The 52,835-nt window shown below is 48.8% G+C and overlaps 1 protein-coding gene and 2 pseudogenes across 1 annotated transcript; 2 read left to right on the top strand and 1 right to left on the bottom strand.

The window, feature by feature from the left end:
* Positions 1-2,448: 2,448 nt before the first annotated feature.
* On the bottom strand, positions 2,449-7,384 carry LOC136457397 (3-hydroxyisobutyryl-CoA hydrolase 1-like). The gene is made up of 14 exons (XM_066457427.1): positions 7,181-7,384; positions 6,799-6,879; positions 6,645-6,713; positions 5,943-6,006; positions 5,690-5,769; positions 5,521-5,604; positions 4,670-4,754; positions 4,143-4,228; positions 3,605-3,726; positions 3,464-3,524; positions 3,280-3,378; positions 3,073-3,174; positions 2,935-2,976; positions 2,449-2,826 (listed from the first exon to the last, which is right to left on the bottom strand). The coding sequence occupies exons 1-14, from the start codon at positions 7,193-7,195 to the stop codon at positions 2,689-2,691; spliced, it is 1,128 nt and encodes a 375-aa protein (XP_066313524.1). The 5' UTR covers positions 7,196-7,384; the 3' UTR covers positions 2,449-2,688.
* A 25,033-nt stretch (positions 7,385-32,417) lies between these two features.
* On the top strand, positions 32,418-38,754 carry LOC136457338 (uncharacterized; annotated as a pseudogene).
* LOC136461497 (hydroxyphenylpyruvate reductase-like) lies at positions 33,299-35,243 on the top strand (annotated as a pseudogene).
* Positions 38,755-52,835: the final 14,081 nt, after the last annotated feature.

The raw sequence follows: 52,835 nt of genomic DNA on the forward strand, positions 1-52,835 counted from the left end.
GAGATTGTTCTGATCAGTGACGAATTATGGATGTTTTCTAGAAAAAACAGAGATTGGTGTGAAATGAAATGGATGTTCTATATTTTCCTGAAGTACATGTGTTTCATATGATTTGGATGTATAAGTCTCTTGGAAAAATTTAAAATGCATTTCAGTATACATTTGGTTCATAACAAATAATTCAGAGCCGGTGACCATCAGTTGGAGCCGCTAGCATGAAGACGGAATTCGAATAGTTGCAGAAATTTAGGAGTGGTACTCGTTTTCTGATCCCAACAGTCGGACGAGCTAACTGCTGGATGGATAAGCAAGTTTTGGGCATTTTAAGGTGGATTAATTCCTAACACCATATGGACTGCTCTCCACAAAAATATGACATGTGAGCATTCAAAGAAAAGATGTTGGATGGTTTCAGGTTTGTTAAAAAAACAGCAGGCCTATCTCCATTCCAATTCCTCTTTGCCAAGTTATCCTTAGTGAGAATAACCCCTCTTTTAGAGAACCAAATACAGATTTAATCTTCAAAGAGATCTTAAGCCACCAAACTACTTGTGATACTTTTAAGTCATTACAGATTAGGTAGCTGTACATCGAGTTAAATGTGAATAAACCCGTTTTATGTAAACTCCAAACAAAACTATCGTTACTCTGTTGCATGCTAATATTAGCCATCCTTGCTACTAGGTGGTTCCATTCTAATACTCTCTCCGTTCCAAATTATAAGACGTTTTGGTATTTCTAGATACATAGTTTTTATTATGTATCTAGACATAACTTATATCCAGGTACGTAGCAAAAGCAATGAATCTGAAAATGCTAAAACGTCTTATAATTTGGAACGGAGGGAGTAGCTTGTTTCCCACTAATGCCCTCCTAACATCAACATTAAGTGGAGCTCAACTTAAATCCGCAACCTTTGCTTGTTTCCTACGAACAATGTTAAATAAAGTTGGATATTGGAATTTGAGCGGTTGGTTCCCTAACTAGGTATCTTCCTTAGAGCCTAATCTAGTTACCATCCTCTAACCTGAAAGTTCCCAAATTCATGAAAATTTCTTTTACACTCATGAGACTCATCCAAAAATGAGTCTCCTGCTTTTTTCTCTACCTATGACAGAGTGTTATCTTTAATATATTTGTTCCTCAATAAGTTCTGCCAAATACCGCGTTCATTGCTTAATTTTAAAAAGTCACTTTCTCGAGAGACAACTTATTTTGTAAATCCAGATTCATAATATCTGGTTAAACCCCCTTATTCTTTGGGTTCGCATAATAGACGCCATCAGACTAGTCCATATTTGTTTTTTTTATTGTTATTTTGCTAAAAAAAATCTTGATCTGTAATACTCTATCTTCTTCAAAACACCTCTAGGGATCTCAAAGAAAGAAAGCATAAACATCGGAAGGCTTGACAACACTGAATTAATCAGTACCAGTCTACCTTCAATTGATAAATGCTTGTCTTTCCAAATGCCGAGTCTTTTTTGTATTCGTTCTTCTACTTTTTTCGGTCTTTGTTATTTAGCTTTCGATAGATGATTGGGAGATCAAGGTATCGGAAAGAAAAAGTGCCTAACTTGCAGCCAGGTGTCATAATTGTATACGCTAGTGGGCTGTTGATGTGGTGAGATAGGATTCTAGTGGAGTTTAGTATTATAAGAGAATATAGATATAGCTAGACGTACAACAACTATTCCATTACAATCAGTGACGGACCTAGGTATGCGCAGCAAAAAAAAAAATTCTTATGTAATTCGGTAAACCAAAAAAATTTCTTATGCAACTTTTTTTTACATTGAAATTTTCTACCTATTTCTATGACTGGTGGACCCCAAGGTATGCGGTGGCTCACCCTGCATACTCTGTAGGTCCGTCCCTGATTACAATGGCCATCAACATGTGTTCGGAGCTTACCTTGCTCGGTTGAAATATCTATAAGCTGCGATGCTTGGTCAAGTTCAATTCCATGGGAGAGACAACACAAAGTATCAAAACAAAATTAGCAAAATAGTAATAACTGAAAAAAAAAATACCAGGGATGACGACGTGAAGAGAAAAGCTCAGTTGTGAGGCGGGCTACACGCCAAGGAGAAAAGCAAGAGGAGACTTTTGGTTAGCTCGTGACCTTGACTGTTTTTATATAAACCAAGCGAGCATACGGCGTACTAGTGGATCTATTGGGTGCAGATTTGATACGCCATGACGACTTGGAATTGCTACGTGGTAGGAGTACTTGCTACCTCTACTTTATTTATATAATGCTGCTACTAGTGCTGGCTGGAGTGCTGTGAAAAAGGAGCGGTCGCTACGCCGCGGTTAAAAGCTTAGGCCAGCTCCACAGCCCTACTCGTTCATCTGATAACGGGCCGTGTAGAAAGCTAGTCGATTATCACTACGCGTTTCGCGACAGAGGTAAGCCGATCAGGCAAGATCTGACTCTGAGAAGTCTTTCCAGCAATTTCTTTTTTGCGATTTTATTAAGTATAATTATTTAAAAATGGATGCGACTCCACGTATTATAAACAGAAAAGAGGATAAAAGTTGACCTATGTGGCACATTCAGGTTTATATTTTATCAGTAGTCTGCAGACTCTTCAAACTTGAGATGATGTGTAATAATGTGTTATTCTGACCACTACCGAGGCTCCGTTCCAGCGTTCCACCCTTCTCCCATCCCATGACCTTCAATCAAAGCTTGGACTCGATATTTCTTCCGTGGGAACGTCTGGCAGGTAGGTTCAAATCTTCCCACTGTGGATCATCAATTCTGGAGAAATATTGTTCAACAGCCTCGCCATGCACTTGTTCCAACCTTGGAGGCATCCACTGCAAGGACCCCCCCAAAAGACCACCAGAATACAAAGGTGAATGTAAGACAATTAAGATGTCAGCACCAGATTCCGATCAATGTGCTAAATAGGAAACTATCCAGACCTTTGGGTTTCGATCTTTATCTATCAATATAGCCCTGCATCCCTGCAACAGGAATCAGATGTTAGGCATAGAGACCTTGCCACGATGATATAGAGATCTTGAATGAAAATAAACAGTGTCAAAGGTGTTGCTATTTACCTCAAAGAAGTCTCTGCTGAAGTCACCGCGCATGACATGGCAAACCATTCTATATTCCCGCTGCAAGCACTCCCCAACAGTTTGTGTCCTCCCTTCTCTTATCTGAAATCCGAGTTAGAGAACAAACAACGAAAAAACTACATTCCTGTGGACACAACTGAGGCAGTAGACTAATAGTATAGAAATGATGTGGTTTCTGAGAGATACCGATCTCAGAGAGATTTTCAGACTGGTAGGAGAAGCCTTTTTCAAGGACTGGATTGTCGTAGCAACCCATTCATCTGCCAAATTTGAGGCCTCTAGTTCCTGACATAACAGATATTAATTAATTTTGCAGGATAGAACAGGTGAACCCACAAAATGCTGCAGTTAACTGTAATAACAAACTCACAAGAGCAGATATAATTTCTTCAACTGTCCTTTTGGAAAAGCATTTGTTGATGATTTCCAACCTGGGGGAGTGCCAGAGAATCAATTAGCGAAACTATGAATCAAAGCATGTTTCAGTCATCCAATCATAAACACTCTTTACCTATTCAAAGAGCTGCTTTCTTTCAGTGATGGCTGTTGAGCAAATTGATCGATGATACCACACACTGCAAAGGTATTGGAAGTATCCACCTTTTTAAGTGATTCTTCCAGCAATAGCAGCCTCTGAGGAACAAAGTATTTACTATGAGTTATTAGACTAGCACATACACAACCTTAACAATGTAGGCCAACAAAAACTGAAAGCATGCAAATGATATATCAATATGGTCAGGACTTGTGTAGCATGTTCCAAACAATAATAACCAAAGATGTGACAGAAAACATCATAACTGAAAGCAATAGGTGACAGCTATATTGATTGGTTTTTGTTCCAAGAATGTATAGAAAAGGTTGTTTGGCGATGCACTTGGTCACAACAACAACAACAACAACAAAGCCTTTAAGTCCCAAACAAGTTGGGGTAGGCTAGAGTTGAAACCCATCAGAAGCAATCAAGGTTCAGGCACGTGAATAGCTGTCTCCCAAACAAGTTGGCGATGCACTTGGTCAAAAAAAAAAAGTTATATAAGTGAACCTACATTTGACTGGACAAAATGAGTTGCCAGACCACATGCAAGCATTTCCCCACCATCCAATCTGGCACCAGCAAGAGCAACATACTCTCCTGGAGAAAAGAACATGAAAATAGTTTAGTGAACAGTATCTCCTAAGATATCTTTGCCATCAACTAAAAGGCCCACACGCGGTACAACTAATATAAGTTATAAGTGAACCTACATTTGGTCACTCTTCATTTCTTTATATGATTATATCTCCACAATGTACATGATTATATCCCCACAATCACTATCGCTCTCGCTCAAAAAAACAATCACTATTGCACATGAAGCACTATTGCTAAAAAACAATAGATCATTTGCACATGAAGCACCATTGCTAAAAATCAATTAAGTACACGGTATTTTGAAAACTTCAAAGGAAAAATTGAGGATGCATAATATTTCAGGACTGTGAATAATATCCAACGATATTGCATAGATGGAAATGACATGGCAACATGTACTTCGACTGAATATAAAGAAAAAGTAGAGACATATAAGATAACCATAGAACCCAGGAAGCCGGGACAGAAAATATGAGGCCCCTATATCTGGAAAGAGACCCAGAGCTGTTTCTGGCATTGCAAAAACCTGCATGAATAGTCGAAATGTAAATGATATAGATTTTGGCACTTGAAGGAATCCTGAATCTCCAATAAAAAACAAGAAAGATTCTCCATATTCCAAATGAGAAGAACTACTAGCACCAATCAAGCTCACAAAAAGGATAGTTTGTACCATAAGTCCATAACTGAAACCTATTCTCAAAAACATTCAGGCCTGATATCCGTCATAAATGGCAGTGAAAAGTTGTGCTAGGTAATGACACAAATCCAGCATGTGGATGCATTGTTCTTCAACCCTAAAGCAGCAATATGGGTATGTTCTGTTCAAATGTTGTTACTTCTATCTTTTCAAGTTTTATTTATGATGTCCTGATAAATATATTGAAAGGCAGTGCACCTGCCATGTTTACCCAACAAGAAAGCTAGCTTCTAGAACTATGTAACATTTTTGCACTGTCATACAATACTAGCACATATTAAAAAAAAAAGAGTGCACCTACAATTCCCTAGTAAATTATATAAGAGGGTAAGCTCAAATAACATATCTCACTATCTCAGTCACAACACAATTACAGTTCTCACTTGGAAAGAGCCACACTTGACACCGCAATTCTAGATTGTTACAGCATGGGACAACATTCAGCAGTACTTAAAAAAGCAGATCTCAAGCTGCATCATGACATGCAAAGTTTTTTGTGCTTCCCAACTACAGTCCATCTTGAATTGATAAGTAAAAAGTAACAGCCTTAGCCCTTACTAAATTGCACTTGATTTCGGTTTGTAGCATATACCGTGTTATCAGTGGCAACTCGAAACCTTCCATGTAAAGAAACACCAGCACCTCCACCCATGACAATTCCAGTAAGAAGAGAAACCTACAGTTAAATTGTTTAGCCTTTAGGGGCAAGGAACACAGAAGTGAATAATTACAATTAACCACAATGAAGGGATGAAGCTCACCTGAGGTTTGGTATAAGTTGCAATTATGTAATTCAACAAAAATTCATTACGGAAGAAATCAGCACCATATTTCCAGCTGTCTGATTTAAGAATTAAACACATAGCAGAGTCAGCAAGCAATAAGGAAGAAAGCGAGGCCCATATTCTACATGTAACATGGGTATTAAGTCAGGTAACAGAAGATGACGCAAAATATGTAAGAAATCAGCTTTGGATGTTAGATACCACAGAGACAAGGTAAAGCTGTAAGTACCTTTATGTATAGATCGGACAACTGCAGCAACATCACCTCCAGCACAAAATGCTCTTCCTTTACCCTGAAAACAAGTGATGATTGAATACAAAACAAACAATAAGATCAACAGAAGGCATCAAGGCAATGACACGGTAGTGGTTATCATATCAATCAAATAGAGCTAAAAGGAGGAAATTAGAAACAAACTAAACCAAAGGAACAAAAAACAGCAAGTAGAAGTAAGCTCTGTAGCAATTTTTTTAGATAATGGAATAGTAACATCCCAGCCTCCACATCAAGTGATGTTTTAGCAAGTGCGAAGGTATTCTATGAAGTGAAGAGACTTAGATCAACACGATACAAGCAGTTACATTACATTGACAAATATTGTTCCCTTCCTTTTGTAAGCCTTAGCATGGCAACAAACATCATTGGCACCTGATACATGCTTCGAATTGGAACATACTAAAGTGCTTCAGAACAGAATAACCACCTCAAACTCTCTATATTATTGATTTTGAGAATAATGCGTGTAACTCATGTTCCAAATCACTGCCTTGCTACTTGGTAATTTCTACTGGAACAAACGCACACTAATAGATGGCACCGGAAGATTCAAACGGGTGACCTCAAAGTAGATGATCAGAAAACAAGACAGAGACATCTAAAATCCAAGTTAGACCACGTCAACGACAGTAGAGACACAGTGGCATCAGATACCTTCATAATCAACAATTTAACTCCATCGTCTTTCTCATAAGCAGTGAAACACCGCAAGAGTCCCATAATCTGCCACATGAAAGAACAATCATCCTGCAACCACTATTCTAAAAGTAATTCTGGGTACTGTAATACTAGTGAACTCTTAACATACCATGGCCGAGGAGAGTGCATTTAGCTGCTTTGGCCTATTCAATATCAGTGTCCTTGTAAAGCCATTCACTTCTACTAAAATCTGGAAAATAGAGGATATGCAAAAAAAAAAAAAAATGCTTTCAGTTCTGGTTTAAACAACCATCAAATGGTTTCTACAGCAAGTTGAGCTGAGCACAATTGTGCAATACAGAAAGCAGAAATGATACAGATCACAAGCAGGGGCGGATCTAGTAAAGGGACATGGGTGTACATGTGTACACCCAATAATTTTTGCAAAAAGTTAGAAGTTAGTAGGAATCAAATAGTCAAATAGCTTGAGGTTAGAGTTTGAGAACTCGGTTTCGCACAATAGAGAGGAAAGAGAAAAGGGGTGGGAATACCTGGTGGGCGCTCATCGCCGGCGAAGAGGTAGGCAAAGGCCTCACCACCTGGGGTAGGGTGGCGGCGGCGGTAGCCCACCCAGTCGTCGCCAGAGAGGGAGGGAGGGAGGGAGAGAGAGAGCGCACGCGGTGTCGGCAGCGAACGGAAGAAGGAACGCGAGGAGGGAGAGCGACGGAGGTGGACGAAGGTTGGGATGGAGAAGTTTCTTTTTAATTTGCTACTCCACCGTATTTTGTTATGTTTTCACCGTGTGCCATTAAAAAAATTTATAATTACGCATAAGTTATTAAAAAAGTTAAGCTTCCACAAATACCATCGTTCTAAACTTTTTTTCTCTCCAAGTCATTCCGTCTATATTCTGTTTGATTTTTACCGTTTGACAGCCTTTACATGTGGACTCGGTCCAAAATACCCTTCTCTTGTCCTGTCATCTTGCTTCTTTCTCTTTCTAGCCCTGTTCGGCTTACTCAGAAACTGGCTGGTTTTTTTAGTCGGAATAGTATTTTTTCTCACAACAATTCAGCCAAAACAGTGTTTTTCAGCCAGTTTCAGCCAAGTTTCAGCAAGCCGAACGGGAGGCCAAACTATCAGCGACCCAGCTCCACCTTCCTCCTCACCGTGCGCCAGCCTCGCGCCGCGCCGACGCTGGGGTGGAGCTCGCTCGCCCGCGCCCGCGCTAGCGCTCGCGGCGGCCGGGGCGGAGCTGCCCTCCACGCGCACCCGTGGCGGCTGGGGCGGAGCTCCGCCCTGAGCGCGCTCGCGGTGGCCGGTCTTGGTGAGCAGGTCGTCGATGGCGGAGAAGATGACGAACACGGCCTCGGCGCGGGAGGACTTGAGGTCACGCGACGGCGGGATGTAGTGCTGCATGTACGACAGGCACATCTCCTCCCCGAGCCCGGACCGCTCCAGCGGCCACGTCATGAACCGGACACTGCGCTCGTCGAAGCCCGGGCACACGCGGGAGTGCTCCAAGAACGTCGCGAACGGGACACGACAGTTGGGTTTGGTGCGGAAGCACGCGAAGTCCACCAGGTACACCACGCGCGGCCGGAGCATCAGGTACAGGGCTTCAGCCGCTTGAGCTGCGCCAAGGAGCCGCAGTGGAGGAGGGCGCGGGAAGGCGGCATCCGCGACGCGCGGGTGATCTCCACCGGACGCGCGAGACGGTGGCTGCGGCGAGCTCTACCGGGACGCGCGCAAGACGATGGCCGCCTCGAGCACAGCAGGCAGCTGTGCCTGTGAAGGGCCATCCAGGCCGGTAGCGGCAGCATAGTCGGGCACGATGCGATGCTCGGCAGCGGCCGCGTCGGTGCAAGACAGCGTGAAGCAGTTAACATGCGCTTCGGCAATGGCGTTGGTAGCGGCGCGATGTCGCTGGGGTCAGCAGCGTGGGCAGCAGCGCGATGCCTTCTCGTGTTCGTGCTCACCGTGTCGCGCGATCGCCAGTTGAGGGGACGCGAGCGGGGGCTCATCGCTCTGGGCGTTGGCGTCTCCGCGTCTCCGTCGACCTCGGCCTCCTGCACCGCTGAGGCTCGCCGCCACGCCAAGCTGGGAGCCAGCCCCACCGTCTGCGACCTCGTCAAGCCGGCGTTCGAGCCTACGGCCGCACCACCTCGAGCACTCGGGACAGCAACGAGGGCGGAGAACCAGGCCGCAGCGTAGAGCTCCCTCGGTTCTTCGTGTACACAGGAAAGAGAAGAGAGAGAAAGAGAAAGTTTGGATGGCTGACAAACGAAAACGATGGATTAAGACAGCAGTTAAGCAATTCTACTGATGATTTGAAGAATGTGGTCAAGGATAGTTTCTACAAGAAGAACCACACGTCGGTGTCCAATGATGAGCAGGCTTCTTTGAGCCAGTCAGCACGGTACTTGCCGAACAATTATCTAGCGTCCAAGCCTACTCAGCAGAAGAAAGTGGTGCCCAGATCGTTGCCATCTTGTGCAGCGGTACAACCTGCAAAGTCTAAAGGCCCATGCTTGGTAGCCAAACTCATGGGTCTTGATGGATTGCCCTTACCGAAAGGCAACTCTACCGTGAAAGACGATAAGATTAAGACAGCGAGTTCACCAAGAGCACTGTTTGATATTGAGAGGCCCGAGTCAAAAGGGCTACCGCCACAATTATTCAGAGAGGAGACTGGTTTTGATACGGAGGTGTGTAGGTCAGAAAAGCTGCCACCAGAACAGTATATTGCCCTTAGCTGATAAGCCATGGTCGAAAGTACCGTTGACTAATTTATTGTGAGAGAAAAATATTGTTTGTTTACTGAAAAAATACGGCTTATAAACCAAGCGAATATGACATCGGTACTTCGTATAATACCAGAGCGATTAATGAGATTGCATCGATGAAATCAATTCACAGAGTGATAAATGTTGAACAGGCTCGACCAAAATCCCCGAAAGAAACCAAGATAAGTATCTCCTACAAGCAGAAAGCAACAGGCAAATGAGAACACTGAGATTAATAGGAAGACCATGGTGAAACAAAAACCTTATTTAAGTGAAAGAAACAGACAAGGGAGGAATGTCACAAAGGCAAAAACAGGATTAGTATCTCGTAATGCGGAAGTAGTGAAACGACGTGACAGGAAATCAGTTGCATCAAGAAGCAGTCATACTTGTGACTCAGTGAAGCCTAACTTATCGAAACCATCTAATAATTCCAGAGTGAAGAGAGTGCCCATGAGAAATGTTAAAAGCTCCACCATTGATGAATTAGTGGTATGCATCCTTTGTTATGGGTTTACTGTATTGTATGGAGATTTTCCATTCAGTATTTGCATATCACAAGCTAAGAAGTTATTGAAACTCAAAAATTAAGAGTGACGTGTATAAGCCATACACCTCAATATTCTATTAGTGTCTTCAAATGACTCTTTTTTGATGAGCCTTGAAATCTTACACACATGCATACACTAAACATGACATCTGGCTTAGAAGCGGTCACATAGAGTAAACTTTCAATCATTGTCCGATACAACTTTTGATCCACCGTATTACCACTAGCATCACTATCCAAATGTCCATTTGTTCCCATAGGTGTGCTAATTGCTTTTGCTTTATCTAGACCAAACTTCTTGAGCATGTCTTTGATATACTTGCCTTGACTCACAAATGTGCCATTCTTCATTTGCTTGATTTGAAGACCAAGAAAGTAACTAAGTTCTTCAATCATGGACATCTCAAACTCATTAGCCATTATCTTTCTAAACTCTTCACAAAAGTCTTGATTGGTTGATCCAAATATGATATCATCCACATATATTTGCAACACAAATAAGTTTTTGTCTATCTTCTTGGTGAAGAGAGTAGTGTCAATCTTTCTCATCTTGGACCTTTTAGAGAGTAGGAAATCCCTCAACCTCTCATACCATGCTCTTGGTGCTTGCTTCAAGTCATACAATGCCTTCTTCAACTTGTACACATGGTTCGGCTTCTTCTCATCCTTAAATCCCGGTGATTACTCAACATAGACTAGCTCATTTATATATCCATTTAGGAATATACTCTTCACATCCATTTGATAGAGTTTGATGTTGTGAGCATAAGTATAGGCTAATAGGATTCTAATTGCCTCCAATCTTGCAACTGGTGCATAAATTTCTCCATAGTCAAGATCTTCAACTTGAGTGTAACCTTATGCTACCAATCTTGCTTTGTTCCTTATGACTATGCCATCTTGATCTTACTTATTTCTAAACACCCACTTGGTACTAATCACATTGTAGTTCTTTGGTCTTTCTATTAATTCTCAAACTTGGTTCCTTGTGAAGTTGTTTAGCTCTTCATGCATGGTATTGATCCAATCCACATCCATCAAGGCATCTTCTATCTTGGTTGGTTCGAAGGATGATACAAATGAGTAGTGCTCACAAAAGGATGCTAATCTTGATCTTGTTTCCATACTTCTTAAGTCCCCAACTATTTGATCCAATGGATAATCTTTTGCAATATTAGTTGGTTGGAGAACTTGGGATTGATCTTGCACTTGAGGTGAACTAGCTTGTTGACCTTGAGCTTGATGGTCTTGAAGTTGATCATGGGAGCCACTTGAACTTGCTTGATTTGTTGGATCTTGCACATAGGGAGGAGGGATCACTTGAACATTGTCATCTTTATCATCAACCATTTCTCTTGGTCTTATGTCGGCAACATCCATGTTCTTCATAGCATTTGCCAATTGAGTTCCTCTTACATCATCTAGATTCTCATTTTCATCTTAAGAGCCCTTGGTTTCATCAAATTCAACATCATGCACTTCTTCAACAGTACCGCAAGCCAAATTCTAAACTCTATATGCTTTGCTTATAGTGGAGTATCAAGTAAGAACCCTTCATCGTATTTCTTCTCAAACTTGCTCAATCTTGTGCATTTCTTGAGAATATAGCATTTGCAACCAAACACTCTAAAATATGCAATGTTGGGCTTTCTTTCATTCAATAGCTCATATGGTGTCTTCTCTAGCATTCTATGACAATAGAGATGGTTGCTACAATAGCAAGCTATGTTGATAACTTCGGTCCAAAAGGAATGACTAACATTATACTCACTTAGCATAGATCTTGCCATATCAATCAATGTCCTATTCTTCCTTTCAACAATCCCATTTGATTGAGGAGTGTACTTGGGTGAGAATTGATATCTAATTCCAAAATCATCACATAACTCATTAATTCTAGTATTCTTGAACTCACTCTCATTGTCACTTCTAACTTTCTTGATTGTTGTTTCAAACTCATTTTGACTTCTTTTGGCAAAAGACTTGAATTGATCGTATACTTCACTTTTGTCACTGAGAAAGAAGACCCATGTGTATCTAGTATAGTCATCCACTATCACAAAGCCATATTTGTTACCACCAATGCTAGTGTATGTAGTTGGCCCAAACAAGTCTATGTGCAACAATTCAAATGCCTCATCGTGCTTTTCTTAGGATGGGTGTTTCCAACTTATTTGCCGGCTTGACAAGAGCTACAAAGTTTGTCCTTTTCAAATATCACATCTTTCAAGCCTCTAACTAGATCATGCTTAACCAACTTGTTTAATTGTTTTATTCCAACATGACCAAGCCTTCTATGCCATAACCAACACATACTAGACTTAGTAAATAAGCATGTTGACAATTGTGTTTCACTAGCACTGAATTCAACAAGTATAGATTCTCATATCTAAATCCTTTGAATATCAAGTTAGAGCCGTCAACACTTATAATCTCTACATCATTAACTCTAAATATGCATTTGAATCCAAGATCACATAATTGAGCCACGGATAGCAAATTAAAGTTCAAGTTCTCAACTAGCAACACATTGGATATGCTCATATCATTGGATATTACAATCTTACCAAACCCTTTGACCTTGCCTTTACCATTGTCACCAAATGTGATAGAATCAAAACCTCTGTTGCCACTTGTATTGATATAATTGAACATTCTCAAATCTCCAGTCATATGTTGAGTGCACCCACTATCAAGCACCCAATGCCTTTCTCTGGCTTTGTAATTGACCTACAAGAAAAAATCAATTCTTTTTAGGAACCCAAACTTGCTTGGGTCCTTCAAGGTTAGTGACTAAGGTCTTTGGTACCCAAATGGTTTTCTTCTTTGAGCCCACAATTGGTGCACCAATGAACTTAGCATGCACACCATTTATACCCTTGGTAAGCAAATAACAAGAATCAAAACAAATAGAGGATACATTGGCATTGTTCTTATTCTTGCAATATTGCTCTATATGCCCAGATTGCTTGCACCTATTGCAAAACTGACCATTGCTTTTCACAAAACTAGTCTTGTGAGTAGCAAAAGTTGCCTTGCTTTTCTTGGGGGTATAGCTCAATCCCTCATTATTGAGAGAGAACCTTTAGCTATCCAAGCACTTAAGCAAGTGGGCCTCACCACCATAGGCCTTGCCTAAAGCGTGAGTGAGCTCATTGACCTCCTTTAAGGTCTCATTCTCAATCATTAGTAAGGCATCACAAGTGAAACCATCACTAGTAGGTGAGGTGGAAGTGGATGTGCAACAAGAAGGGTTGGTGGGAGCAACAACAATAGACCTATAGAAGGATTCATCAAGAATATCACACATCAAGCTTATGTTACATGTTACAATATGCTTCTTCCCATTTTGCTTAAGAAGAGTGGAATGAGCCTTTTCAAGCTTCTTGTGAGCTTTGCCAAGCTTCTCATAGGCTTTCTCTAGCCTCTTATGAGTGGCATTGAGCTCATCAAAAGCTTGCTTAAGGGCTTTTAGTTCCTTACTCAAGTCTTTGCATTCCCTTCTCTTAATGTCAAAATGAGTCCGAACATCTTCTAACATGTCAAAGAGCTCATCCTTGGATGGTTCATCCTTATCATCGCTCTCACTATTGCTTCCACTACACTCATCATCGGATTGTACCTTAGTGGTCTTAGACATGAAGCATGTCGATGGAGTGTCAAAGAGCGAAGGCTTTTCATTGATAGCAATGCTTGCAAGAGCCTTCTTCTTGCTTAACTTCTTGTCGTCATCACTATCATTATCATCACTTGATGAAGCATCACTATACCAAGTGACCACATATGATCCTCCCTTCTTCTTCTTGAAGGCCATCTTGCTCTCCTCTTTCTCTTTCTTTTCCTTCTTCTTGCTCTTCTTGTTCTCATCATCATTGTCACTATTGTAAGGACAATCGGCAATGAGATGATCCTTGCTATTGCACTTGAAGCACCTTCTTGGTTCATCCTTGCTCTTGGAGGATGTCTTCTTCCTTCTTGCTTGATAGCCTTTTTTCTTCATGAACTTGCCAAATCTCTTCACAAAGAGGGCCATTTCTTCATCTTCATCGTCACATGCATTTGAGTCTTCATCACTTGACTCTTCTTGCTTTGCCTTGCTTTTGCCCTTGCATGATGATGTGGCCTTGAATGCCAAGCTCTTCTTCTTCTCATCCTTGTCCTCACGATAGGTGTCATCAGTCATCACAACTCCAAGCACTTGGTTTGATGTCATGGTGTCCAAACCACTCCTCACTAGCAATGTGACCAAATGCCAAACCTTAGAGGGAGACATCTCAAGAATTTATGAGAGAAGTCCTTGTCCTTCATCTCCTCACCAAGCTCCTTAAGATCATTCACCAATACTTGGAGCCTATCGAACATCTTCGACATATTTTCATCTTCCTTCATCTTAAAGCTAGCAAACTTCTACTTGAGGATGTATGCCTTGGCGCCCTTGATGGCTTGAGTGCCCTCATATGACTCTTCTAGCTTCTTCCAAGCATCATGAGCCATCTCCAAGTTCTTTATTTGCTCAAATACCCTTTGATTAATACCATCATGAATGACACTAAGAGCAATGTCATTGTTTTGGAGCTTCTCTTCTTCCATCGTGGTGGGATTTTTTGGATCCTCCACCTCAAACTTCTTTTCCACCACTTGCCATATCTTTCTATTGATTGATTTCAAGTGAGTGGTCATCTTTGCCTTCCAATAGCCATAGTTGGTGCCATCAAATTAGGGTGGCCTTTTGGTGTTGTTGATTTGAGCTATTTTGACATCGAAGGTTGTTAAGCCTCAAAGAAACGGTGACCACAGCTCTAATACCACTTGAAAGGTCCTAAATGGCTAGAGGAGGGTGAATAGCATATAAAAATTCTACAAAAACACTAGAGCAAAGGATTAGATAAATAAATGGTGAAATATAATTTTGCTCTAGCTCTACTTGTGATTTAAGCCACTTATCACAATTCTAGTAAGGCTATAACTTCTATGGCACACATAAGAGGCTAAGTCACTATTCTACACCTAGTGAACAAGCTAGCAAAGAGTTAAGCTACTAAGAACAACTAGCTTCAGACTATGCTACCACTACACAAGATATCAATTACAAAGTAAATACAAGAGGTAGTGATAGATATACCGCCGTGGCAAGAGAGATGATCTATCAATATATCAATGAAATCCTCGGAACAAGATGACACAAGATTTTTTATCGAGGTTCACTTGTTTGCTGGCAAGCTAGTCCTCATTGTAGCGATTCACCCACTTGGAGGTTCATGCGCTAATAGGCACCACAAGCCTAACCCGCAACTGGGTGTCGCACAATCAACACATAATGGGGACCCACAAGCTATGAGCAATCCACTAGAGATGCTTTTCGTGATCTCCCATGGGGAAGGCTTAAGAAACCCTCACAAATCCACAGATTAGAGCCGGAGACAAGCAACACCCTCCGCTCAACAATCCTCATTGCTCCAAGCCATCTAGGTGTCGGCAAACACCAAGAGTAACAAGAGAAATCCACAGCGAAACACAATCACCAAGTGCCTCTAGATGCAATCACTTAAACAATACACTTGGATGCTCTCCAATCTCACCAAATGATGAATCAATCAAGCAAAATGAGTGAGAGAGGAATGGCTAGGCTCACAAGGTTGTATCACTGCTGTAAATGTGCAAGAGAGTGAACTAGAGCCAACCATCTTCTTTTTATAGAGCCCCAAAGGCTCACTAGCCAATATACTCTACGGGCCGTCTGGACCGAGGGTCTAGACCAAAGCTTGGGTAGTCCGGACCAATTAGCCAGGGTTCGAACCCCCTTGGCCGCCAGTGGCAGTGAGCCACGTGTCCCATTTGAAACGCAGATGACCGTTGCTGTGCAATGGCTCCATTCCTGTGTGTCTAGACCGTGGCTCCGAACCGAGCACAGTGCTCATTTGGACCAAGAGTCACTAGAGTCCGGATGACTCTAGTAAGGGTCTAGAGGGGCAAAAATGGTCTAGACTCTATCTGACTCCACCATCCGGACCAATTCTTAGTGTCCAGAGCTGCCTTGACTCTTCGCTACTCGCCACGTGGCCGGGGGCCTCTATCTAGACCAAGGGACCATGGTCTAGATGCCCTGTGCGCCTAGAGTCTAGAGCTATGCCATCAGCACAGTGTCCCTAGGGTAAGGTTATGGACCCAACAGCGATGGTCCGGACCATCGACACCCTAGGGTTCGGAGCTCTCTCTTCTCCTCTTTTCAACTCCTTTCTTCCACCCTTGCTTCCAAGTGCTAACACCAAAGTGTTACACCACTTGTGCACGTGTGTTAGCATTTTCCAAACTATTTTTCAAAGGGTTTTACCACTCACTAGAATCTAAATGCATATGCAATGAGTTAGAACTTCTAGTGGCACTTTGATAACCGCATTTCACAATGAATTTCTCCCCTCTTCATAGTACGGCTATCTATCCTAAGCTCACTCACACCCTCTATGGTGTCTTGAGTGGTGAAACAAAAACATATTTGATACCTTTGCCTTGATCATCATGATTTTTGTTTTTCTCTTTCTTCTTTTCAACATGAGGAGCACTTGATCATCATAGCTGACCACTCCAATGTCTCTGCCGATCACACCTAAGCTTAGCCGACCACACTAGTGCCTTGCCGACCACATGAATTGGTCTTGGACCATCTTATCTTGTCTACACACTTAGATCAAGGATTAGTCTATAGGTTTCATCAATTAACCAAAACCAAACTAGGGCTTTCAAGGGTGAATAGCCTAATTTAAAATCAACAAATCACTAGACCAACTTGTTAGACAACAATTAAGCTCTTGCAAAGCTCTAGCTCTACTAGCACTCAAGCAAGCCAACCTACACAATTCTAGTCAATTATGATCACTAGGTTGTTTGCCACACAAACACACTAACAAGTAATCCTTAGTGACTAGAACAACTAGTTACAACTAGAGAGGCTACTCTACTAGCTAACTAACCACACAAAATAACTAGGCACACTAACAAGTATGAGCTATGAAATGTAAATACAAGTGATAGAGGGAGAGCAAACCGAAGCTAGTCAAGAGACAATCACAATAAGATCAACAATATGAACACTGTGATTTATCCCCATGGTTCGGTTGCTTTCTGACAACCTACGTCCACGTTGTGGTGAGACACTAACTTGGTGGCTCATGTGCTAATAGGCATCACAAGCCTAGCCCACACCTTGGGCGCTGTAAGAACCACACAAGATAGGCTACATAAGCCACGAGCAATCCACTAGAGTTTTCTTTTGCGATCTCCCGTGGGGATAGGCACAAGAACCCCTCACAATCACCTTGATCAGAGCCGACAACAATCACCAATAGCCGCTCAATGATCCACACTGCTCCAAGCCATCTAGGTGGTGGCAAAAACCAAGAGTGTGGGGGTGCGACCCTAGATACCCATGGCAAACTACATGGGCCGCGCTCCCAGGGGCGGTCCAGCCCACAAGACGAAGCCTTGTGGAGTATGGAGCTGCTCGACGCGCCCCACAAGACACCGGGAAGATATCCTAAAGATACTACGAGATCTGTTAGGATACGATCAATCCCATAATTCTTATAATCTGTTATTACTTTTCAGTTATCTCCTAGATCTAACCGACTTGTAACCCTGCCCCCTAGACTATATAAGGCGGGCAGGGACCCCCTCCAAACACAAGCAATATCATACGAAGCCAATACAATCCAACAAACCATAGGAGTAGGGTATTACATCGCACTGACGGCCCAAACCCATCTAACTCTTGTGTCTCTGTTGCCTTCTTATTTTTGATTATGCGCACCTCTACCGATCAATCTACCTTCGTGGGATACCTTTTAGAGGACTGCCGATGATATTCTATCAACAGTTAGCGCACCAGGTAGGGGTGTACGTGTCGTTTCCATGTCGAACAAGATGGTACATTTTGCAGCCTCTTCGTCCCTCCCATAGCCCGGCCAGATCTTCACGGTCAGATCGATCTCCTGGGTCATCAACACTGATGGAGATGGAGAGCTCATCGATTTGGTGCAGATCGATTCTGCACCGATCACCCTAACACATGTGACTATAGATCCTATCTTAGAACCACCTCTGATGTCGTCTTCACCGATAATTCACCGCCCACTCCACCGCTACCCAAGAAGGCGAATCAACAACGATGATCTGATCACATCCATTGATTAGGTTGGCCATAAGCTCGTTGATTGCCTCTCCATCGTAGAATCGACTCTGACCACTCTGGTTCAGTGCTGACCACCCTCTGATTCTGATCTATCGAAGGCTGATCAGGGAACTCCAGGGGTTACTACCCTACCCTTTGGGATCATCAGCGTCTCCGCCACCTATCAAGATGCCCTAAGGGGCAAATTCGCCAACTAGGTGGGAGATATCCATCCTCTCGCTGTCTCGATCGCCAACTAGCTCTTGCCGACTGCCAACATGCTACACGTTGGCCGACACCTCGAAGCATCCCTCCAAACCATCCTGGAGGAAAATCTAGACTCCGAGTCCTATGGCTCTACGGAGACTATCACCAAAACTACCGTCATACAACCTCCTTTCCTACCCTTCCATGGAGGCAGAATTTTCAATGTCAGCATCGATAGCCCTCCACGGGACGGGGAAACCAACGAGGACCGCACCACTCGTGTCAACAAGAACGCCAACTATGCGCAACGCCGAGCAAACAAAGCCACCATTGTGCTAGCGGAGGCTGCTCGTAATGAACAACTCGACTCACAAGGAAGGCCACGCCCACTCCAATGCAACCTCGACGATGAATTTGTCCATGTTGATGGCCACGACATCTACAAGACCCTAAGCGCCAACTTGGCTGTGGCCGCCAATGAGCTCGCCCAGCTCGAGCAAACACCAGAGGTTGCTAAGGTCACCACCATGCTCAAAGCGGCACACTGCTAGGTCAACGAGATCTACTAGGATCAGAGACCTTCCTACTTGACAAGCTCGATTTGCTGATCCATCGTGCCAAGATCCAATCGCCGCCTTAGCCAAAGTCATTTCGCCGACCAACACCACGATGATGGACAACCCCTCTAGGGCGGAGCTTGGGGGAACTGCATCGACTACCCTCGCCTACATGACCAAGAAGTCGACCAAGATGTCCATGCGCACATCAACAATCTCTGAGATGCGTGACGTCTTATTGATGGGCGCCATTTCTCTCGCCATGAAGAAGAAGTACGCTGGCATCAAGAATATGAGCAAGAGTTCGGTAATTCGGACTCAACCCTCCAGTCACTCAATGCCGGCAACGCCGTAGATCACGATGACGATGATCCTGAAGGGTCCCGAGCATTCACGAGGGCACTCCGAACACTCTAGTAGCCCCGTGGTTTCAAAATCACAAGGGTTGAGCCCTATAAGGGACGGATGAACCCCACACAGTGGCTACAAGCTTATGCCACTGCTGTGCGTGACGCTGAGGGAGATACCAGTGTCATGGCGAACTATCTTCCTATCATGCTCACGCTAACTACGATGAACTAGTTCACAAGCCTCGCCCTAGACTCCATTAGATCCTAGGAAGAGCTCAAGAAGGTCTTCACCGACAACTACATGGCTAGATGTATTAGGGCGGGCACCTAGCATGATCTGAATCGCATCTACCAGAAACCGTCCGAGCTCCTCCGTAGCTACATCAGATGCTTTTCTGAGATGAGGAATTCTTTTCCCAACATCACGAAAGCAGAGGTCACCCCTGCCTTCATTCGAGGACTCCATCACCGTGACCTCTGCTCCAAGTTTAACCGTAAGCCACCAAAGGGGATTGGCAAGATGATTACGACCGCCGATCAGTATGCCAATGCCAAAGAGGCTGAAGTACGCTTCAATGAGGATGCAGGCACTCATCGCCCAACTCACCGTAGCGATGAGTGACCCAATGACCGATGCCACAACGAGCGCCGCTACGACGACTGTAGTCACCATTGGGATAGTGCCGTGATTGGCCAAAAGGGTCCAAATCTGGTCAATATCGCCGCCACCGACTAGATCTCATCGTTGCTGCCATTGACAAACCTCGCGCCAAGCGCAACTACGATGAGTAGTACAAAAAGATCCTCAAAGGCCTGTGCCCCCTCCATAAGAATAGCAAGCACAAGATGAAGGACTGCCTCAGCTTGGCTATGGAGTTTCAGGCCAAAAAGCCAGACGACGACAACAACGATGAAGCAAGAGGCCAACGACCACTTGGGGACAACAATAATGCCTTCTAGGATCACAATAAAGTGGTCGCCACTACCTTTGGGGGCCTCGCCGCTGCTAAGAGCATAAGAGATCGGAAGCTCACCGCCCACCGGGTGCTCACCGTCAACGCAGAAGACGCCATCTCCAACCCTAGCTATCGCCCCTGGTTCAAGGTCCCCATCACCTTTAGTAGGGCCAACTAGTGGGTGGACATCCCTTACATAGGGTGTTTCCCCCTTGTTCTTGATGCAACCATTAGGAAAGTGCTTTTCAGGAAAGTACTCGTCGACGGCGGAAGTGCTTGGAACCTCCTCTTTGCTGGGGCCCAAATGAGCTGGGCCTTGGAATGGGCGACCTCACACCCTCTGACTCCTCCTTCTAGGGTGTGGTACCTGGCAGGGCATCTAAACCGCTTAGAGAGATCACCCTCCTAGTACAGATCGGCACGGTCAGCAACTACCACGTCGAGCACATCAATTTCTATGTCACCGACTTCAACACCGCCTATCATGCCATACTTGGTCGGCCAGTTCTGGCCAAGTTCATGGCCATACCACACTATGTCTATCTGGTGTTGAAGATGCCTTCGCCTATAGGAGTTCTGGCCCTACAGGCCAACCTCTCCATCACCTACGCCTATGAGGCAGAGAGTCTCACACTCGCCGAAGCCACCGACCTCTCCATCCAGATGGCCAGCATGGTCACCGACACCAAGATGGTGCCCACCAATGATCTAGAGATCCTAGCGCTAGAGCCTCCTCACGCCTCTATCAAGTCTAAGGTAACAAAGGAGGTCGGCCTCGGCCTTGACGACCCCTCCAAGACCGTTAAGATTGAGGCTCACCTCGACCCCAAATAGGAAAGCATGCTCGTCTCCTTCCTACATGCCAACACTGACATGTTTGCTTGGAAACCTACAGACATGCTAGGGGTACCACGGGAGAAGATTGAGCACTCCTTGAATGTCTCGCCGACTACCAAACCAATCAAGCAGAAACTCTAATGATTCATGCTAGACAAGAAGGAGGCTATTAGAGTAGAAATAAAACTACTCCTAGCTGTCAGATTTATTAAAGAAGTGTATCATCCTGAGTGGTTGGCAAACCCTGTTCTTATTCAAAAAAAGAATAAAGAATGGAGAATGTGCGTTGATTACACTGATCTCAACAAACACTGCCCTAAAGACCCCTTCGATTTGCCTTGAATAGACGAGGTTGTAGACTCCATCGCTAGCTGTGAACTGCTCTCATTCCTCGACTGTTACTCCGACTATCACCAGATATCTCTAAAAGAGGATGACCAGATCCAGACATTGTTCATCACACCTTTTGGTTTATATTGCTATACCACCATGTCCTTCGAACTCAAGAACACTAGGGCGACCTACCAAACGGCCATCCAGATATGCCTCGATCAACAGATAGGCCGCAACATTGAAGCTTACATCAATGATGTGATCGTCAAGTCCAAGACTGTCGACAATCTTATTACCGACCTCAAAGAAACGTTCGCCAACCTGAAAAGATACAGATGGAAGTTGAACCCTTCAAAGTGCATCTTTGGAGTTCATTCAGCGTACTCCTGGGCTACATCGTCAGCGCCTGTGGCATCGAACCCAACCCCGATAAGGTCTTCGCCATCACAAATATGAAACGGCCAACCTGCATAAAGGATATATAGAAGCTCATAGGCTGCAGGCTGCTCTCAGCCGCTTTATATCACGCCTCAGCAAAAAAGGACTATAGTTCTTCAAACTCCTTAAAGCCTTCGAGTGCTTCTCCTAGTCGGAGGAGGCAGATACAACTTTCAAGCAGCTCAAGTTGTTTCTAACGAAGCCTCTGATCCTGATGGCGCCTCGACCAGACAAAACCCTACTAAACTACATTGCCGCCACTTCTTGCGTCGTTAGCACAGCTATCATCATCGAGCGTGAGGAAGCCGGACACACCTACAAGGTACAACGTCCGGTCTACTTCATCAACGAGGTCCTTAATGTGTCCAAAACTCATTATCCTCAAGTTTAGAAACTGTTATACGCCATTCTGATCACGTCATGCAAGCTCTACCATTACTTTGAGTACTACAAGATTGTTGTGGTCACTGATTTTGCTCTAGGGGACATCCTCCATAACAAAGAGGCCAATGGTCGCATCATCAAGTGGGCTATTGAGCTCGGCACTTACTCCATCGAATTCAGAAGCAGGCCTACCATCAAGTCATAGGTGCTCGCTGACTTTGTTGCTGAGTGGATTGAGATCTAAGAGCCCATCCCTGCTACTTGCCCCGAGCACTGGGTGATGTACTTTGATGGCGCCCTCAACATCAACGGTGCTGGTGCTGGCATTTTATTCATTACGCCGACCAAGGACGAGCTACGATACATTCTCCGAATTCATTTTCCAGTCTCATGGTATATAGAGACTCCACGCTGGTCATCAACCAGGTCAATAAAGACTAGTCCTATTCCAGTGAGAAGATGGACACATACTGCGCCAAGATCAGGAAACTCGAAGGGAAGTTCCATGGTATCGAGTACTACCACGTGGTACGGGATCAAAATCAGCTCGTCGACCATCTATCTAAGATAGGCTCTTCTTGTGCCACAATTCCACCTAGGGTCTTTATCCAAGACCTCTTTACGCCATCTATTAAAGAAGAGAAGGAAGTTCAAGAAATCCCCCCGCCGAGCAGCTGGTACTTATAGTGCCTTCATCGGCCACGGATTGGAGGGAACAGTCCATCAAGTACCTCACCAGCACCGATGTACCCACTGACAAGACCAAAACTGAACGCCTAATCCATCATAGCAAGCATTACATGCTGGTGGATGGGACCTTGATGAGAAAAAGTGCCATGGAAGGGATACTGCAGAAATACATCACCCAAGAAGAGGGAGCGAAATTACTTCTTGAAATTCACTCTGGTTCCTGTGGCAATCACGCGGCCTCGAGAAACCTGGTCGATAAAGCTTTCTGAGCTAGTTTTTACTGGCCCACGGGCATCGCTGACATAGAAGACCTCATCCGATGTTGTGAAGGGTGTCAATTTTTCACCAAGCAAATACGCGTGCCAATGCAGGAATTACAGACCATACTAGCTTCTTAGCCTTTTGCGTGCTGGGGACTGGACATGATCGGACCTTTCAAGCCAGTGCCAGGTGGTTTTTGGTACATGTACATCGCCATTGGCAAGTTCTCCAAGTGGATCGAATACAAACCGCTTGTTTTGGCTACTACAAAAAAGGCAATCGAGCTCTTCAAAGATATCATCCACAGATTTGGTCTCCCGAATAGCATTATCACCGACCTTGGAACTACATTCACTAGTCATCATTTTTGGGACTTTTGCAAAGACCGATGCATCTCCATCAAATACGTCTCTATTGCCCACCCTAGAGCCAACGGCCAGGTCGAATGGGCCAATGGCATGATCCTCGATGCCCTCAAAAAGAGGCTATATCAGAAAGAGAAAAAGCATCCGGGCAGATGGTTCAAAGAGCTTCTAGCTATGGTTTGGGGGCTGTGCACTCAAGCTAGTCGCAGCACTGGTGTGTCTCCATACTTTTTGGTCTACAGCTTAGAAGCCATACTTCCAGCGGACATTACCTTCTGAGCACCTAGGGTGGAACATTATAACGAAGAGCAAGCCGTAGCTGTTTGGACAGAGGACATCGATAGGGCCAAAGAAGAACGCCTGATCACTTACATCCACATAGCCAAATACCTAGAAGGCTTGTGAAGATACTACAATTGCAACATCAAAGGTCATTCATTTGCTGTCGGTGACCTCATTCTCCGCAGAAAGTAGAGAACCGAAGGGATGCACAAGCTATCCTCCCCATGGAAAGGGCCTTACGTGGTCAAAGAGGTTTCCTGACTAGGGTCTTACCGGCTATGTGACATGGAAGGAATCGACATCCCCAATTCGTGGCACATCGAGCACCTCATATGTTTCTATCCTTGAAACATTCTAGATATGTACTCTTCACTCCATGATGAACAAAGTTTTTGTCGGCATACTTTGTCTCCATTATTTCTCCACTATAGTTTAATCTCCATTTGTGGTTGCCAGCTCTAAGCTACTCCTTAACAAACTCCAATACGCGATCTCCATAAACACTCTGCCATGGTTCTCCATACTAAAATATCTCTAAGATATTTCGCCAACCATCGAGCAACACACATTTTGCTTCATGTTCTTTCAAGAAAACCCAGTCTCTGATCTCTACGTTATGGGTGGTCGACTGTGGTTCCTTAGTCACGTCTGTTCCTCCTACACATGCACGGGCTCTGGGCTCGATGTTATGGAATACAGGATAGCCAAGGCCAAGAGCCTAGTAACGAACTAACTGCTCGGACGCTACTTATACCATGTATAATTGCGTTAGGGTTAACACTACATCTATTTTTCACCGAAATACTAGCAAACTGCATAAACATGCACATGTCACTTTACAATATTTATACACATACATAAATGTTTGTTTATGCCCTCAAGCGTTTAACCATCCTCTCCACTTGTTACATATAGGTCCTCTCCACTCGGGTTACTGGGCTTGGCCGTCGCCCTCCACCTCGCCGAATAGGTCAATGTCGCTGGCTAGCTTCTTCGCCGCATCCTCCACCTCGTCCTTCAGCTGCGCCTGTCTCATCGCACCCATCCCTCTGGTGAATCTGGCCCCTATCGCTTGAAGGTTGATGGCAGGGTAGTGGGACCGAACCACCGCCAGGGCATGCGTCGTGACGGAGACAGTGGTATCATAGTTGAAGCTTTTGAAGTTCTCCCACACCGCCTTGCACCTATCAATGATGGTGTCCAAACAAGGTAGCCTATCGTCGGGCTGAGGAGCTACCTCCATGTCGATGCAGTCAAGCACCGGCCTAACTCCGGCCACCATGGTGTCAAGCTTTCTCCTCTAGGTTTGCGCCTCTAGCTCCAGCATGTCGAACTGCGCCCTGATCCTTTGGTGGTATTCTACATGCACCAAAAGGATCTGTCAAATGAAAAGTCACTTCAGCAATAACTCCGACCGCAAACTACTCACCTTTCAGCTCCTCGGCCAATTTCTCCACTCGCCTAGACACTTTTCCTTTCTCCTGCTGGAGCTGACTAATGACCTGACGCAACTGGCGAGCTCCACATCTTGCTCTACAAAAGTGAAGATCGTCAGCAACATTAAAGCTATTCGGCAATACAGAGCAAGTTCACCGATTCGCAATACCTTTTTTCTGCTTGGAGGCGCTTCTTAGCTGCTCGAAGCTGTGCTCTAGCTACTCGGAGTTGTGCTTCAACTACTTAGACAAGGTCGCTAGCTGCTCGGATAGGATGCCCTTCTGGTACTCTAGGTCCTTGGCGTTGGACTCAGCAAGATCCTGCTCGCACTGGGCTCTTTGGACATCCTTCTCCATCAGCTTCATCGCCTCCTTTAGCTTCGCATTCTCCTCGGCAAGGGTTCCATCCTCTTGATCAGCTGCTGCCGGTGTACGACAGTTCATGCTATGCCTTGCAAAAGCACCAAGACCATGAAGAACTCTAATCTCCAACGTCAAAGATGGACATTGCCGACGTAATACTAACCTTGATCTACTTCATGGCTGTGGAAAGGGTGGACTCTAGCCTCCTGACCTCCCTAGTGGTGTCCTTCTCTTCCACGACCACCACTTCACCCCCCCCGCTTGTGGAGGATCCGGACAGCTTGAGGTCGTGATTCCTCATGCTTAATCTCCTCCACCTCGTCCTCTTCCTCCGTAGCTAGTGGCACCACCTGGGGGCTTGGTGGCCACACAGCATGTCCAACCACACCCTCTGATGTCTTAGGGAGTGCCGCCTACTCTTCTAGCACCACCGGCCTCCCCGCCCTAGACTTTGGCACGCTGTTGGTAGCTCTAGCTCTAGCCTCCGAAGATTCGGTGGCTCACGCCATCGCTCCTAGCATCTCCGTTGAATTGGCCACCATTGCTGTTGACCATTCTCCATCGCCAACTCCATCGGCAGCGGCGGTCGACTCCTCCATAGGTCGTCGAGCGCCCGGTGAGTCTAGGACGGGGTCTGCTGGCATTGTCTCCATGCCAGGAACAACTCCTAGCCACTCGCTAGTCTAGACGGAAGGATTCAGATCCTCTGCACTTCCCATCCTGCATTAGATTAGCTCGTCAATCACCGCAACTATAAAGATCGAACAGTAAACGATTCCAAGGCAAGAACAATTATATAGTGGCTTCCCGGTAGACGGTCCTGAACCGACGCGGCCTCCCTGAGCACCCAGGTATTGCTCTAGGGTCAATCCATGTGTCCCGGGCTAAAGGCATAGCCCCCGCTATCGACGTCTTCTTCGCCTGCTGCTCGAGGACTCCTTCCCCTCCCTTCGGTTGCACCTCCGCGCACATGTCATGCGGCAGCACCTTAGTGCTTGGGGGAGGAGCTACTGGAGCCCCATCGTCATCCGACCACTTGGACATCGCCGCACTCTGCGTCCGAGTGGTCTGATCACCGCCAAGCGAGATGCTAGCTACTCCCGCCATTTTCCTCTTCTTTCGGGCTGGCTCATCTATCGCTGCCCTTTTCCCCCAAACCTTCTCTGACACTCAGGGGAGACTCTCCTTTTGACCAACACCTTCTTCTTCAGACTCCAACAATGTGCTGATAGCACCTTCCTCCGGCTGAGTGGTTGGCTAGGCGTCAACTGCCTTTGGCTAGTCGCTCCTCGGTATGCCCGAAAAATATGCCGCCCGTTCCTGCAAATGTATCTTTCAACAAGAGAATCAGCTCACTGCTCGGCGCTAATATGGGATAAAAACACCAGGGCCAATAGTCGAGATTTTTACCTGAGGAGGTGGGTTTGTGCAGTTGAAGGGTTTAGGCTGCCCTGGCATGTTGTACGGCGCGTTGGGAGCGAACAGCTCAGCAGCCTAGCAAAGCACGGCCTCCTTCGTCAACCTCTCCATCCTCTCCCGGGTGCCATCGGTGTCCCCCATGAAGTCAAAGCCCGTGTGGGCCCTCTCCTTGTAGGGCTAGGTGCTGCGCACTATGAAGCTCACCACCATCACTACTCTGTTCATCTTTATGCCACTCATTAGATCGAGGAGCTCCTTCACCTGGTCCATATCACCACTGGTCAGTTTCTCTGACCAGCTCCTCTAGTTCTCTAGAACCTGGTCCACATCGCATCTGACGGCTGGGTGACTCTGCTTCATGTAGAACCACCTAGCGTTCCACCCCTTCAGCGATGTATTCAGTGGCACCATAATGTACTCACCCGCCATCCCATCGTGGAGCTGTAGATACACTCTACCAACCACTCTAGAACCACCTCCGCCCTTCTTCTTCAGCCAGAACAGGTGTTGGAACAGGTTGAAGTTAGGAAGAATGCCGAGATATGCCTTGTAAAAATGGATAAGAATAGAGATGCGTGAGATGGTGTTGGCATGCAGATTGCGCAGGCTCACTCCCCAATACTCCAGTAGATTGCACAAGAAAGGATGAACAGGAATTCCTAATCTGTGATAGAAATAATCTTCAAATACTATGACTTCATCGGTGTGCAGCATTGGATAGGGCTCACCATCGGCCGGACGCCATTCAGTGGTGACTTGCTCAGGGAGAACGCCTGCCACCACCATCTCATTGAGCATCATCTCCCCCCATTAGGGACGGTACCCACTCTTTGTCACGGCTCATCCCGGTGGCTGCCTTCTTTGGGTTACCACCTCTCCTCTTCGGTGTCATCTCTTAGATCTAGATTGGAATTGGTGGTGGAAGCGCGTGTGAATGTGGATGGGGAGCGCAAAGGCTGAGGAGGAAGGCAAAGTGGCAAAGGTGGGAGCGTGGAGCGTGGTGGCACGGTTATAAAGAAACCGTACCCACTTTTCTCATTCTAGGGTTTTTGGGAAACCGCACCACGATTTGTGCCTTTCCGAATTCCTTGAAGCAGAGTGCTAGGCCGTTATCTAGGCTTCCATGCAATTGTAGCCCATATCGGCCATTTTTTCTGCCGCAACTTGTTACTGCACACCGAATATTCACCGACTTCTCCACAAATACCATTAAGGCTCACTAGCTCCTACTATACAGCCATTACTCCAGTTTTTTCTCCATGATTTGATCTCTCCAAGATTTCCACTTGTGGCTCGGGGACTGCGTCATCATAATGACTTGGTTCCTCACCGCACTAGGGACTTTCTTCTGTTTACTGTTGTTTCTGACCCTAGCACCACCTGACCACGTCACCTACTGTTAGGCTCGGGGACTAAGTAGGCACACTTCACCTTGCGGTGAATATGTTTCTCTTTTTTAGGGCTCTGCCTAGGGACTAGCTGCCTGCTCGGCAGGTCTTCTGCTTTTCTTCTACTTTGGACCCTGGCACCACGTGACTACGTCACCTACTGTTAGGCTCGGGGACTAAGTGGGCACACTTCACCTTGTGGTGAGTGTGTTTGCTTTAATCTAGAAGACTCTGTGCCTCCTAAAGTTGAAGAAGGCTATCTCTCTTTCTCATGGTTGGACTCCAAGTGGGCACACTTGGTCCACTGTGAGGAAATTTTCGATTTTGAACTTGAGCTCCTTACATCCTTATGGCAAGCCTTACTTGGGATACACTGCTCGACGACGATTCACAACTACTCGGTGACTCAGTATGGTGGTCGAACCATAAGTCTAACTGCTTGGTTTTGTTCACACCTGCTCGAACAAGCTAAAGACGGCGTTGCATAGCAGATACAAGGTGCTCGAGGACTAGCTGTGGGGGATGCGACCCTGGATACCCATGGCAAACTACATGGGCCACGCTCCTAGGGGCGATCCAGCCCACAAGACGAAGCCTTGTGGAGTACGGCGCTGCTCGACGCGCCCCGCAAGACACCGAAAAGATATCTTGAAGATACTACGATATCTATTAGGATACGATCGATCCCATGATTCCTGTAATCTATTATTACTTTCCGGTTATCTTCTAGATCTAACCGACTTGTAACCCTGCCCCCAGACTATATAAGGTGGGCAGGGACCCCCTCCAAACATAGGCAATATTATACGAAGCCAATACAATCCAACAGACCATAGGAGTAGGGTATTACGTCACGCTGATGGCCCAAACCTGTCTAACTCTTATGTCTTTATTGCCTTCTTATTCTTGACTACTGTCGGTGTTTCGAGTAAACACCAACTAGTAAATTTGTATTTGTTACGTGTTAGACCCGGATGGTGTGCTAAAAGATACAAGGTTTATACTGGTTTGGGTAGAATGTCCCTACGTCTAGTTTGCTGCTGCTGCTTATGTTATTAGCACTAAAAGATTCGTAGTAGGGGGTACAAACAATCGAGAGAGGGACAGGTCCTAAGTCTCTGATAGAAAGGTCGAACGAGTGCTGAGAGCTCGGTTGCTGCTCAGCTGTGGGTTATGTGGTGCGTGGTGTGTTGAATTGATCCATCCCTTTAGTGGGGTTCCCTACCCTCCCTTTTATAGATGAAGGGGGAGCAGGGATTACAGATGGGAGAAAGAGGAAAAACTAAAGGCAGAGAAGGTCTTTCGAAGGTGTTGGGTCTTTCTTTTCTTTTGAGCCTGTCCCGCTGACACGACAGACGGTGCCAGGGATAGCACATTCGCTGATCCTGATAGGGCCGTACTCTGGCTTCATTCAGCAAGTGGTCATGTCCTATCTCGCCCTGGCGGGCGGCGTGACGTACCAGGGTGCTGAGCCATGACCCTATGGGGAGCAGATGGCATAGAGGCCCCACGTTTGTTACTGTAGATGACATGACTTTCCTTTTTGGACCGTAGTGGTTGTCGTATGTTTCCGTCAGGATTCGTGTCCAAGGGCAAATGTCGGTGCCCATAACACTGTAGCATAAATGTCGGCACATGCAACACTGTTTGGGCTCTGACATGCCTGGAAGGGCTTAAAGCGCTTGTCTGGTCATATCCTGATGGTACTTCCCTGCAGGCGTGCATGATATGATCCTCGTTATTGCGGTTGACTTAAGTGTCCCGCCTTATCTACACGCGTAGTTATGAAGGAGTAGCGCATAGACGTCGGGCGAGGTGGAGCCTGCCCTCAGACGTTGGGCGAGGTAGAGCCAGCCCTCAGTCGTCGGGCGAGGAGGAGTCTGCCCCCAGACGTCGGGCGAGGCGGAGTTTGCCCTCAGACATTGGGCGAGGCGAAGTCTGCCCCCAGACGTCGGGTGAGGCGGAGCTAGCCCTCGGACGTCGAGCGAGGCGGAGCCTGCCCTCAGTCGTCAAGCGAAGCGGAGTCTGCCCCCAGACGTCAAGCGAGGCGAAGTCCAGCCCTCGGGGGTCGGGCGAGGCGAAGCCAATCTTCAGTCATTTAAGCAAGAAGTGTAGTTGCGTTCTTATCTATTCAGAAGCATTAACGTTTGATGGTTATTAGCTTCTTCTCTTTGGGTACCCCAGTATTCGGTCCCCAATAATTATGCATACCTCTGCCGATCAATCTACCTTCGTGGGATACCCCTCGGAGGACTGCCGACGATATTCTGTCGATAAAGAGTAACAAGAATACCGCAACAACAACGATCTCCAAGTGCCACTAGATGCAATCACTCAAGCAAATGCACTTGGAATCACTCCCAATCTCACTTTGATGATCAAACTATGAAGGAAATGAGTGGGAGAGGCTTGGTTATGCTCATAAGGTGTATTAATATGTTAGAGAGCCAAGAGAGCCGGCCAAGGGCTGACCACCATCTATTTATAGCCCAAAACCAAGCCAACTGCCTGTTACTCACTTGGGCTAAAAACAGGGGCATCGGACACGTCCGATGCCTCCCATCGAACAATCGTGCTCGTCTCCGATGCACGTGCTGCCACCATGTGGAGACGACCGTTTGAACTAGCCGTTGCGTGCCCAACGGTTCTCGCCATACTGCAATGCCCGATGCTCATCGGACAAACATGTCACCACTGTTGGATGCGATCCAGAGAGCACCCAGAGTCGCCCGATTCACACCAGACACGTCTGATGGGGTGCCATCGGACAAAAGCCGATGTCCGATGCACTCTGCCTCATGTGCGAACAAACTAACAGGTGGGACCTGCGTGGAAAAACTTTCCACCGGACAGTTCGATGTACGAAGCCCTCCTTGTCTGATGCTTCACTAGCACAGACCCAAGCCGGGTTAGGCATCGGACACCATGGTCATTTGTTCGATGGCCCTGTGGTCTCTGTCCGATGCCAGTTCAAACGTCCCTCTTGCTCAATTCTCTCCACCCTTGTGCATAGGTGCTAGCTTCAAGTATTTCAACACTTGTGTACGTGAGCTAGCAAGATTTTAAGCCACTCTCCATGGGTTTGTTAACTCACTAGGTCTAGATGCACATGCATGAAGTCAAGGACACCTGGTGGCACTTGATAACCGTAATTGCAACGAGAATTCCCCTCTTAATAGTACGACTATCTATCCTAAACCCGGTCACACTCTCTATAGTGTCTTGACCAGCAAAACAAAATGGCCTTAGGTCTTATACCTTTGCGTTAAGCCCTATTTTATTTTTCTCTTTCTTCTTTTCCAAGTTGGAGCACTTGATCACTTGATCTCCACTTGGCCTCCCACCATCTCTCCATGGTAGCCATCTAGCTCAACTTGGATGTGGACCAACCTATCTCAAACACAACACTAAGTGCAAAGGTTAGTCCGCTTTGATTGTCTCAATTACCAAAACTCAACATGGAGCTTTCTCTAGCCCTAACTTTTACTCCCTCTATCCCAAATTATAAGTCATTCTAACTTTTTTTTAAGTCAAAGCATCTTAAATTTGACCAAATTTATATAATAAAATAATAACATTTATGATACCTACGAAACATTAGATTCTTCATTAATTATATTTTCATAATATACATATTCGATGTTAAAAATATTTATAATTTTCTCTATAATTTTAGTCAAACTTGAGATGTTTTGAATTTTTAAGAAAGTTAGAATGATATATAATTTAAAATGGAGGGAGTAGTTCATTTTATAAAGGTATAGTACTCGCTCTGTTCCTAAATAAAATAGATTTCAAGAGTTATCTTAAGTCAAAAATTTTAAATTTTTATCGAATTTCTAGAGTAGTTTGATTTCATAATAGCACCATTACAGTACCGCCAACAGGGGAAGCCGGAGCTGACTCAAGTGCCAATGCCAACTGGCCGGCATCTGGATCTGTTGTGAGCACCAACAAAGGCACATCTCCACAGACCACAGGGAGTCAGTCAGGGACCTATATATATATATATCCACCATCCTCATCATGACGCCCCAGCCACACCACGCCTGACGTTCTGTCCGCCGCCGCCGCCTCCTGCCCGCCGATGGAGTCCCTGGGCGTGCTGCTGCTCTACCCGGTGAACGCGTACCTGGAGCAGGAGCTGGACCGCCGCTGCCGCCTGTACCGTTTCTGGGAGTCGCCCCGCGAGGAGTTCCTCCGCGCGCACGCGGGCGCCGTCCGCGCGGTCGTCGGCAACGCCAACTACGGCGCCGACGCCGCGCTCATCGACGCGCTCCCGGCGCTCGAGATCGTCGCCTCCTTCTCCGTCGGCATCGACCGCGTCGACCTCGCCAAGTGCCGCGAGCGCGGGATCCGGGTCACCAACACTCCCGACGTCCTCACCGACGACGTCGCCGACCTCGCCGTCGGACTCGCCATCGCCGTGCTCCGCAGGATCCCGCAGGCCGACCGCTACGTCCGCGCGGGGCTCTGGAAGTCCAGGGGCGACTAACACCCCACGCGGGTGCGTCGCTTTGTTTTCCCTGCTCCCTGTTCTTCTTCTCCTCCTTATTAATTGTTCATTCATTATATACCGAATTTCATCTCTTCCTTGATGTACCATACATACATACTGTGCTTCATTCTACGAATTTGGGAAAAAATAGGAATCCAGTATATGGTACTTTTGCGATCTAGTCATTTTTTTTAGTATATAGTGAATATGATGATAAATTGGTACTTTGGCGGTGTGAACCTCAGTTCCATATTCTGTGTACTATTAGGCGTCTACTTTAGACAGATTGGTTGAGGTGAGGATAGTACTCCTGTGAGGACGAGGTTTATTGGCAAGCACAAGAGGGGCGAGTTAACGACCCCCCGAATAAAAAGAGCGGGCACTATCTCATATCAATAGGGGTTGATGAACGAGAGCACAAATTCTAAGGCAATCAAAGGATTAAAATGATTTTGTTTCATGTCATATGTTGCCTTTGTCAAATTTGGTTGCTCATTTGAACATTTCCTGTTATTACATGTGAAAAACATAGATTGGCAGCACCTGAGTGGAAGGCGCTTTCGGCAGATTAACCAGTCACATTTTCGGAACTAGCCTAGCCCTGGGGTACGGTAAATTTGGATCCTATCTTACTGAAATTAAAGGGGTTGTTGGGCTTCTTAAAGCCACAAATGTTGCTTCTCTGGATGACGTAGCTTTCAAGTGGAAATCGAAGATGGGGAGGACCACATCCTTTTAATGTTGATGTTTGTAGGTTGATAATTTTCTGGGGTCTAGAGATGGTTGTCGCATCTGCACATGAAAACATTGGATGCTGTGTTTTTTATCACCTTTCACTAGGAGAACCCTACCCGTAGGAACTTTTTTGGCATTGTTCCTGATGACATTACATGTAATCAGGTTAGTCATCTGTCAAACTTAATCAAGGTTCGGTTAGGTTGCTTGTTTAGATCTGCATTGCTTCATCACTAGAACTATGCTTATATATGCTGAGGTAATAATCAGATTAGTGAACACTCTGTACCATCATCTGAAACTACATTTTAGGCCACACCAATCTGTCACGAGTTGCTTGGCACACTGGATGCTGTTATTACTCTCTTCAGTAGCATCAGGATATATGCATATAGACTGAAGTAACGTTTGGTAGAATAGAAAAGGAAATGACTCTTGTTATCTTCCTGCAGTTCAGTGGCAAGAGAATTGCTATTCTGGGGCTAGGCAGGCAGGATAGGCTTAGCGATAGCGAAAAGAGCCGAGGCATTCGGTTGTTCCATAAGCTATACCTCAAGATCAGAGAAGCCTTTCCCAAACTACAAGTTCTACGCGAACGTTGTCGATCTGGCAGCCAACTGCGACATGCTTATCGTGGCGTGCTTCGCTTAACGCCGAGACCCACCACATTGTGAACCGTGAGGGTCATTGATGCGTTGGGTCCAGAGTGCTCGTAAACGTTGGCCGCGGAGCACACGTGGACGAGCCCAAGCTCGTGTCCGTGCTCGTCGAGAGACGCCTGGGAGGAGCAGGCCTCGACGTGTACAAGCACGAGCCCGTGGTTCCGGAGCGGCTTTTCCGGTTTGGATAATGTCGTCGTGGTGCCTCATGTGGGCAGTGACACTGAAGAAACGTGCAGGGCGATGGCTGACCTAGTGCTAGGAAATCTAGAGGCGCACGCGACGAATAAGCCTCTGCTCACTCCGGTGATCTGATTGTTGCTGGTAGGCACTTGGTCAGATATTAGTAGTAGAAGAACATGACGCAGTGGTTGTAATCCCAACTCTGCACTCTGCTATTTTTTTTTTTTTGGTTTGCCAGTCAGTAGGCTGTTACTCAGATCAGCCATGATTAATAAGAGTACCTATCTATGGAGATACTCTCACATTGACATATGATTGTCGCTAGCACTTGGTCGATCGGAGATTAGTTGAAGGTCCTGACACTATGATTTGTAATCCCAACTCTGCACTCTGCTATTTTTAGTTTGCTACTAGTCAGCCTGCCATCTCCAGGGGCATGCTGTTCTCCTTTTTAAGTCAGGTTGTTACTCGACCAGACATGATTAATAAGAGCATCTATCATCTATGGAGATACTCACATTGGCGTATGATTTGGAGTTTCATCATTTCTTCTTATCTTTTGCTGTGTGGTGTGGCCAGAGCAATGAGCATGATGCATTCTTCACTTTGCTGTCATGAATGGATGTGTTCCCTTTTTTTTGTCAACCTTGCTGACTTAGTAATGCGCATCATTGACATATTCAGCTCTGATTTCCTGACGCAAAGAATTCTTCGTGTCGTCATTGCATTGCAGTTCAGCGGGAAGAGAGTGGGCATCATCGGGCTGGGCAGGATCGGGCAGGCGGTGGCGAGGCGCGTGGAAGCCTTCGACTGCCCGGTGAGCTACCACCAGCGGACGGAGCAGAAGTCGGTGTACCCGAACTACACCTACTACCCGACGGTGGTGGAGCTGGCGTCCAACAGCGACGTGCTGGTGGTGGCGTGCCCGCTGAACGCGTCGACCCGGCACATCGTGAGCCGCGAGGTGATGGAGGCGCTGGGCCCGAAAGGCGTGCTGATCAACGTCGGGCGCGGCCCCCACGTCGACGAGCCCGAGATGGTGGCGGCGCTGGCGGACGGGCGGCTCGGCGGCGCTGGGCTGGACGTGTTCGAGGACGAGCCGAACGTCCCCGAGGCCCTGCTCGGGATGGACAACGTCGTGCTGGTGCCGCACGTCGGCAGCGGCACCTACGAGACGCGCAAGGCCATGGCGGACCTGGTGCTGGGGAACCTCGAGGCGCACGTGCTCAGCAAGCCGCTGCTGACTCCGGTGGTCTGATGGGTCCGAGCCTCGTCGGCACGGCTGCCTGCGCGTGGTGTTTTGAATAACAGCAGGTAGGCGCAGCGCGCCAGCGCCTGATGATGAACTCCCTCAGCTAGTGGGGATTGAAATGTTCTGTGTCGAAATGATCGCCGCTTGTGAAATGAAACTGAAATGTTGTCGATTCTTCGTGACAACAACAACCAAAAAGAAAGATGTAGTGAGTGACGAGAGTAGCCAGTGCATATATATAGCTGACGAATGGGGGATGGAGATGCATGCAGCGGCTGTGGCTGACGACCTGGCCCCACGCACGACCAGCGGGGCGGCCAAGTGGAGAAGAAGCAAGAGAGTCCCAGCCCCACTGACGTGTGGGGTAGCATGCTACTCATCACGTTGAGGAGTGAGCCGAGCGGAAGGGACGGGACCCAACGCCTCATCTCATCTCACCTCCCGTCCCCGTCCATTTCTCGCGGCGACCAAGACGACGCACCAGAGTCCAGAGAGAACGAGATCTAGACGACGAGGAGCTGAGGAAGAGGCACAGGAAGCAGGAGACACACAGGAGAGGTAAGCAAGCAAGCGCCCTCTCCTCCATGGATCCACATCCATCTTCCCTTCTTCCTCCCTCGCTCCCTCCTCTGCGCATGGCCTCGTGATTCCATTCATCTGTTGCCTACCTTGCCTTGCGTGGTTCTCCGTCGTCCTCTGTCGCTGGATCCTGCTGACTCCTGAGGCAGGGCGTGCCCGGCCGGCCTCGCATTGCTTCGCATCTGATCCACACCACACGGCCGAGCCGATCGTTTGGTTCTTGGCGCTTTATTGCATTGCATTCCAAGGTTCACTCATCAGTGCATGTGCGTGCGTGCATGCCTCCTCTTCTTTTGCCATGCATCTTGTCTTGGCGATCCAATATAATGCCTACCCGTGAATTTTGGTAGCACTACCTTTTTTTCCACTTCAACTACCTACAGTACGTGCACCCGGAACATGCGGTCCGTGACCCTGCACCTTCTGTTGTGCTCCACGGACACACACGTTCCTCGTGCCGACACGTGTCCGCCTCACCTAGCAGCGACTCTGCTCTCCTAGTCCTATCTGCACTGCTCGCCAGTGACTGACACGTGCCTTTTCGCCCCCAGCCCACCTGGCAATGTGTATATACTCCTAGCTATGCAACAAGCTACAGTTACCTTCCACAGTGGCTCCAAAGCCAGCTGGCTCCGGCTACCTTCCTTCCTTGTCTTTCATAACGCAGATGCAAAGTCATACGCTTTTTTTTTTCCCAATTATTATTATATCGCAGGTTGTTAGTCTCACTCTCAGCAAGAACGAACCGCGCGTCCGTCCGGCCGGCGCGATGAAGCGCGGGGCGTCGGAGTCGTCGGACGCGACGAGCCAGGCGACGACGACGCCGCCGCGGACACCCAAGACCCCGAACAACAAGCGGCCGGCGTACTACGTGCAGAGCCCCGTCCCACGACGGCGGCGGCCACAAGTCGTCGTCGTCGACAACGACGACGACGGCGCACACCACGCCGGTGTACAACAGCCCGCTCGAGTCGCCCTCGCACGCTTCCTCCACGGGCCGCCACTCCAGGGTCTCCTCCGCCACCCGCTTCTCGGGCACGCTGCTCCGGTCCGCCTCGCCATGCCGCCAGCAGGTCCGCTGGCCGCCGGGCGGAAGAAGCGTCACGGCGGCGGATCTGGCCACAAGAAGAACAAGTGGCGCGAGGTGGGCGGCGTCATTGACGAGGAGGCGGCGGACGAGTCAGACGACGAGGTCGACCAGGAGCAGCAGGAGGAGGAGGAGCTCCCGGTGTGCTGCGGGGTGGTCTTCTGCGCATTGATCCTCGCGTTCGCCGCCGCCTGCCTCGTCGTCTGGGCCGTTGCTCGCCGCTACAAACCCACCGTCGTCGCCAAGGTACATCACATCGATTACTGTGCGTGTTTAGAGCAGGAATTGTATTGATTCAAAGGAATCGATTTCTAGGATGCTCGCCACTACGAGAAGATCGATCCGCATTCTTGCATGAATGACCATTGTGATCTCTGAACTTTTGAAGTTCACGCAGCATTCCCATCAACTGAACCGAACTCCCTAAATTCATGCATATACCGTATTCATTGATCATATGCAGAGACCCAAAAAAATCCTTATTTTTTCTAAATAAAAATACCTATTGTTCATGCTGTCAGGTTCCTATTGTTACAAATTAAAGATTGCTGTGTGTTCCATGCATGTGTGCAGAGCCTGACAGTGCACAACTTCTACGCCGGGGAAGGCACGGACCGCACCGGGGTGGCGACGAAGCTGGTGACACTAAACTGCTCGCTGGCGATGTCCGTCCACAACCCTTCCACCATGTTCGGCATCCACGTCTCCTCGAGCTCCATCCGGCTCATGTACTCGGAGATCGCCATCGCCACCGGTCAGGTACGCGTCCTTAGTCCTTACTGCAATCTCTCACCATGATACAAACGCAGGAAAGAATTCCCTCCCCTTCAGCTGTTCTCTCCTCTCCTCTGCAGCTCCACAAGTTTTACCAGCCGAGGAAGAGCCGCCGCGCCGCGGCCGCGGTCCTGCACGGCGAGAAGACGCCGCTCTACGGAGCCGGCGCCACGCTTGTGGTGGCTAACGACGCCGGAGGCAAAGGGAAGGTGCCGCTGACGCTGGAGCTAGCGGTCAAGACCAGAGGGCACGTGATCGGGAGAGCTTGTGAGGGTGAAGCACGCCGTGCGCGTCAGGTGCCCGGTCGCCATCGACCCCGGCAGCTCCAGGCCGGTCAGGTTCCGTCGGAGCGATTGCAGTTACAGGCGACGATGAGCTGAGTTTGCAGCGGCTTTGATCAGCTAGAGAAGATGCGATGCATGCATGGATCGATCACCACCTTCTTCTTCTTCTTATTTGTTCGTCGTCGTCGTCGTCTCTCTTGGCTGGATTAATAATGGCTGTCATCTTGTTTCTTGTAGATATAGTTGCGCCTATATATGTTCTGTTCATAACCTGGATGGAGATCGACTAATAACCAGAGAATGAGAGAAATAATTTCGGCAGCTTTCTGGGATAACTTGTGATTTGTGACTTGCATGACAGCAGCAGGGCATATGCACTGAACAACGACACGAATCCGGATGAGATGAATGAGCGGATGCTCCGGTCATGCAAATCCCTCCTGATGCTGTTCCCTCGAGAAGAGCTTTTTCTGTTCGTTGATTTTAGAGTACTTCCTTCTCGACTGGAGAGCACTTCGGGCAGAATCTTATGTTGAAATTTAGGGGGCTTTTAACATTTTTACCGTTATAAAGGTTGGCACTCATCCGAATATTATTTTTAGAATAACACTTATAATTTTACCAAATGAGAGAAGTTTTAGTTTTAGATTTACCACATTTGCGCATGTGGCATGCCACGCCAGCTCGACACGCTGTCGCCTAGTCATGCCTTAGCACGTGAAATAGTCGTTGCTACCCCTTGCCCTTACTCCTCTCTCTACATCCCCGACAGCTGGGTCCCACGGCACCTGTCACTTCTAGGTGGACCCACTCGTCGCTTTCGTCTTTCCAGCTCTAGAACCTGATTGGGAGACAGCTCGCCGGAGCTCCATTGTCTGGATGTGGCACGCCAACCACAGGATCAGCACGGCCTTCAACGCCCAGCTCGCTGGAGTAAGCTGGCTCCTCAATGCGAGCTCCACGCTGCGGGTGAGCCCCACCACCATCGGCCTCCTCTCCGCGTGCCGCAAGGCCACACACCGGCGGATTTCTCACTGCGTGCCCCCCCCGCGAGGCCTCGGCGGAGCTACTTCTCGCACGTACGCCGACGAGGCCGCGGGGGCGTTGCTCGCGCCCGCACCGGCGAGGCCGCGGTAGAGCGTTGCTGCTCGAGCGCCTCCTCCTCGGCTTCCTCACGCCGTGCTGCTCCGAGCTCTGTGGCGTGTGCAGTTCGAGTCTTCGGCAACGACATTTCACGTGTGAAGCAACGACTCCATGTTGGCTATATATGGCCAAACGGGCCGCCCGGCACGGCATTGGCACGGGCACGGCCAGGCACGGCACGGCACTACGCGACACGACATGTTAGCCGTGCCGTGCCTGATAGTGCCGCCGTGCCGACTCAGCGGCCCAGGCACGACACTATCATGGCTTAGGCGTGCCGTGCCGTGCCACTGGGCACGGCAGCCCGTAGTGCTCGATGTTGTCGTTGTCGTTGTCATCCTTCCTTCTTCTTCGCCCCCTGCTGCATCATTGCTGCCGCCATCAGCTTCAATGGGATCCTCAACGCGACGGGCCGAACAGCTCCGCAGCGTCCTCGCGCAGGTCATCCTCATCGTCATCTCCGGCTAGCTCGCACATCCGCCTCTCATCGTTGGCGCTGACCTCAACGGTCTCATCGGAGGAGCGGGCCATCGACACTCCCGCCTCCACGGTTCCTCAACGGCTTCACACATAAACAAAGAATCAGTAGCAGATCTAGTTAGGGTTAGGGTTAGGGTTTACAGTACCTTGGCGGCCGGAGCACCGGGAACGCCAGCGACGTCGACGACGCGGGATCCGGCCCTCTGGTTCGTCGACGGATGCGAATCAAGAGGGGACCTACAGGAGGGGAGCACATCAGATCGAGATCCAGGAGGGGATAAGAGAGGAAGAGCCAGATCTGGAGGGGAGCAAAGCTCAACTTACCGACATCCGGAGCACCAGAGTTGCCGGGGGGCCGGCGAGGTCGACGATGGTGACGAATGAGACGACGAGGTGGACGACAAGGCTACATCAACGAGGCGAGATCAAGACGAGGCCGTGCCGTGTGCCCTTGCCGGCCAGCAGTGGCTCTAGATGCCACCGGAGGGCGAGAAGAAGAGAGGAGACACCACCGGAGAGGGAGACGAAGAGAGGAGAGAGCCGCTCGCAGAGGTTAGAGCGAGAGACAGGAGAGAGAGGGAGCTGGAAACAAATGAGCTAGGGTTTCGTCGATACGGGGCGGCGTGGGGGCGCTGGCTTATATAGTCGACCCATCCAACGGTCGGATCCAACGGTCATGAAGGATCTGGGGGAGGGGATCAACGGCCCTCCTTTGCTGGATCCGTGCTGAGGCCGTGCCGTGCCTGGGCCGTGCTAGGGGCCGAGGTGGCAGCCCAGGCATGGCACTGCTGCCGGGCCGTGCCAGGCACGGGCATGAAGCAGGCCGGGCCGGGCCTGGGCTGTGCTTTTTAGTGCTGTGTCTGTGCCGGCCCACCGTGTCAGTGCCATTTGGAAAATTATAATGTTGGCCATGCAGTTCGAGTCTTCGGCAAGAACGATGTCGCGAACTGCAGGTCCGTTTTCCGCACGCCACAGCTTGGGTGTAGCACGCGTCGTCGAACCAGGCTACGTCTCTGCCGCAAAGACATGCGGACTCTGCTAGGCTTTGCAGGATCCACCGCCAAGCCTGCAAAAGCATGTGGGCTTGGTTGCATCCCATCGCATCATGTGGTGTCCAGCACCACCAACTGGGCGCCTGGGCGGCACCCAATACGTGTCGTCTTGCAAGTTCACGTTGCCTAGACCTTGAGTAGTGAAACGTAGAGTGTCCATCCGATGGAGCGAGCTGAGCCGTGCATGGAGAACCGATCGAGAGGAGCCGCCGGCCGGGCAACCCACCCAACAAGCAAACGCATGCATATATCAAAGCGATCGAAGCTGGAGACTTGGAGACTGAGGGTGTGTTTAGTTGGGTGAAATTTAGGAATTTGGCTACGGTAGTATTTTCGTTTTTATTTGGCAATTAGTATTCAATTATGGACTAATTAGGCTCAAAATGTTCGTCTCGCGATTTCCAACCAAACTGTGCAATTGGTTTTTTCGTCTACATTTAATGCTCCATGCACGTATCGCAAGATTCGATGCGATGGCTAGTGTAGCACTTTTTAGAAAAAAAAAATTGGAACTAAACAAGGCCTGAGAAGGAGCCAAACTGAACTGGTGGGCTTCGAGCGATGCTTCCAAATTAAACGCCGTGCGGCGCAGGCGAGCGGGCGTGCGTGCGTGGAGACAAGACAGCGCACGAAAGCGTTCGGTGCGGACTTTGGACGTGAGAGCTGGTGTGCGGGTTAGCTCAGCCCTGGCAGCCTGTTCGGTTGGCTGGTTCATATCGTTGCTGGTTCGTTTATGTGAGAGAGAAGCACTGCTGGCCGATTCATGTGAATAGTGTCCATGTGAGGGGGCTGGCCAGCCAGCCCAGCCAGCCAGCCCCAGCCGATCACGCTGTGGGCTGCTGGGGTCAAGGCACGGCACGGGTATACGTGTCGTCTTGCAAGTTCAGGCGGAGCGTGCAGTTCATGCCCCCATGCAGGTGCTGGAGCTGGGAGACGAAGCTGACGAGTGAGGCCCACCTGAAAGTGACAGGTGCCGTGGGACCCAGCTATCGGGGATGGAGAGAGAGGAGCAAGGCAGGGGTAGCAACGACATTTCACATGTTCAGGCTGACTAGGCGACAGCGTGTCGAGCTGACAGGCATGCCACATGCGCCAATGTGATAAATCCAAAACTAAAACTTCACTCATCTGGTAAAGTTGTAAGTGTCATTCTAAGAGTGATATTCGGATGAGTGCCGATCTTTATAACGGTAAAAATAATAAAAGTCCAAAATTAGTGTGGTGTGAAGGCTGGGCAAGAGGCCCATGGGCTCCCGAACCCCAAACCCTAGCCACTGGCTCAACGCCCCCCCCCCCGTCGCCGGCCCCTCCCCCTCCCCCCTACATCCCGAGCCTCCCTTCTCTCTAGCGCGAGCGGGGCGACCCGCGCGGGCACGACCGCCGCCGCCGCGTCGGGCGCGTCGAGCCTCCTGGATGCGCCCCGAGCACGACGCCTGCTCCTCGTTGTTGATTCCGCCGGGTGCTGCTCCTCCGCCGGCCTCCACCCTGGTGTTGGTGGCCAATGACGCTGGACAACCACCTCCCTTCACTGCGCTCGTCTGGCGAACGCTGCAGACGTCGAGGCTCCCCCGGCGGGCTCCATGGAGGACGCCTCCACCGCCGGTGCTCGCCCTCCACGCCGCCGGGAGCTGCAGCGGTGCCATCGCCGTGGCCACCCAGCAGTCCGGCAAGGGGGCCGGATCTGGCGCGCCCCCTCCACTGGAGCTGGCTGTCGCCGCTGAGACTTCCGGGGCGGCCCACCGGATATCGACGCTGCCGGCCGACGCGGAGGTAGATGCCACCACCGTCAGCCCGGCCGCCACTGACCTCCCCTAGCTCGTCCTCCCTCTCGCCGACCACGGCTCCTTTCTTTCTAGTCTTCTCGGAAGGGCGCACGAAGAATGACCATCCCATAACCTACATGGAAGCCGCTCGTCACCCGAAGAAGCCTGTCACTGTGTCCTCCGTGCGTGGCCAGACTGTCATGGTTCTGGGCCGTGTCGGAGTAGACGCTGCATGGCAGGGACCTGGGCATAGGAGGCAGAAACGCAGCTAGCTGCGCCCCTAGCTGGTGCACGGCTTGCCTGCTCGGGCAGTGGAGGGCCGCGGCCCGCCAACGCCTCGGCCACCGCAGAGGGGTCTCCGCCCCGAACGCCGATGGGTGGCGGGACATCCTCCTTCGGGAGGAGACGTGTCCGACGGCCGCCTCGGTTGAGCCTCATCCAAAGCAGCTCCCGAAGGCCCTAAGGATCTGCGTAGAGTTTCGCGACCGATGTTTCAACTGTCTCTCCTATTCGGACCGAGTAGCGACTTGCCGCTTACCACGGCGTTGTCTGCGCTGCCGCGGCTTCGGACACCTCGCCAAGGACTGTAGGCGGCCTAGACTTGCTTCGACATTGGCGGCGAAGGGTGCCAACCTGCCATGACACTTGCTCGTGATGACCCCTTGGCCTCTCAGCACGCGTCGCATGGCTGTGCGGAGGGTGCCGCACCTAGAGTCGTGGGGGCGGCGGCCGACGTCGACGCCGATGACGCCGACGGCGCCGAATTAAGCTGAAGAAGGACATCAACATGGTTGTGCCTGCCAACCACACCGACAACGCAACTACTTCTGCTGCTCACTCTGCTTCCCCGAGTCAGACCTACTGGCGTTGGCACTATGCGCCAGCGTGGGGCCTCCCGCATGGGTCGTCTTGGTCGACCCGATGCAGGAGGAGCTCACCGCCTCGCTCGTCGGGAGACAACCACCGAGAGAACCAACGCCCGTGCCAGTCTACTCTGGAGGCTGCCTCTTTAGGGATTGAGGAATCATCGATGGATACTCGTTCTCCGGTGACGGCTGCTCTATCGCCTCAGTTGTCGCTAGTGCAAGAGCTGTCACAGCTCACGCCGCCTCGGGTGGGACAACTCGACGTCGAAGATAAGATCACGATGGGCACGCGCACTCCAGCGATGCGACACCCACGCCGCATGAGGCTGCGGGCGTCTCGCATGGTTCAGCAAGGAGGTGCAGTGCAAGAAGATGTCGCCATTGATCGCCAGTCCGCCAAGGTAGAAGGCCGGCACCTGGATGGAGAGAAAGGATGCTGGAGCTGGAAGCACCTGGACAGCACGTGCTGGAGCTGGAAGACGAAGCTGACGAGTGGGGTCCACCTAGAAGTGACTGGTGCCGCGGGACCCAGCTGTCGAGGATGGAGAGAAAGGAGTAAGGCAAGGGTAGCAACGACATTTCACGTGTTCAGGCTGACTAGGCCACAGCGTGTCGAGCTGACGTGGCATGCCACATGCACAAATGTGGTAAATCTAAAACTAAAACTTCTCTCATCTGGTAAAGTTGTAAGTGTCATTCTAAGAGTGATATTCGAATGAGTGCCGATCTTTATAATGGTAAAAATGTAAAAGCCCCGAAATTTAGTGTGGTGTGAAGGCTGGGCAAGAGGCCCATGGGCTCCCGAACCCCCAAACTCTAGCCACTAGCTCAACCCCCGCCGCCGCCGCCGCCCTCCCCCTCCCCCCTACATCCGAGCCCTCCCTCTTCTCTCCAGCGCGCGGGTGCACGCGACCGCGCGTCGAGCCTCCCGGATGGCGCCCCCGAGCACGGCGCCTGCTCCCCATCGTTGACTCCGCCGAGCGCCGCTCCTCCGCCGGCCTCCACCCTGGTGTTGGTGGCCGATGACGCTGGACAGCCACCTCCCTCCACTGCGCCCGTTTGGCGGATGCTGCAGATGCCGCCGAGGCCTCCCCCGCCGGGCTCCATGGAGGACGCCTCCACCGCCGGTGCCCCCTCGCCCTCCACGCCGCCGGGAGCTGCCAACGGCGCCACCGTCGTGGCCACCCCGCAGTCCGGCAAGGGGGCCGGATCTGGCGCGCCCCCGCCACTAGAGCCGGCCGTCGCCGCCGAGACTTCCGGGGCGGCCCACCAGATATCGACGCCGCCGGCCGGCGCGGAGGTAGCTGCCACCGCCGTCAGCCCGCCCGCCGCTGACCTCCCCTAGCTCGTCCTCCCTCTCGCCGACCGCGGCTCCTTTCTTTCCAGCCTTCTCGGAAGGGTGCACGAAGAACGACCATCCCATAACCTACATGGAAGCCGCTCATCACGTGACGAAGCCTGTCACCATGTCCTCCGTGCGCGGCCAGACTGTCATGGTTCTGGGCCATGTCAGAGCAGACGCTGCATGGCAGGGACCTAGGCGTAGGAGGCGGAAACGCAGCTGGCCGCGCCCCCAGCTGGTGCACGGCTTGCCTGCTCGGGCAGTGGAGGGCCGCAGCCCGCCAACGCCTCGGCCACCGTAGAAGGGTCTCCGCCCCTAACGCCGATGGGTGGCGGGACATCCTCCTCCGGGAGGAGACGTGTCCGACGACCGCCTCGGTGGAGCCTCATCCAAAGCAGCTCCCGAAGGCCCTGAGGATCTGCGTAGAGTTTCGCGACCGATGTTTCAACTGTCTCTCCTACTCGGACCGAGTAGCGACTTGCCGCTTACCACGGCGTTGTCTACGCTGCCGCGGCTTCGGACACCTCGCCAAGGACTGCAGGTGGCCCAGACCTGCTTCGACATTGGCGGCGAAGGGTGCCAACCTGCCATGGCACTTGCTCGTGATGACCCCTTGGCCTCTCAGCACGTGTCGCACGGCTGTGCGGAGGGTGACGCACCTAGAGCTGTGGGAGCGGCGGCCGACGTCGACGACGACAATGTCGGTGGCGCTGAATTAAGCCGAAGAAGGACATCAACATGGCTGCGCCTGCCGACCACACCGACAACGCAGCTACTTCTACTGCTACGCTCTGCTTCCCCGAGTTAGATCTGCGGGGCCTCCCGCATGGGTCGTCTTGGTCGACCCGATGCAAGAGGAGCTCACCGCCTCGCTCGTCGGGAGCCAACCACCGAGAGAACCAATGCCCGGATGCCAGTCTACTCTGGAGGCTGCCTCTTTAGGGAGTGAGGAATCGTCAATGGATATCCGTTCTCCGATGATGGCTGCTCTATCGCCTCAGTTGTCGCTGGTGCAGGAGCTGCCATAGGTCACGGTGCCTCGAGTGGGACAACTCGACGTCGAAGATAAGATCACGGTGGGCACGCGCACCCCCAGCGACGTGACACCCACGCCGCGTGAGGCTGCTCGGCGTCTTGCATGGTTCACCAAGGAGGTGCAATGTAAGAAGATGTCGCCATTGATCGCCAGTCCGCCAAGGTAGAAGGTGGTAACAAGGCGCCCCCTACCAATCAGGAGCAGGCGGATTGCCACTCAGCCGTTGTCGCATGTACCGACCTCCAAGCGGGGCGAGGTACTACTCATGAAGAGGATGGGCATCGCGCCGCCGCCGACACCAGTTTCTTCCGCGTCCAAGGGAGCATACAACGCCATTTTCGCAGGGAACTTGACATCGAGCCAAGTTGAAACTCTGGACGAGTTATTTATAGCAACCAACACCAGGGCAGGTAGAAAACTCTTCTCGGTCGTCGGAGTAGGATCGCGCGGCCAACAGCGGAGGCGCCTAGCTTCGTAGGTTCCAGCGCTGCTCTTAGCTCGGTTGTACCTTTTATGTAATATCGAAGCTTGGAGTTGTTTGCTAGGACGGTCCAGTCTGCGGCTGTAAGACCTCCTATGGTGCTTGTTAGAAGCGCGTCGTTTGTATGTTTAAACTCTTCTTATTTACAAAGATACGTAAATCTTTTGCGTATTAGAGAAAAAATAGACTGGAGAGCACTTCAGCTGAATGGGGAAGGTTAAGAAGAAAATGCATGCAGGTGGTCACACAATTTGGGGTGAGCTAGGATCGATGGACCATGGAGGCAGAGAGGCGTAGAGCTGGCCGTCCCGCGGACTAGACTTAGATCAAAATAGGCCTGGTCCAGACCGAGCTCGCTGGGCTTGGCCCAGCCCACGCGACTTCATTGGACTATCCGGCGTGAACAGTGTCAGTGACTTGGCTGAAAACATCCTTGTTTGAGAACACATGATCGAGCAGGACAATTTGAATGAGCTTGAGATGCTGGACTTCATATAGGAAGACAATTTGGACGAGCTTGAGATATCGAACTTCATACGATTTGGACCAGCACCAGGGCAAGGATAGGGCGCGGGGAAGGCACCTCGGTGCCTGGTGCCGCCGTCCGTTCTCTCGAGCAGGGGCGGAGCTAGAAAGTTATTTTTTTTTATGTTAGGGAGAGCTAGCAGTGTTAAATTTTTTTTAAAAAAAACTAAAATTAAAAATTCAGTGGAGATTTCACGTTCATAAGGGAGCATGGGCCCCTGCTCGCCCCCCTTGTCTCCGCCCCTGCTCTCGAGTTCCTGTTCATACAAGGAATGACCGGGGTGCTGATGAAACTGGTCACGCTCAAGCTGGTCTCCAGTACGAGGGTTCAGTTGACGCCTCCCTAAGGCTGTCTTCGTCGTTAATGTGTCATAGAGATCCTATAGCGCCTTTCTTTATGAGCCAGAGAAAGTACAAACGGAGAAACCCGTAGAGGAGGGATATCTAATTTAGTGCTACCACCCTTCATTGTCACACATTCAAATGATATCTTCCTAAAACTTTTCTGCAGAATTGTAGTCGGAGAGAGAGAAGACATCTTTACAACTTTTGCTAAAACCAGCCATTTTGGCTTGCATGGCTTGTCAGGACGCCCACAGTGAAAAGATGCATTGCGTTGAACACTGAACGACATGCGTATCAGATGTACAGCCTCTGAAACGAGGAACAAGACAGCAAAGTTTACAGCGGTCAGAACTCAAAATGGAGTTTGTAGATGAGTGTATGTATCACACAAGCTTTGACCTCATCACCTGTAGCCTGTTCGTTTCGTCGTAAATGATCGTGAATTATTTATTGCTGGCTAATTTTATGTGAGAGAAAAACACTGTTTCAGCTTATAATCCACGATTGTATACGAGCAAGCGAACAGGCTGCTAACAAAGTCTAAGATGGCAACTGCAGACACCGTTTCAAAATGGAATCTAAAATTTTCAGGCTCAATTTGCCCCTTCCACGGTAGTGCCACGGAAGTAAAGCACTCAGCATATATATTATTAATCATCGGATGCAGGTTCAACCTTCCAGGTTCCAACTTTGAAAAGGAACATCACAACTTAAAGCAGGTTTATCGGAAGTTAGAGTTTAGCATGATCCAACTTTTTTTTAGAACAGGAGCATGATCCAACTTTGATAGAACATCACAACAATATATAATTTGAAAGGAACTCCCCTTCTAGGTGCACGAAGAACCGACAGTGTTGATAAATATTCTTTTATTTTCTCAAATGCCTCTTGTTGCTTTGCTCCCCAAGTGATTTCAGATTCATCCCTCAACTTCAATATGGAGGCGAAAGGAATAATTTTTCCAGACAAATTAGCAATAAATTTCCTCAGGTAGTTCACCTTCCCTAGGAACTTCTGCAAGTCCTTCTTGCATGTAGGCGCATGAACTTTCTTGATCTTTTCTATCCTCTTGGGATCAACTTCTATGCCTTTATCATGAATTATAAAGCCCAAGAACTTTCCAGCCGATACTCCAAAAGCACATTTGAGTGGGTTCATCTTCAATCCATAGCGGCGCATCCTCTCAAAAGCAAGACACAAATCGGCCAAACGAGATTTATGGGCAACCGATTTAATCATAATATCATCAATGTATACCTCCATAATCACCCCAATTAGATCATGGAAAATCAAATTCATAGCTCTTTGATAAGTAGCACCTGCATTCTTTAGCCCAAATGTCATCACAACCCACTCAGAGAGACCAACAAACCCAGGACATATGAAGGTCGTCTTAGACATATCTTCTTCGGCCATGAAAATCTGGTTATAACCGGCATTACCATCAAGAAAGCTAATAACCCGGTGTCCTGAAGCATCATTCATAAGCATATCGGCTATAGGCATTGGATATTCATCTTTCGGAGTAGCTCTATTCAGATCTCTAAAATCAATACATACTCTGATCTTTCCAGAATCCTTCTTCTCAACAGGTACAATATTAGAGACCCACTCCGCATACCTGCATGACTGGATAAACCCCGCTTGCAACAGCCGATTAATCTCTTCTTTAATCCTATCATAAATTGTAGAATTAAATCGGTGGGTTTTTTTGCTTGAAAGGCCTGAATCCTTTCTTAATGGGGAATCGGTGCTCAACAAGCTCTCGGCTCAATCTAGGCATCTGTGTATAATCCCATGCAAAACAATCAACATATTTCTTGAGAAGCGCGATTAACTCACTTTGTAATTGGCTTCCAAGTTTTGTTTAATAAACGTCAGTCGGGGCACAGAGCCATCCCCAATATCAACTTGTTCCAAAGGGTCAGCCGACGTAAAACCTTGGCCCAACTTATCGAGCTCATCGAAAATCATCAATAGCTTTATAGGCATCGGTCTTGTTAGCCCGATACTGTTCAACACGATGTTTTTACCATTCAACGTTGGCATCCACTACAATAATGATTACATGATGATTTGAGCCGATTATCAATCGGCTTCAAGGACATAGGAACAAAACCTTGCCTGGTAACACTAATAAATTCAAAGCTAAAAAGGTCTCTACCAGACAAGTAAGCAATAGCATCATGCCTCCCGAGCGTAGGAGCATTGGCTGCAGCAACATCAACCGATGAATTTGAATGCACAACCTCAACAGCATCTTCTACCCATTGGATGAGAAATTGGTGCAAGCTAGATGGCACATAGTGATTGGCATGAATCCAATCACGCCCAAGAATTAAATTATAGCGACCTTGCACGTCGGCGACAAAGAATGTCGTAGCCAAAGTCTTGCTTCCAATGATGAGCTCCATGTTAGCAACTCCTCTGGCTAGGATGGGACCACCTCCTCCAACAATGTTGATTGTCATGTTGGTCTTGATCAGCTCCTCATTAGTGCCACCGAGCTTCTTGTAAAGCGGATATGGCATCAAGTTTACTATTGCCCCACTATCCACCAACATGTTATGGACCGGTGTACCATTGATATGGCCCTTCACATGTAGAGGCTTGAGATGGTTGATGGAGTCATCTGGCTTCTGAATATACGGCACTCTTCGTTGCAAAGTTAAATTCCACCGCCATAGAGTCATCTACTATGATGTAGTAATCGGTAGACAAAACAACCACATTGATCTCCCCTCATTTTGGGGTGGCGTCATAGTCAACCATCTCCTCATCAGGAACCTCAGGGACTTCCATGCCAACCAGGGCAGCAACGGTAGTAGCAAAATCATCGGAGGACACCTCAGAGGCTCAGCCGACTCTTGGCTTCCTAGAGCAGCATCAGCAGGGGAAGTTGAAAGGTCCTTGTTTGGTTTTGGTAATTGAGTGACAACCTAGGTGGACTAATTGTGTTTATGTGAGATACACAGATGATTAGTCCACAGGTACATGTGTGTGAGCAACATATGCCATGAAGGTGAAAATGGCTTGGAGATGTTGCAAAGCTCACACATGTGATGATGAAGGAGTTTAAATGCACATGAGACATGACATTGAGTCATGTGATCAAGGTGGAGAAGATCAAGACAAGACTTGGCTTGATGGACCGGTTGCAAGCGTGAAGGGCAAGTTGAAGGCTTTGGAGTGATGGACCGCGTGGCGGTGAAGCTTGAGCAAGACTTGGCGCCGATGGACGATGGCAACGGTGAAGAGCAAGTAAAGTCAAGATCGATGAACCAATATGATCATGTGATGATATGAAGTGGATCATATCATTGTTGATCGTGTTGGTGCATGTGTTGCATCGACGTTGAAGGAGATGGAATGAAATGCACAAGGCAAAGGTATAACCTAGGGCATTTCATTTCATCGGTCATAGGTGTGTAGAGAAGTTTATGACCAGGTTTAGGATAGATGGCCGTACTATCAAGAGGGGCAAACTTGTTTGCATATCGGTCATCTAGTGCCACTCGAGTGATCTAACTTTGCATTGTCGCTAGGATCGAGTGGCGTGGCAAGTTGAGTGGCTAACATCCTTTGGGAAATGATTGTGAAAATGCTAACACACATACACATGGTGGTGTACACTTGGTGGTGTTGGCACATTTACAAAGGCGATGGTGTTTGCAGGGTTGAGATGGGTTTGGGTCCCTCTCTCCCTCCCGTCGAGCTTGCGAGGCGGGATTCAGCGCTTTCAGGAAAATGGAATGCCTACTTTCTATTGCGCCGGATGCAAATTCTTATGGTTAGCACACTTGAGCAAGGGTGAAGAAGTTAGTAGTGAAAATGAGTTGGTCGCGAAGATGCTGGCGTCGGTCAACTGACCGGACGCTGAATCTGAATGCACTGGATGCTGGCCGGCTATGTCCGGTCAGGATGACGTACGGTGACGCAGAAGCTGGAGTGTGACCGGACGCTGGCTGCGTCCGATCAAGTGTGACCGGACGCGTCCGGTCGAGGTCGGTACCTTACTGGAAACGACTGGACGCTGGGGGTTCAGCGTCCGATCAGTTGAAAGCTACTGCGTCCGGTCAAGTAAAGTGACCGTTGGAACCGGGACACGTGGCCGTCTGCGGGCGACCGGACGCTGAGGTCCAGCGTCCGATCAACACGACTAGAGCGTCCGGTCGGCCCGACCGTTGCCCAGTGAAGGGGTAACGGCTAGTTTAGCCCTTGGGGCTATAAATAGAAGTGGCCTTTAGCCATGGCTGGTGCTGAGCACCTTGGGGGACTTTGTGTCCATGCTTGAGAGTGCTTGGGAGCCCTCCATCACACATATACTTGATAGTGATCATTCGATTGTGTGAGTGAGCAATTCTAGTATGATTGCATCGTGAGGTTGCATCGAGTGGCACTAGGTGATCGAGTTGCAAGCCGGTGGTGCTTGTTACTCTTGGAGGTTGCCACCTCCTAGATGGCTTGGTGGTGGTCTCCGTCGAAGCACGCAAGAAGCTTGTGCGGCGCTCCGGAGAAGTGCTTGTGAGGGGCATTGTGCTCGCCCCGCGGGAGCCACGAAGAGCAACTCTAGTAAAAGCGTGTCATTGAGCTACCCTCACTCAAGGGGTAGGTTCTTGCGGCACCCGATGTGCGGGCTTAGCGGGTGATGCTAATTAGCCGCCGAACCACCAAGTGAGCGGTCGACACAACGGGGACTAGCGTGTTGGCAAACACGTGAACCTCGGGAGAAAAATCATCGTGTCAACCTTTGTTCTTCCCGTTGGTTTGCATCCCCGTTACACAAGCTTGAAATTACTTTCATATACATTGAGCTTGTGTTGTTGCTTTAGTAATTAGTTAGTTTGTGTAGCTTGCTAATTATCTTCTTGCTTGTGTAGCATAGAAGTGGCTCCCTTGCGTGGTTAATTTGGTTTTAGTAATCTTGTTAGTCACATTGCTTAGTTTATGTAGCTAAGTATTTGCACTCTCTAATTAGGCATTGGTTGCCTTGTTATTGAGCATTGCTAGTGAGCTTTGTTAGCTTTGTGCTTTTGCTTACTAGCATGTGTAGGAGCTCCCTTGTTGCTTAAAATACTAGTGGTATAGGTTTGTGTAACCTTGCTCCTAGAATTGTTTAGGAGAGCTCTAACTAGCTCGGCACCTTTGTTGCATAATCGTTATCTTTGCAAGGTGCTAGTGAACATATATAGAGGGGTGTAGTCTTGGCTAGACTGATAGTTATAATTCCGCACTTGTTTCGGTTAGCCAACGCGATTAATTTTAGAAAAGACTATTCACCCCCCTCTAGTCCACCATCTCGACCCTTCAGAAGTCAGCTTAGTTGACTCTGGCACATCCAGGGCGACAGGGGCAG

Source organism: Miscanthus floridulus, chromosome 6 (assembly GCF_019320115.1).
Source record: "Miscanthus floridulus cultivar M001 chromosome 6, ASM1932011v1, whole genome shotgun sequence".
NCBI lineage: Eukaryota > Viridiplantae > Streptophyta > Magnoliopsida > Poales > Poaceae > Miscanthus > Miscanthus floridulus.

Coding starts and splice junctions, on each gene's coding strand:
- LOC136457397 (XM_066457427.1), bottom strand. Junction 6,007..6,644: donor TTAAATTGTTGATTATGAAG/GTATCTGATGCC, acceptor ACTTGTTTTCAG/GGTAAAGGAAGAGCATTTTG. Junction 3,727..4,142: donor CTCATTTTGTCCAGTCAAAT/GTAGGTTCACTT, acceptor TTTGTTCCTCAG/AGGCTGCTATTGCTGGAAGA.